This window comes from Zootoca vivipara, chromosome 7 (assembly GCF_963506605.1).
Source record: "Zootoca vivipara chromosome 7, rZooViv1.1, whole genome shotgun sequence".
NCBI classification, from domain to species: Eukaryota; Metazoa; Chordata; class Lepidosauria; order Squamata; family Lacertidae; genus Zootoca; species Zootoca vivipara.
In genome coordinates, this window is record NC_083282.1 from 20,001 (window position 1) to 80,230 (window position 60,230).

Sequence of the window (60,230 nt, forward strand, 5' to 3'; positions counted from 1 at the left end):
AGTTCAGTCCATACAGAAAGATTAAGCTATCATAAAGAGGATTAGGGATTTTATTTAAATAGTAATTTGGCATTATAAAACTGTTATATCATTCATATCAATTGTTGTTCATTCCTGTTTATTATGAGAAGTTTTAATCTTTTTTACAGATTAGTATTGAATTCTAGAGTTAATGAATTAATATAAGTATTATTTGTTGAGTCCATATTTGAAATATTTTATATATAATATGTTTTAAAAGAATTGGTTTGTTATGCCTAATAAAGGTTATTAAATTTGAATTTGAAATAGTTCATTTATTATTGGAGGCACTTTATCTACAAAACATCAGCTACGTATTGAATAAGTGTCTACCAGTAGGATGTGTTGCCAGTTTTTTAAATAACCCATGGTTGGAAGCAGGAATGCTTCTGAATATCAGTTGCTGATTTCCCCCACTTCTATAAGCCTGAGAGGCAAATAAGGGGCAAAATCTGATAGAGACTCTGTTGCTGTTGGTGCTAGGGGAACTGGTTTCAATAGCTTTTTACGTAAGAGCCTGGCTCCTGGATCAGACCAAGGGCCCATCGAGTCCAATATCCTTTTCTCACAGTGGCCAACCAGATGCCTATGGGACCTGAGCACAGCAGCTCTCTTACTCCATTTTCCAGTTGATGGAGGTAGAATAGAAGAAGGAGAAGAATTTATTATTGGCCAAGTACATTTTCCAACATACTTGGAATTTGTTTCAGCTACATTGCAATGTAAACATACACACACTGTTCCACACACAATGCAAATAAGCAAAGAAACCCACCCATAATTGACCTCCCCTTCAGCTACACATCTACAAATTTAACAATTTAATGGCACAAGGGGGAAAACTGTTCCTGTGCATGGCCGATTTTGTATATGAAGACCTGTAGCGACGTCCAGATGGGAGTAAATCTAGCAGATGATGACCGGGATGTAAAGGATCTGCTGCAATACTCTCTGCTCTCTTCTTAACTCTGGTAGCATAGATTGTCTCTATTGTAGGCAAGCTAGCACCAGTTACCCTTTCTGCAATTCTTACAGCTCGTTGGAGCCTTTTCTTGTCTGTCTTGGAGGCTGTACCATACCAAGCAGTAATAGAATTACACAGAACAGTTTCAATGATGCTTCTGTAAAATTGGATCAACACTTCCTGGGGCAATTTAAATTTCCTTAGTTGACGCAGGAAATACAACCTCTGGTGGATCTTTTAAATAATACTATTGATATTGCTTGACCAATTTAACTTTTGAGAAATTATAGAGCCCAGGAACTTAAAGGACTCTGCAACCATGTTACCAAGGATGGAAATTGGTGGCAGGACAGAAGAGTGCCTTCTGAAATCAATTACCATTTCAACTGTCTTTTGGGCATTTAGTACCAAATTATTTCTGGTGCACCACGAAACAAGATGGTCTACTTCCCACCTATACATAGATTTATCCTCCTCCTGGATAAGCCCAATAACTGTTGTGTCATCAGCAAATTTCAAGATCTTAACTGATGGATCAGTTGAGGTACAGTCATTTGTGTATAGAGAAAAAAGCAGTGCGGAAATTACACACCCCTGGGGAGCACCTGTATTGATGGTATTGTTGCTCTGTATAATTTCCCCCAACCTCACCTGCTGCCTCCTGTCCGTTAAAAAGCTGTATATCCATTTTTTCTTATAAGTTGGAATGATAAAAACCATACTGTGAGAGGTCTACAAGTAAAACAAAGCAACACCAATACACCAACACCAAAATGTATAACTTGTATAAGTGAAAAGGCAGTTAAACCTTCTTAGAGAAGAGGAGCACAAAAGTTCTTGAAACTGTTTGTACAGATTTGTGTGGACCGATGAATGTACCATCTTTAGGAAATAATAAGTACATTCTGATATTTTTAGATGATTTCTCAAGATACTGTGTTGCATACTTTCTCAAAGAAAAGAGTGAGACAGTGGAATTGTCAAAATGGCGGCTCGCTGGTTCCTGCTTCCTCCCAGGACCCGACTTCAGTTTCCAGGGGGATTTTCCCCAATCCAAATTTTAAAAAAATTTGCAGGGATTTTAATAAATTTAATCCTTCTCCCCTTTCCCCCGCCTCTGGGGGAAGGTGTTGAGTCCAGTCCTCAATAATTAATAGGTTCCTTTCACTTTTCCGGCTATAGGCAAATTAACTGCATTATGGTCCTCTCAATGGGGGAGATCGACTTGCTGTTTAAATCTCCTCCCATGGCCAATTCATTCCAAATAATCAAAATAATTCTTAAATTTCTCCTTTTACTCACGGTGTCCAATATCTTCAGATTTTTTCAATTTTGAAGAAGAACCGATCGCTGTTGCCTGGCAGGATCACAGCTTCGTTCCTCTGAGATAGCTATGCTCCATTGCGCCACGTTAGCTCAAGACCCCCTGCTCTCTCGCTGCCCAGAAATAGGCTAACCGAGGGAGGGGGAAGCTCGCTTCTGGCATCTGCCGGATCCACGTCCCCGAAACGCTCGATAGTTCACTGACAGGTGAATAATAACCCACAATAATACAACCACCGGACTTAACATGGACACTGGTACCAGAGCCTGCAATAAACCCAGATGCCAACTTTGCTGCCACATACACCTGGACAACATCATTACTGGCCCCAACAACATCCAACATACCATCTCAGGACTATTTAATTGCTCATCTTCTAACATTGTGTATGCCATCAAATGCCAACGGTGCCCTTCAGCTCTCTATATTGGACAAACAGGCCAAACCCTACGCCAAAGGATAAATGGACATAAATCTGACATCAGGAACCATAAGACTGAAAAACCAGTAGGAGAACACTTCAATCTCCCAGGACATTCTATACAAGATCTCAAAGCAGCTGTTTTATTACAGAGAAATTTCAGGAACAGACTGGAAAGAGAAGTTGCTGAATTGGAAATCATTACCAAGCTTAAAACCATGGAAGCACCTGGGATGAATAGAGACATCGGATTCTTATCTCATTATGCATGATCAAGCTCTCTTTAGCACCTCAGCCCAGGACTAATTGCAGCCATCAGCAGCCATTAACAGCCATCTCCAGGTTTACCACTCCCATCAGCCCACCACCCATTCCCACCCACCCCCACCACCCTCTGTATATATATAGGGTCTGACACTTCTGTTTCTAGTGTATCTGAAGAAGTGTGCATGCACACGAAAGCTCATACCAAAATATAAACTTAGTTGGTCTTTAAGGTGCTACTGAAGGAATTTTTTTATTTAGGTTCTTTAATGTATGTTTTGTTTAGTGTTACACATTTTCTGGAAAATTCTCAATAAAATTAAAAAAACAAAAACAGAAAACAACATTGTGTTTTATCACAGGCAACAGTCCTGAACTTTTGTTCACAACAGTTCAGAATGTGCAACTTACATTTGAGAATGTTTTGCCCAATACATTTCTTGAAGTTATTCTAATGCCGGGTGCTAGTCCAGGCTTTTTGCATGCTTTATTTCTATGGAGCATGGCTTCATTGAAGCTGGCATAAATTTAATATAAAGTATACCCCTTATGAGCTATCTATGACCCTGATGCAAGCTCCTATCTAAGACATGACCTGGGAGGAATAATTAGCATCCTGATAGTTGCAGAAAAGATCAGCATGCTAATCTGTGTGTTTCCCAGCAAAATTTAATTATCACTCTCCAATAAGCAGGAACCAGACTTGGCACGGATAATGAACTTCCTTTAAAGGTACATTTATTTTCCTGGGCGAGAAATATGTAAAATAACAAAGCAAGTACAAATCACCCCAGAACTGGCCCTACTAAACATCTTCCAAGACAATAATGGCCACTCACACCACAAAGAACTCATAACCCACCTACTCTCAGCAACCAGAAACATGATATCCAGACACTGGAGAGAGACCTGTCAGGAGTAAGCATGGACCAATGGTACCAAATAATATGGGAAACAGCCTTACTAGAAAAATTAACCAATAAACTAAAACTGACACGGGGACAAATAGAAGAAGACGCCTTCACCCCGCTATGGCTCCCCTTCACAGCCCAACAAGACAATGACAAAAATCCACCAACAGCATACAAATCAATAAGGCTGACCCAAAACACTCACCCACCCCACTCACACATGAAAACAAAGATCACCACAAAGATCACCAATCACAAACAAACAACCACACCCTAGGCCAACCCCAACCTCTCTCACCACCAAAGGAACACAAGTGAATAGCAAAGAACCAGTACAAGCAACGCTGACACAAAACCCTACATATATTACGGTAAGTAAAATAGAAACAAATGGGCAGCATCGAAATCAGATTGATTATATTCTCTGCAGCCAAAGATGGAGAAGCTCTATACAGTCAGCAAAAACAAGACCTGGAGCTGACTGTAACTCAGATCATCAGCTTCTTATAGCAAAATTCCAGCTTAAACTGAAGAAAGTAGGAAAAACCACTGGGCCAGTAAGATACAATCTAAATCAAATCCCTTATGAATACACAGTGGAAGTGAGAAACAGGTTTAAGGATTTAGATTTGGTGGACAGAATGCCTGAAGAACTATGGATGGAGGCTCGTAACATTATACAGGAGGCAGCAACGAAAACCATCCCAAGGAAAAGGAAATGCAAGAAAGCAAAATGGCTGTCCAATGAGGCCTTACAAATAGCGGAGGAGAGGAGGCAAGCAAAATGCAAGGGAGATAGGGAAAGATACAGGAAACTGAATGCAGATTTCCAAAAAACAGCAAGGAGAGACAAGAGGGTCTTCTTAAATGAGCAATGCAAAGAAATAGAGGAAAACAATAGAATGGGGAAAACCAGAGATCTGTTCAAGAAAATTGGAGATATGAAAGGAACATTTCGTACAAAGATTACCATAATCAAGGACAAAAGTGGTAAGGACCTAACAGAAGCAGAAGACATCAAGAAGAGGTGGCAAGAATACACAGAGGAATTATACCAGAAAAATATGGAGGTCTCGTACACCTCAGGTAGTGTGGTTGCTGACCTTGAGCCAGACATCTTGGAGAGTGAAGTCAAATGGGCCTTAGAAAGCATTGCTAATAACAAGGCCAGTGGAAGTGATGATATTCCAGCTGAACTATTTAAAATTTTAAAAGATGATGCTGTTAAGGTGCTACACCCAATATGCCAGCAAGTTTGGAAAACTCAGCAATGGCCAGAGGGTTGGAGAAGATCAGTCTACATCCCAATTCCAAAGAAGGGCAGTGCCAAAGAATGCTCCAACTACCACACAATTGCGCTCATTTCACACGCTAGCAAGGTTATGCTTAAAATTCTACAAGGCAGGCTTAGGCAGTATGTGGACCGAGAACTCCCAGAAGTGCAAGCTGGATTTCGAAGGGGCAGAGGAACCAGAGACCAAATAGCAAACATGCGCTGGATTATGGAGAAAGCTAGAGAGTTCCAGAAAAACGTTTACTTCTGCTTCATTGACTATGTAAAAGCCTTTGACTGTGTCGACCACAGCAAACTATGGCAAGTTCTTAAAGAAATGGGAGTGCCTGATCACCTCATCTGTCTCCTGAGAAATCTCTATGTGGGACAAGAAGCTACAGTTAGAACTGGATATGGAACAACTGATTGGTTCAAAATTGGGAAAGGAGTACGACAAGGTTGTATATTGTCTCCCTGCTTATTTAACTTATATGCAGAATTCATCATGCGAAAGGCTGGACTAGATGAATCCCAAACTGGAATTAAGATTGCCGGAAGAAATATCAACAACCTCAGATATGCAGATGACACAACCTTGATGGCAGAAAGTGAGGAGGAATTAAAGAACCTTTTAATGAGGGTGAAAGAGGAGAGCGCAAAATATGGTCTGAAGCTCTACATCAAAAAAACCAAGATCATGGCCACTGGTCCCATCACCTCCTGGCAAATAGAAGGGGAAGAAATGGAGGCAGTGAGAGATTTTACTTTCTTGGGCTCCTTGATCACTGCAGATGGTGACAGCAGTCACGAAATTAAAAGACGCCTGCTTCTTGGGAGAAAAGCAATGACAAACCTAGACAGCTTCTTAAAAAGCAGAGACATCACCTTGCCTACAAAGGTCCGTATAGTTAAAGCTATGGTTTTCCCAGTAGTGATGTATGGAAGTGAGAGCTGGACCATAAAGAAGGCTGATCGCCGAAGAATTGATGCTTTTGAATTATGGTGCTGGAGGAGACTCTTGAGAGTCCCATGGACTGCAAGAAGATCAAACCTATCCATTCTGAAGGAAATCAGCCCTGAGTGCTCACTGGAAGGACAGATCCTGAAGCTGAGGCTCCAATACTTTGGCCACCTCATGAGAAGAGAAGAATCCTTGGAAAAGACATTGATGTTGGGAAAGATGGAGGGCACAAGGAGAAGGGGACGGCAGAGGACGAGATTGTTGGACAGTGTTCTCGAAGCTACGAACATGAGTTTGACCAAACTGCGGGAGGCAGTGCAAGACAGGAGTGCCTGGCGTGCTATGGTCCATGGGGTCACGAAGAGTCGGACACGACTAAACGACTAAACAACAACAACAACAAAAATAGAAACATCGCCACCTGACCCCACCCCCTCACCTCTTCCCCCCTCCACCTCTTTCCCCCTTTTCTTCCTAATGACTCAACAAACAAAACTGATCTGTAAAAAACGTTACTTGAAAAAGAAGCAAGCAGAATGCCAAGTCAGGGATCAGAGATCTATGCCAAGCTCTACCCTTCGGAATCCTTTGTCAAAAACTCACCTGGGCTCCTGTCAGGGCCAGCCCTGATCCAAGTGGAGAGTCGGAGCACTTTCAGAGAAGTAAGCACTTCTGATGCTTTTAGGATGGAGGGTGAGAGCAACTACGTTGGAAAGCAGAATGCTATGAAATTATGAATTGATGTGGCTAGGGGTGTACAATTTAGAACTCAGGGTCAGCCAGTGAAAATAACAAGCAGTAGGGCAGATGAAAGGGAGTTAGAAAATTGTATTGAGGATGGGTCTATGTATCAACAGTGTGACCAACAATAACAAAATTGACGATCCATAGTCCAAAATAGGTAATATGAATGCCAGTTGCTTGATGCAGTTGCTTGATGCAAGAGGAAGCCTGTGGGCTCCTAGAAGAATTTGACTAGCCTTTGTGTCAGGATCCCATCCAACCTGAACCCTGGAGGAAGATGCTTGGACTGTCGGGGAGAACTGTGCTCCAGGTGAAGGCCTTAAGGAACCCACAGTGGTCCAAAGGGAACCTGAAGAGCCCCATCTCAGTGATGGCTCTCCTGGGTCCCCAAGAATCTCCCCCAATCCCATTCTGAGCCCTTGCCTTCTGCTCCAGTGCAGATTAAAGCATGATGTGCCGTGCATTCGTATGTACTTTAACCCATCTTGCATGTTTTTTGAGGTTTGCACTGCAATGCTACACTCGTCGACTTAGAAGCAAGTTGCATTGAGATGAATGGAGCTTAAAGGTAAAGGTAAAGGTAAAGGGACCCCTGACCATTAGGTCCAGTTGTGAACGACTCTGGGGTTGCAGAGGGAGCCGGCGTACAGCTTCCAGGTCATGTGGCCAGCATGACAAAGCCACTTCTGGCGAATCAGAGCAGCACACAGAAACGCTGTTTTCCTTCCCGCTGTAGCGGTACCTATTTATCTACTTGACCTTTGACGTGCTTTCGAACTGCTAGGTTGGCAGGAACAGGGACCGAGCAACGGGAGCTCACCCTGTAGCGGGGATTCGAACCGCCAACCTTCTGATCAGCAAGCCCTAGGCTCAGTGGTTTAACCCACAGCGCCACCTGCGTCCCTGGAGCTTACACCCCAGCAAATGGGTACAGGATTAATACTGCAATCAGTTAAGCATATCTCATTTTCTTTTTCATTAGCTTTCAGACAATCTGGGGCTTATGTATATTAATTTTAGAAAATATGTGTGTGTGTATAGTAAAAAATGGGAAGATGCTGCAACATGCCAATTTGGGCAGACGTGAAGGGGAATCTTCTAAAAATAATTCACAACATGGTCCCTAAAGGCTCAAGCACCATCTGGAGACATTTGGAAAAGAAGCAGCTTGGTACTGCAGGAGGTATCCAATTCAGAATCAACATCAAAGAAAATTACATTTCTAATACTGCAGGGATGAAATTTGAAAGAGCCTCATATAGATTTTGAGCTCTTTTTAAAAAAGTAATTAACCCAAGTGGCCTAATTGCATTGCTGAGGTACAGACAAAGATTTTGAGTTGAGAGTGAATGGGCATTATCTGGCCAAGTGAAGTGCTCTTAATCCCACAGATTTATTCAGGAGAGTTGAGCACATACTTAATCCTGAGCCCACTAATAAGAAAGTACCATGGAATTTGATGGAACTTACTTCTGTGGCTGCCTGAGAAAACATGACTAAGATTCAAATAAGATGAGATTGGGCCCTAACTCATTGGTCAGGCATCTGCTTTGCATGCAGAAGGTCCCCAATTCAATCCCCGGGGGAGGCTGCTGCCTGAAACCCTGCAGAGCTACTGCCAGTTCTGAGCCAGATGAACCAATGGTCTGCACACCTCTTCATCTCAAAGTCTCTGGGGCTAAACCCCAATGAGCCATATATATATATATATATATATATATATATATATATATATATATATATATATATACACACACACACACACACACACACACACACACACACACACACACACACACAGAAGCAGATTTCTGGATATGTAGCTCTAGCTGGGTGACAAACTGTGTGCAGTCGATGGGTGTTGTGCATGTGGTTCTTCTCTTCAAGTCGAGCTGCCAGGGTTTTGTGTGGAGCAGACTGCCCCCGGCACCACTATTCCGTTAGGGTGCCATAACGGCAGCCCCCCCCCGACCCATGCCACACACTCTCCCCCCATGCGCCAGGCACCATGCCACCACAGGCGGCGCATCACATCCCAGAACGTGCACCGCACCCCTGCAGATGGCGTGCCATGCCCCAGGATGCGTGCCACCCCCCTGGGGCGTGTATCACGCCTCCGGGGGCGCCAGCCACACCCCCGCCTGCTCTCCGCCCTCAGTAGCAGAGCATGCAGCTTCACCACTGTGCCTTTTGCAAAAAGCATTTACCATTCCCAGTTCAGATGGGTTATCATGGCCCCATTGTGTCCATCAGGATCTTGCATGGTTTGGCTGCCCCAGATAAAGGAGAAGTGTATTTGTGTATTTTGCATTAGGAAAAATCAGTCAATCAGTAAATTAAAAAAGAAAAGAAGTCAGAGTTTCCTGCTTAAAGTTTAACATGGTATTTTCTATACCACGCTGGACGCTGACTCACTGTGCATCCTTGAACAAGCTGTTTAGACCTCCAGCCTCAATTCCTCCCCTGCAAAATGGAAACAATAGAGGTATTTTGGGACTACAAAAGAAAGAGCAATTATCCACTGTAAAAATAGTGAATCACTTGGCCCCGACTCTGATATCTTTCCCCGCCAAAGACTTTTTTTTTCATTTCCAAGGGCATATACGTTTTTATTTTCTTGTAGTTGATCTGTTTTATTTGGATGCTGGATTTATAGAGTTGCTGTTCTCAGCTCAAAACCCGGGTGGCGCTGTGGGTTAAACCACAGAATCTAGGGCTTGCTGATCAGAAGGTCGGCGGTTCGAATCCCTGCAATGGGGTGAGCTCCCGTTGCCCGGTCCCAGCTCCTGCCCACCTAGCAGTTCGAAAGCACATAAAGTGCAAGTAGATAAATAGGGACCACTCCGGCGGGAAGGTAAACAGTGTTTCTGTGCGCTGCTCTGGTTCACCAGAAGAAGCTTTGTCATGCTGGCCACATGACCCGGAAGCTGTCTGCGGACAAACGCTGGCTCCCTCGGCCTATAGAGCGAGATGAGCGCCGCAACCCCAGAGTCGGACACGACTAGACCTGATGGTCAGGGGCCCCTTTACCTTTACCTTGTTCTCAGCTCATTTAAATAAATCTTCGTTAGGCCAGTGGTTCTGGATGATGGGAGTTGCAATCCAACCACATCTGATGGGTCCTCCATTGGCGACCCCAGAACTAAAAGGTTTCCTGCATTGAAATAAGTGAAAAAGCACAGTAAACAAGCACAGGAACGTGCCATAAAGTTTGCAATAAAGTTTGCATAAATTTTGTAAATATTCCTTTGAATCTCAAATTTGGCATCAGAATTCGGAGGCAGTCTCCACACAGATGGGCAGGTTCAGAAAATTGTTATCTGACAACCCCCCCTCCCCCGTACATATTTATTTCCTGGGCCCGGGTCTGAGTTAAGGAAAACCAAACCGGATAATTTCTGTCTGCTTCAGCCTAAGAAAAAGGCAGAGAGGATTTTCCTTTTGGTCTCTCTTCCCAGGTGCAAGCGTGAGAAGGGATGGTGGCAGCTTCTACTGAAGTTTGTTTTGTCTAAGTACCGTATCATAGATACGTGACTGGGTGTTGCTATTCCCACCCATCTGTCCAAAGTCAAGAGAGAGGGTCGGGAGGAGCGAAAGGTGCCACAAACCATTACAGTCTGGCTGTCCTGGTCAAGAGACAACTGTAGCAGTCTTTCTTACCAGCTGAAGCTGGTTAAAGGGATTTATTGTTGCAGCTGGAAGGTTAGGGAATAGCACCCTTGATCCTCACAGCTATCTTGGACCACAGCACCCCCTTTTTGCAAAACAATGTGCAGTGTCTAAAAAGCCAACCCCCCACCTGCCTATTAACAATGCCAATCTGCCTCTGCTCCTATATTTAACATGGTTTGCTTTAGTAAGTTGCATTTCATGCTAATGAGATGGAGCTAAATCCAGCTTTTAAGAGCATAAAATACACAAAAGCAGATAAGCTGTGTGATTGTGGGGCCTTCTGATTCACACAGTTCGGTTTCTCCATGCAAATGAGCTAGTGGGGAAAATAGCAGAAATGAGCGGAAAAACCCAAAGGAGGAAGAGACGAGGAAGACAAAACAAAGCAGGCCTGGAAGAAGTCAGCTGAGAAGTCGCATACAACTTTTGATATACAGCTTGGATCTGGTGGCAGCTGCAAAGTGCTGAACTGAGTGACAAGGCAGCAGTTGTTCTTCAGGGGCAGGTTGGGGGAGGCTTGTCTGCTACAGCCAGAGCAGAGGATTTTGATAAAGCCTGGACAATGGGCCCTCCCACACGATGGCCCTCTAGAATTGTCACTCTTGCATAAGGGGCAGAGTTTGGGACTGGGACCTGGAAGTCAATGGGGTGGGGGTGGGGACAGCTCAAAATCCCGTCACTTGGCTGTTTGACAAAGAAACGAGAGATGAGTAGCAGAGTTCCACACACACCGCAAACACGCACACTTTCTCCTGGGCACAGTGGGTTTGTGCAACTTCAGTCATTGTGAAAGGGCTCCATCGATTCAGATCTGCAACAGATAATTGTGATGGAACTAGGAGATTTAGGGCAAGGGATGCAAAAGGGCATTCCTTCCACCCCGAAAACAACCATGCACATGTAATCAAATTCAATGTTTCATTTCACAATGCTGTAATGGTGTGTCAAGGGTATCAAAATTTCATAGAAAATAGATGAGCAACAGCAACAAAATAAAATAGGAACTTTTTTCTCATGACTCATGAGTCAGTGTGGTCTTCTTTCTTCTTCCTCTTTGGCGATCCCTCGTAGCCGAGTAAGATTCCATAGACACGGTTTTAACAATGAGTCCGTGACTGTGGAGGCCAATTCTGGATCCACACGTCCTTCCACAGTGGGGACATTGGTTTCGGGTGGCAGTTGATCATGGTGAGGGTTTGCCAACCGTGCCTTCCTCTTAGCACGTTTCTCCCTTGCGTCCTGAGATCGAGTGTCTTCAAAACCCAAGACACCTTTGGTAAAGGCTGTTCTCCAACTGGAGCGCTCGCAGGCCAGTGTTTCCCAGTTGTCAGTCTTTATACTACATTTTAAAGATTTGCCTTGAGAGAGTATTTGAACCTCTTTTGTTTACCACCAACATTATGCTTTCCATTTCAAAGTTCAGAATAGAATAGTTGCTTTGGAAGACGATGTTTGGGCCTTGTGTGAGCTAAATAAATTATGAAGCTCTGCTGCTGCTGTCTTTACCATAGAGCTTGACTGCCTTTTTGGGTTGTTGAGCAAAGTGTTGCCTGAAGAATACAGCTCCCTCCAAGTATGGAGGTGTTGGCCATTCCAGAAAGGAACATTTAAAAGATCCAAGCAAAGTTAGAGCTTCAGCCAAGGGGTGGAAGGGGAAGCGTAACTTTGGAAGCAAAATCCACACACCACAGTTCTGAGTAAATTAAATTGTTTTCATTTGCTGGCTGGCAAGCCTCCCAGGGTAAAATATTCTGTAACTGCAGTACCATTGCAAATAATTACAAATATTATTCCACAGGTCTTCTGCAGAGAAGAAGGACTTAAATATGGGCCATATTCAAAACATCCGCCCCCACCACTTAATGGATCCAAATGGTTTCCAGAGGGGATGCTTTATCCCATGTTGATGGTCTTTCAGCTGATTCCCTGGTGACCTATTGGAATATGGAGTTAACCAGGGCTATTGACTGTCTGGCTCCGAAACGCCCTCTCCGATTACATGGAGCCCGGACAGCCCCGTGGTTTCCCCCAGAGCTGAGGGTGATGAAATAATCGCTGAGATGGCTAGAGCGCCGGTGGAGGAAAACTCATTCTGAATCAGACTGGACACGGGAGTGCCTTATCTGAGTGGATGGAGCAGCCGAGTAATTTCGTTGTTCCTGCAGGGGGGCAATGAGAAAATAGATTATCTTATCTTATTATCTTATCTTATCTTGAGCTCAACTTCGAGCCTACCAAGTGGCGATGGCGACGGTGAAGAAGACCTTCTTCACCGCCTCTAGTGCATCTGCAGAAAACAGCAGCAGGAGACTCTTCCAGGTGGTTCACAATCTAACGGAACCACCTTTACCATCGGGGCCTTGTAAAGACCCCAAGATCTCCTGAAACAATTTTGTAAAGTTTTTTTTTTTTTTGCAGATAAAGTTGCTCAGATTCGGAAGAAGGTAGACACCACCGTGGGAGCAGGGCCGAGGTGGGAGAGTGCTAGAGCTCTCTCTGGTCGAGTTGCATGGAGTCAATTTCAGTCCGTTTCCTCCGAGGATGTGGACAGGCTGCTTGGACTAGTGAAACCAACCACCTGTCTCCTTGATCCTTGCCCGTCCTGGCTAATAAAAGCGAGCCAGGAAGGGCTGGGGGGTGGGTTCTGCAGGGTGGTGAATACTTCCCTGTGTGAGGGAGCCTTCCCAGACCCGCTGAAAGAGGTGGTCATTAAACCGCTTCTTAAAAAAACATATTTAGACCCGGCCAAAATGGCCATCTATTGCCCAGTCTCAAATTTACCATTCTTGGGCAAGGTGATTGAGCAGGCAGTTGCTGAACAACTCCAAGCACGCCTGGAGGATACGCACCATTTGGATCCCTTCCAATCGGGATTCAGGCCTCACCTGAAAGACATCTGAAGGCAGCTCTGTTTAGGGAAGTTTTTAATATTTAATGCTGTATTGTTTTAATAATCGATTGGGAACCCGCCCAGAGTGGCTGGGGAGACTCAGCCAGAGGGGCGGGGTACAAATTATAAATTATTATTATTACTATTATTAATTACAGCCTTGAGTTCCTCTCAGGGACACAGAGTATGGTATTTATATAAAAGATCTTTGAAATATATCTATAACAATACTGCACTCCACAAAAACCTCTTTCGGAGGGCAACCCCAGATCCTGTAAATGGCCTCTGCATAGCCTCAGGCTACCCTCTCACTCCTCACCAAAGCCCATTTTGCCTTAAGCAGGCCTTTTTTCGTCTCGGAAAGAGTAGCTATGACAACAGAGAAGTCCAAAGGAAAAGAGCATTTTTCTAAAATGTCTGAGTTCCTCATAAAGCTTGGTTTCAAGACCTTTGATCAGCTTGATCAAATGTTTAACAAACTTTTAGATTAGATCAGGGGTAGGCAATCTAAGGCCCAGGGGCTGGATCTACCCCAATTGCCTTCTAAATCTGGCCCATGGACGGTCCGGGAATTAGTGTGTTTTTACATGAGTAGAATGAGTAGTCCTTTTATATAAAATGCATCTCTGGGCTATTTGTGGGGCATAGGAATTAGTTCTCTCCCCCCCCTCCAAAATATAGGCGGCCCACCACATGGTCCCGGGGGGGGGGGTGATTAGGCCCACATCTGAAAAAGGTTGCCGACCCCTGGATTAGATTTAACATTTAAGCATAAAAATGTTATCTAAAGGATCACTGGGCTGTTTGTAAATATTTTAAAAAGAAGCCTTAGCATAGCATACAGTACATGCAACCCTAGACATGTGTCCTTGACTTTGTGCAGTTTCCGGGGAGTGATCTCCATTGGAGTCAGTGGGGCTTTCTTCTGGAGAGACACGTACAGGCAAGGGCTGTCTTACTGGACAATTGGAAAGAATCTTGTCTTCCATCTACAGTACTGTTCAAATTTTCTCACGTAAACAGACTAGAGATTTACTTTTTCATTGTTTTTAACAAAAACTGAAATTTTGAGGGGAAAGGTCCTGATTAGGCCTCTGCTTCAGAAGTGCCTCCCACCTATAGCTGAGAGCTGGTCTATACCTTATGCAGAAGGCTGCACACCGCCCCCCATGGCAGGCGACAAGGGGATATTTCTGAACACTTTCACAAATCAACAAAACTTCCTGGACTGGTGTAGAAAGGAGAGGAGAGCTATGTTAAATCTTTGTCTCTAATGTGCTAGTGTGCTATATATAGGAAGTGTTTTTTTGCTGTGGGGGAGCATTCAGAAATATAAGCCCCTCCACCTGCAGTCCGAAGTAGTATAGTCCACAATCCTATGAGGATAGTATAGTGTTCCTGGAGTGTACCACTCCAGACCACAGATGGGGAAATCACAGTGTGAATACAGAAATACCTCCCTGCTAGAAGAAAACTAGAAGTCAGGGCTCAGGATTCTAACCTTGGCCTTCTCAATGTGCAGATATTCATCCCCCCAACACCTTTGGGAAAGTGTTCTAAGTCTCCCATGGCAGTCTGAAGCGGCACATAGCTGTAACACTCCCTTTTACCATATGATCTGCTGCTTTAAAATACTTAATTTTGCACTATAATATATGTTTGGCATGCAAAAGGCTCAATCTGTAGCTCACTTTTTCTGACTAGGCTGCTGTGCTCTTGGGACAGAGTCTACACCACTTGCGCTGTAAAATGCCATGTTCAACTGCAGCACTAGGTAGAAATAATAAATGGGACGACTGTCGCCCAAAGCTAAGCTATACACAGACCCTTCATTGTCAGCCTGGCCTGCGTGAGATGCATACAAGACTGGATAGGCCTGGGGAAAGCGGGAATAGCTGCAGCCAGGAGGAATATACCCTAATGTGCAGGAGACAAATGTGTTCAGAGGCGTTAGTGGTGTCCCATCTCAGCATGAGAAGAGAGGGAATTAGAAGCTGCTGAAAACCTGCCTCCTGTCTCGGAATATGACTATTTAATGTAAGTTGAAATAATCCCCCTGAAAGAGCAATAAACCTATGGAATAATTTGGCAAGTGAAAAGCCATTGAAGCGAGTAGCGTAAGTGACAGAATTTAAAAGACAGCTAGGCATTTTTTTAAACTAGAGAGGCAAAGTGAACTAAATTGACAAAACAAGGAGATGGGTTAGACATAAAGGGCTTCTTCTTCTTCTTCTTCTTCTTCTTCTTCTTCTTCTTCTTCTTCTTCTTCTTCTTCTTCTTCTTCTTCTTCTTCTTCTATCACTCGTAGTCGAGTAAGATTGTCTTCCATAAACACAGTTTTAACAATGGGACTGTAAGTGACTGTGGAGGCCAATTCTGGATCCACACGTCCTTCCACAGTGGGGACATTGGTTTCTGGGCTGGAGTTGATCACGGTGAGGTTTGCCAAGTGTGCCTTCCTCTTAGCACGTTTCTCCCTTGTGTCCTGAGATCGAGTATCTTCAAAGCCCATGACACCTTTGGTAAAGGCTGTTCTCCAACTGGAGCAATCGCAGGCCAGTGTTTTCCCGTTGTCAGTCTTTATACTACTTTTTTTTATTATTTGCCTTGAGACAGTCTTTAAACAGAGACAGAGCTGTTTCCCAGTCCTGCTGGATCTCTCAGCGGCTTTTGACACCACCGACCGTAATATCCTTCTGGACCGTCTAGAGGGGTTGGGAGCTGGGGGGACTGTCATACAGTGGTTCCGCTCCTTCCTCCTGGGCCGTGTTCAAAAAGTGGCAGTGGGGGATGAGTGTTCGGACCCCTGGGCTCTCACTTGTGGGGTGCCTCAGGGCTCTGTCCTCTCCCCCATGCTTTTTAACATCTACATGCAGCTGCTGGGAGAGATCATCAGGGGGTTTGGGCTGGGTGTTCATCAGTATGCGGATGATACCCAGCTCTACCTCTCTTTTAAATCAGAACCAGTGAAGGCGGTGAAGGTCCTGTGTGAGTGCCTGGAGGTGGTTGGAGGATGGATGGCGGCTAACAGATTGAGGTTGAATCCTGACAAGAAAGAAGTACTGTTTGTGGGGGACAGGAGGCGGGCAGGTGTGGAGGACTCCCTGGTCCTGAATGGGGTAACTGTGCCCCTGAAGGACCAGGTGCACAGCCTGGGAGTCATTTTGGACTCACAGCTGTCCATAGAGGCGCAGGTCAATTCTGTGTCCAGGGCAGCTGTCTATCAGCTCCATCTGGTACGCAGGCTGAGACGCTACCTGCCTGCAGACTGTCTCGCCAGAGTGGTGCATGCTCTGGTTATCTCCCGCTTGGACTACTGCAATGCGCTCTACGTGGGGCTACCTTTGAAGGTGACCCGGAAACTACAACTAATCCAGAATGCGGCAGCTAGACTGGTGACTGGGAGCGGCCGCCGAGACCACATAACACCGGTCCAGAGATCTACATTGGCTCCCAGTACGTTTCCGAGCACAGTGCAAAGTGTTGGTGCTGACCTTTAAAGCCCTAAATGGCCTTGGACCAGTATAACTGAACGAGCGTCTCCACCCCATCGTTCTGCCCGGATACTGAGGTCCAGTACCGAGGGCCTTCTGGCAGTTCCCTTGTTGCGAGAAGCCAAGCTGCAGGGAACCAGGCAGAGGGCCTTCTCGGTAGTGGCACCCGCCCTGTGGAACTCCCTCCCATCAGATGTCAAAGAGAAAAACAGCTACCAGATTTTTAGAAGAAATCTGAAGGAAGGCAGCCCTGTTTAGGGAGGCTTTTATTGTTTAATAGATTATTTTATTTCATTTTTCTGTTTAATAGATTATTTTATTTCATTTTTCTTTTGGAAGCCGCCCAGAGTGGCTGGGGAAACCCAGCCAGATGGGCGGGTCTAAATAATATATTATTATTATTATTATTATTATTATTATTATTATTAATATTATTTAAAACCTCTTTTGTTGGCCACCAGCATAAAGGGCAGGTTGACCCTTTCCCTTAAAGATGCCCTCTTTCTTAGGTCCTTGTTTCAGCTTTATTATGTAGATGTTTTCCAGTTGTGTGTGTGTGTGTGTGTGTGTGTGTGTGTTTGTCTGGTATCTAAACTGAGAATCAAGATATTGGACCCTAATGTTGCATTTGAACAAGGTTCAAACTAAGGCACACACTGCATGCTATGGGAAGAATTGTGGTCTCCACCAACCTGTGTCTTGCACTGCATCTCTTTGGTAACATGTACCCTGTTTCTCCAAAAATAAGACGTAGCCATAAAATAAGCCATAGCAGGATTTTTAAGCATTCAAGGAATATAAGCCATACCCCGAAAATAAGCCATGGTGATAGGCAGTTTAACCTTGTAAGTTAAACCAAACCATACTTAATAAAAAAATAAGACAACCCCTGAAAATAAGCCATAGTGTGTGTTTTTGGAGGAAAAATAAATATAAGCCGGTGTCTTATTTTCGGAGAAACACGGTAGTTGAAGTGAAGCTTGACATCATGTTATTTCCCTGCTCTTCTGCTCCAGTTTAGTGGCTGCCACTTGAGATGGGTAGGGAACTGCTAATATTTTGACACTGCATCGTATGCATTTTCCAAGTACATTTTACCTGGAGATCCAGGTTAGCATGTCCTTACGTCTCATGATGCAGGATGAGAGACACATTTGATTTGGTTTGCATTTTAAGGCAAACCTCTCTACTGTCTAAAACAATACATGAACTGAAACACAGACATCCTTTGAAATGTGCACTTCTTTGAATTTTGCAGTGCATGTGAAGGGGTTTGAGCTGGTTGCTCCAGCTCAACTGCATGGCTCTCACCAGCCACTCTTGAGTTCCTATACCAATAATCTAGGAACTTTTAAACTAAGCTAAAGTTACTGTGTGTTCAACTTTTTTGAAACACATGACTCTGACCTTTGGAGAGTTTGTAGGTAACCCATTTTTAACTTACCCAAAATGTTGTCTTTTTCTATGCGGGGGAAAGTGGGAAACTTTGGGACCCGCTTCAAAGGGCATATTTGGAAGGTCCAACAGCCTATATTTCCACACTTTGCTTTAGAGTACTTTGTGACTTTAAATCTCTGTTGGGGGTTCACTCACCAGAGTACTTACCCCAAACTTGGATCTTAGCATCAAGGAATTCTCCTTTCTTCTTTTCTTTTCTTGCACCAAAACTGTGCATAAAAATACATATTTTTTTTGATAACATAACAAAAATGCTTTATATTACAGGGAATTGATTTGCATACACACACACACACACACACACACACACACACACACACAACTGTATATATTGGGATGAACTCGGTCTAAAATTCAGGATTCTGTTAAAAAAAAAACCTGATGTGGAAATGTGGAGAACCAGACTTAGATTTGGAAAAATTAGAACCCAAAAGAAACTGAAATTTGACAGAAATTTAACTCTTATGTGCCTGGAGCGGCAGAGCGCAAGAAAGTAATGTAATTCACCCCACTCTCCTTACAGTGTGAACCCCATACCTCCTGCACAGTGCTGGCTGGGGAGCTGAGAGACCTCCAACTGTCAGGCTTGAGGAATCCTCTCCCTCAATTGGCAGACAGAGGTAGGGAGGAAAGAAGAAAGTTCTTACGTACTTTCTATTTATTCAGTCACCTTGGTAGCAGACAAAGAATTCCAGTCATTCCTCTTAATTCCGCATGCACTGAGCTCCTCCCCCTTCTCCCTCTGGCAACAGCATTTACCTCTACGGCCTGTCAGTGGACAATTGATGTTGAGCCCTTTGTTCTTGGACTCCATGTTTTCGGAGAAGGGGGGGGTCAGTGACTCTGTCCAGAGGATGTATCAGCTGCCTGCCGTCTCTCCCCTCCCCCTTCTCCTAACTGCATAACTCTGCTGTTTGTTTGCATCTGAGCTGTAATCCTCCTCCCAGCCCTGCTGTAACTCAATACTGCCTTCTTCCTCTCTGGCAGGGACAGGAGAGGGGGGGTGCTCTTCCCCATTCCCCCTTCTCCTTCACTTTAGACCAGGCCCTGACACCAACTGTCTTGCCTCCAGCAGCCATGTCCTACACATTGTCATAGAACTTCAATATGCTGATGACAACGTAGTGTGTGCACACTCGGAGGATGGTCTCCAAACCATCCTAAATATATTCACAGAAGCTTATGAAAAGCTTGGCCTATCGCTCAACATTCAAAAAACCAAAGTGCTGCACCAACAAACACAAAACAACCCCTCCGCAGCACCACACATCCAACTTAATAGTGCAACATTAGAAAATGCCTCTGACCCTTTCGGATCCTGGGCTACCAGGGCTGGAAGTTGAACCCAAAGAGCAGCCTGTGTCTGAGCTTGGCTGAAGTCTAGCCTTACCATGTGACTTGGTCTCTCCATCCCCTGCTTTTTTAAAAAATAGAACAGACGTGTGAATACAGCATGTGTCTGCTGCTGTCACTTCTGGTTTGATTTTTAGACACACTCTGCCTTCACTCTGGCTTTTCCTGATTGACCCCTCTTTATTTCCCTTCCTAGTTAGGTAGGTAAAGGGTAAAGGGACCCCTGACCATTAGGTCCAGTCATGACCAACTCTGGAGTTGCAGGGCTCATCTCGCTTTATTGGCCGAGGGAGCCAGCGTACAGCTTCCAGGTCATGTGGCCAGCATGACAAAGCCCCTTCTGGCGAACCAGAGCAGCACACGGAAACGCCGTTTGCCTTCTCACTGTAGCGGTACCTATTTATCTACTTGCACTTTGCCATGCTTTCGAACTGCTAGGTTGCCAGGAGCTGGGACTGAGCAACGGGAGCTCACCCCGTTGCGGGGATTCGAACCGCCGACCTTCTGATCGGCAAGCCCTGGGCTCTGTGGTTTAACCCACAGCGCCACCCGCATCCCTAGTTATGACCTACTTAATTGGATTATAAGCCTCTGGATGGGACCCATTATATTTTTCAAATCATTGTTTGGTGCCAAGGGTTTTAGCACTTCATAAACAAAAAGGAATAATTGTAACATGATTATTCCCCTGGTGCACCTGTGTTTCTGGACAACTAGAAGGCTCAACACTGACTATTAACTTCAAATTATCATCATCATCATTATCATTAATATTAGTATTTAGACCCTGCCTTTTTCCCTGGTAGGATGTAAGATGGCTTACAGATAAAAACAAAAATTGCTCAACACATTTACAAGGGCCTACGGTATATACTATATATGCATGTCAAGGGCACAAATCCATTTGCTTTAGAGAAATGAATATTTCAATGATATTATCATAATTAGCAGGAGCTATAAAGAAAGAAAACAGTTGCAGTTAATATTCTGAAAATGTGATGCTTTTCTGCAATTTAACCTTGAATGTGCCCAAGAATAGGACTTTGGACCATGCCGAATCTTGCCCTCCCACACATGCCCTGTAAGTGCTTTGCCCCTCTCTCACACCTCCTGATATCTAAAATGGTGTTCCATGGTTTGCCCTCCCTGCAGCTCATTGCCTGGTATTGTTCTTCACTTGATGCTTTCCCCCCTTCTATAATCCTGTATTTACAATTAGCTATTCTGCTCACTTTTTTGGTAATCCTTGACAGTGTATGAATTACATATACGGTTCAATTCTTTCCCTTCTGCCTATCAAATTCTGTTCATTTCCAAGGATTAAATCCTATAATTATTTGGGCAAACTGTATAAGAAAATCAGACGGGCGTCATATCCCCAGGCACTCTCTTGTTTGGATTTTCCATTACTGATGTTTCCTTCATTTGCTGTGATCCTGATTTCCCTGAATATCAGTATCACACCCTTTTGCATTAATTTACCCACTCACTGAAGAAGCCGTCTCAGATGCTGCTTTCATCTATCTCACTCATTCTCTTTGTTTGGATCCAATTTTCACTTTGGAGTAGAATATTTGAAATGGTTCTCCTTTCCTACTCACCAGTTCTCTTGTACATGCATTACAAAAGGAAAATTCACAATATAATATTCTAGTCCTTATTGAATCTCTCTCTCTCTCTTGCACAGTGATCAGTTCAGAAATGTGGTGTAATCTCTGGCTTTGATTCAACCCCTGTTCTTTATCTAAGAAAAACATTTCTAGATGTGTGTGTCTGTGTTTGGTGGCCATGTCTTCTGGGTAACGTGTGTGTGTGTGTGTGTGTGTCTGTGTCTGTGTGTCTGTGTGTGTAAATATAATGAATTACCGGTATTATCTGAATGTCCATATGATAATCAGTGGGCCCATTATTCCAGAATGGTGCTCTTTCTTCAGGTGATAACTAAAGTCCAAGGAAGTAAGGCTGCATGAGGTGCATGGAAGCCAATGCTTCTTGGCAAAAGGTTCATCAAGAGTTTATGCCACTGATAAGCCTACTGGGAAGTTTGCTGTCATTTCTGTTTTGAAGAATTTCCCAAGGCAAAAAACCCGATTGACTTGCCTTTGTTATGTAACCATTGCAAAAAGATACTGAAGAGGATAAAACATATTTTGAGTTTGGATGGTTAGTCATCTTTCAAAAATATGTTGCTTCAATCAAAACGTCAGGAGTCAAATGTACTCTGAGAATACTCACTGCCTTCCCACCCACTGAGCAAAGATGGGGAGCTCATGTGCCTCTTCCCTTTCCTTTTCTGTCTTAGCTGTGACCCACATGGCAAGTCACACCTCTTATGGGTTGGATAAAGCTGGGTAGAAATTAAATGGAGGCAGAAGGCATAGGTGACAGGAAGCTAAAGATATTGGCTAGGAATTGATGGAGATGCAACAGTGAAGGTAAGGGACTGCAATGATGCTAAACATGCAGTTGTCACTGAATAATGACTGCTCTGTTTCTATCTCCACAAAGCCTCTTCATACTCTAGTAAAAATTACCTGTTTCCTGAAACTTTAGTTTTGTGTATTTTCCTGCTCCACACCACAATGATAAGAATCAGGGGTACAGGAATGCAGAACACTATGGCTTCAGGACACAGGTATGTTCAACTAAACAGGGGAAGAGGGAGGACCTAGAGGTCAAATTGGTAGTGGCCACACCTTTAGTACTTTTGGTGTAGACGTGATGAAAGTTTCCTCCTAAACCACTGGGATAAGACAGATTCAGCTTGGAAATTTATGTTAGTAAATGATGCTTATAACCTTTTAATGTCTCATTAGAGGCCATATATTCCAGCTCTTCAATTTCAGTTTTCAAAGTAAATATGACAAGTAAAACACTATGCATTATATCTCTATAAGGGGCATAAGCCGTTTGAGGGGGCATATTTGGTCCATGTAAATAAATAAATAATCAAATCACATTTTTAATTGTTCAGATTGTCCTGACGCATACAAGATCTGTTCCTAAGATATTTTTTTAATTACGATGGACAGCTCTCTAGATCAGAATAATTCATAAACATTCTGAATGATCATAAATCATGGATCCATATGAATGTTTATTTGTATTTAAATAAGAAGTTGTACCATGAGTGATCTTTGATTCCCACTCCCATCGCCAACTGGTAGGCTCACAGGGGCTGCAGACACAACAAACATTTGGATCTCTGCTTCCAGCTTTCTAGCTTTGTATAGGATGTTTATGAATGTTATAAATCTGGCTGCATATAAGACCAGAAACATCCACACGACCAGTTCTAAACACATCATGGATGGATTTCAATCAAGGGGAAAATTACAGGCTTGTGCAATATATTTAAAAATTCATTATGTATAGCCTGGATGGTTTATATTCTGCTCCTTTTGCTTACTGTCATAGCTAGGGGAGCAATGAGGTTAGAGGGGTAGTAACTTCAGCTAGCATTTAATTTTTGATGGCAGTTCTGTCCAGAAAGATTACTATTGATTGCCAGCACTAGGAAAGAGCCAATTGTTCAAGCAGGGAGAAATAGATCTCCTTGCATGCTATTTATTTCAAGTTAGAGGAAATAAAGAGTTGCCCAAGGAATGGCAGCAGCAGAGAATAACTTGTGTTTAAGCCTAACAGTTCATCTTTAAAGAAGGCAGTCAATAAAAGTAAGACTTGATGTGGAGGCTTCAAAAAGTTATTTGCCCACATAATGATAATCACTGGGAGGGATTATTTATTTCTGCTTGAGAGTTGCTCCCCTCACCTATCCAGCCAAGGATTAAAACACTGTTCTTTTAAAACAGTATATTAGATTGTGAGCTAGTGGCTAGTGTAATAATTCTTAGGTGCCTTAAGAAGGAAAATATATACAAATGAAATCATATTTATAGGCCATTGTGTCAGATAGCCTGGATTAAATTTAACCACAGCTCTGGGCAACATAAATAAATAGAGTGAGGAAATTAGGTATGATGTCCTTAAATGCTATCAAACATTTCTAGGAAAGAAAGATGGTTTACACAGATGTGAATAAAGGTGGAGGTTGTAATCCTAAATATATTTACCAGGAAGTTTTCTGTTGTGGCTCGGCTGCAAGGGTCTGACAACTCCCCACGCATGGCTTTAAAACATCCAGATATCAGGATGAAAGTCCGTCACTCTCCTGAACCTTGGACTATGGAGATGTCAGTTCTGCCACTGAACTCTGACCGAAGGAGAGGACAAAAGAAGAGCCTGTGGGATCAGGCCAGTGGCTCATCTAGTCCAGCTTCCTGTTCTCCCAGTGGCCAGCCAGATGCCCATGCAAAGCCCCAAGGCAGGACCCAAGCACGACAGCACTCTCCCCACCTCTGATTCAGAGATATTCTGCTACTGGAGGTAGAACCACTGACACCACGATCCCAGTGGGGTGCCATCGTGGCTGCCCCCCTGTGCTGGGCGCCATGCCCCCCCCAGGAAACGCACCACGCCCCCAGGACACGTGCCACGACCCTGCAGGTAGCGCTCCACAGCCCTGGGACGCGAACCAGCTACGCCCCCGCCTGCTCTTTGCCCCCGGTGCCAGAGCATGAAGCTCCGCCACTGGGTAGAACATAGTCACCATGACTTGTTGTTTAGTCGTTTAGTCGTGTCCGACTCTTCGTGACCCCATGGACCATAGCACGCCAGGCACTCCTGTCTTGCACTGCCTCCCGCAGTTTGGTCAAACTCATGTTCGTAGCTTCGAGAACACTGTCCAACCATCTCATCCTCTGTCGTCCCCTTCTCCTAGTGCCCTCCATCTTTCCCAACATCAAGGTCTTTTCCAAAGATTCTTCTCTTCTCATGAGGTGGCCAAAGTATTGGAGCCTCAGCTTCACGATCTGTCCTTCCAGGGAGCACTCAGGGCTGATTTCCTTAAGAATGGATAGGTTTGATCTTCTAGCAGTCCATGGGACTCTCAAGAGTCTCCTCCAGCACCATAATTCAAAAGCATCAATTCTTCGGCGATCAGCCTTCTTTATGGTCCAGCTCTCACTTCCATACATCACTACTGGGAAAACCATAGCTTTAACTATACGGACCTTTGTAGGCAAGGTGATGTCTCTGCTTTTTAAGATGCTGTCCAAGTTTGTCATTGCTTTTCTCCCAAGAAGCAGGCGTCTTTTAATTTCGTGACTGCTGTCACCATCTGCAGTGATTAAGGAGCCCAAGAAAGTAAAATCTCTCACTGCCTCCATTTCTTCCCCTTCCATTTGCCAGGAGGTGATGGGACCCTGTGGCCATGATCTTGGTTTTTTTGATGTAGAGCTTCAGACCATATTTTGCGCTCTCCTCTTTCACCCTCATTAAAAGGTTCTTTAATTCCTCCTCACTTTCTGCCATCAAGGTTGTGTCATCTGCATATCTGAGGTTGTTGATATTTCTTCCGGCAATCTTAATTCCTGCTTGGGATTCATCTAGTCCAGCCTTTCACATGATGAATTCTGCATATAAGTTAAATAAGCAGGGAGACAATATACAACCTTGTCGTACTCCTTTCCCAATTTTGAACCAATCAGTTGTTCCATATCCAGTTCTAACTGTAGCTTCTTGTCCCACATAGAGATTTCTCAGGAGACAGATGAGGTGATCAGGCACTCCCATTTCTTTAAGAACTTGCCATAGTTTGCTGTGGTCGACACAGTCAAAGGCTTTTGCATAGTCAATGAAGCAGAAGTAGACGTTTTTCTGAAACTCTCTAGCTTTCTCCATAATCCAGCGCATGTTTGCTATTTGGTCTCTGGTTCCTCTGCCCCTTCGAAATCCAGCTTGCACTTCTGGGAGTTCTCGGTCCACATACTGCCTAAGCCTGCCTTGTAGAATTTTAAGCATAACCTTGCTAGCGTGTGAAATGAGCGCAATTGTGTGGTAGTTGGAGCATTCTTTGGCACTGCCCTTCTTTGGAATTGGGATGTAGACTGATCTTCTCCAACCCTCTGGCCATTGCTGAGTTTTCCAAACTTGCTGGCATATTGGGTGTAGCACCTTAACAGCATCATCTTTTAAAATTTTAAATAGTTCAGCTGGAATATCATCACTTCCACTGGCCTTGTTATTAGCAATGCTTTCTAAGGCCCATTTGACTTCACTCTCCAAGATGTCTGGCTCAAGGTCAGCAACCACACTACCTGAGGTGTACAAGACCTCCATATTTTTCTGGTATAATTCCTCTGTGTATTCTTGCCACCTCTTCTTGATGTCTTCTGCTTCTGTTAGGTCCTTACCACTTTTGTCCTTGATTATGGTAATCTTTGTACGAAATGTTCCTTTCATATCTCCAATTTTCTTGAACAGATCTCTGGTTTTCCCCATTCTATTGTTTTCCTCTATTTCTTTGCATTGCTCATTTAAGAAGACCCTCTTGTCTCTCCTTGCTGTTTTTTGGAAATCTGCATTCAGTTTCCTGTATCTTTCCCTATCTCCCTTGCATTTTGCTTGCCTCCTCTCCTCCGCTATTTGTAAGGCCTCGTTGGACAGCCATTTTGCTTTCTTGCATTTCCTTTTCCTTGGGATGGTTTTCGTTGCTGCCTCCTGTATAATGTTACGAGCCTCCACCCATAGTTCTTCAGGCATTCTGTCCACCAAATCTAAATCCTTAAACCTGTTCCTCACTTCCACTGTGTATTCATAAGGGATTTGATTTAGATTGTATCTTACTGGCCCAGTGGTTTTTCCTACTTTCTTCAGTTTAAGCTGGAATTTTGCTATAAGAAGCTGATGATCTGAGTTACAGTCAGCTCCAGGTCTTGTTTTTGCTGACTGTATAGAGCGTCTCCATCTTTGGCTGCAGAGAATATAATCAATCTGATTTCGATGCTGCCCATTTGCTGATATCCATGTGTAGAGTCGTCTCTTGTGTTGTTGGAAAAGAGTGTTTGTGATGACCAGCTTGTTCTCTTGACAGAACTCTATTAGCCTTTGCCCTGCTTCATTTTGAACTCCAAGGCCAAACTTTCCAGTTGTTTCTTTTATCTCTTGATTCCCTTCTTTAGCATTCCAATCCCCTGTAATGAGAAGAACATCCTTCTTTGGTGTCATTTCTAGAAGGTGTTGTAAGTCTTCATAGAACTGGTCAATTTCACTTTCTTCAGCACCGGTAGTTGGTGCATAAACTTGGATTACTGTGATGTTAAAAGGTCTGCCTTGGATTCGTATCGAGATCATTCTGTCATTTTTGAGATTGCATCCCATTACAGCTTTTGCCACTCTTTTGTTGACTATGAGGGCCACTCCATTTCTTCTACGGGATTCTTGCCCACAGTAGTAGATATGATAGTCACCCGAACTGAATTCACCCATTCCCTTCCATTTTAGTTCACTGATGCCCAGGATGTCAATATTTATTCTTGCCATCTCATTTTTCACCACATCCAGCTTACCATTATCCATGGTTCTTACATTCCAGGTTCCTATGCAATATTTTTCTTTACAGCATCGGACTTTCCTTTCGCTTCCAGGCATATCCGCAACTGAGCGTCCTTTCGGCTTTGGCCCAGCCGCTTCATCAGCTCTGAATCTACTTGTACTTGTCCTCCGCTCTTCCTCAGTAGCATGTTGGACGCCTTCCGACCTGAGGGGCTCATCTTCCAGCGTCATAACTTTTATATGCCTGTTGTCTTTGTCCATAGAGTTTTCTTGGCATGGATACTGGAGTGGCTTGCCAATTCCTTCTCCAGGTGGATCACGTTTGGTCAAAACATAACTTCTCTAAGTTATTTAAGCCCCTTCGCCACGACAAGGCAGTGATCCATGAAGGGGAGTCACCATGACTAGTTAGCTATTTTTAGCCTTATCCTCCATGAGTTTGTGGGATCCTCTTTTAAAAGCCACCCTGGCTGGTGGCTATCTCTACATCTTATGAGTGATGCACTGTGTGAAATGGACTTTGTTTTTCCTCAAATCAACAGGAAGCTTCTCCACAGCAATACAAAATAAGAGGCGAGTTGTGTGGCACAGCATGACCCTTATTAAAACTTCCAGGTCAGGCTTGCTCACATGACAGGTTGCTTACTTACAATTTCTGTCTCCACTCCCATCAGACAGGAACTGGTTCCGACACCAAGATAATATCCCTTTTTTATATGCATCCTTTTCTTATTTCTTTGAACGATAGGCATAGATGAGATTCAGAAGACATGAAGCATACATAATTCAAAAGTAATTGGTATGGAAAGACCTCCAAAAGGTTTTCTTGTTTTCTTCTTTTTTTTCTCTTCAAAAGAAACAAGCAGATACTGAGCGTTTGGGTCCATCATCTTTTTTAGCAGGCTAATCTTTTTTGGTGAGACCCAAGACAGCCAAGTGATACAGCCTATCAGTAAAACTGCCATAAAGCAGACTGGCACGTCCACCAGTGTCAAGGAGTTGACTTTTTGTCCTTAAGTTACTCTCATCCTTAAATTGTTGCACATCATTAGAAGCCTGTGCAAATTTGCATTCTGCAAACCTCAGCTAAAGTCTGATCCATGGAGTTCAGTGCTTGCAGGAAGACTGAGACTACGTGAGAATGGAAGCAGAGTGTGCCAGATCAGACCAAAATTGCATCTAGTCCAGGATCCTGTTCTCACAGTAGCCAACCAGATGCCCACGCAAAGCCTGGAAGCAGGTAACACTCTCCCTACTTGAGCTCTTTAGCAACTGGCATTCAGGGCCATACCTAAGTCATCATGGCTAGTAGCCATGGATACTCGACAAATGTGTTTAATTCTCTTAGAAAACCATCCAAGTTTGTAGCTGTCTCTAAGATGTTATGGTAGCAAATTTCCTTGTTTATCTTCTGACCTTCCAACACACATGTCCACAAGACCAGGACTGCAGCCCATACAGATCCATATAGGAATGGATATTCGTGGAAGGAAAAGTGAAAGAAGTAGAATGTAGAAAGAATTAGAAATCCTATTTACACTTGAGATGAAGAGAGTCTCTTCAATGCACTGGAAAACTTATTTGTTTTGTCACAAACTAACTCCTCTTGCCCGGACTAGCTATCCTCAAATGGTTGCTCTTCCCAAAGTTCTCAGCCAAGTCACTCAGCAGGGGGATGTGTCACAATGGAGGACATGACACCATTACTTCACCTACCTGGCTTAACAATGGGCATTGTTCCCCTTAATATTCACTTTTCAAATATTCACTTTTCTTCCCTTCTTCTTAAGCAGTTTTATTTGATTTATTTAGAAAAGTTCTAAATCCAGCACAGTGCATTTCTGGACAGGACAGGAAACACCATGCATACACACGCCCTTTTCAACATGGCGGGGTCACCAAGGGAAAACACTTCTGGCCTAGACTATGCCTGCTGTTTCTCACTTAATACCAAAATTAACCTCTCTCAAAACCCTGTATTGATCTGTCCAGTATTATGATGGACATCACCATTAGACCTTAGATGAGCCATTAGGAAAGCCAAAAAGAGGGAGCTCCATGCTCCTCCCTCAACTCACTTAGAAGACAAAGGCAGAATTTGAAGGAGAGTTTTAGGGTTGGTCATTGTGTGAACTAGAGGGGGGGAAACAGGGGTGCAGGCTGTTAAAGGCAAGAAAACTGGGGAGAGGGTCAGAACACGATACTGTCTGAATCCATGGCTCTGCGAAGCAAGACCCTCTCAGAAATTTAATGCTGTGAACCCCTCCATCTCAGCTGTGAGTCTTGTGGGACATGCTCCTGGCGTGGCAGGCAGGCCTCTTCCACCTGACCTGTCCCAGTTCTGTTATCATCGCCCCAACTGTTTAAACTGCTTTAATTATTTTCAATTGTTTAAAACTATTGTAACTGGTTTGTGTTTAAATTCAAGATTCTTTGTGGGATGTGCCTGGGAAGAGAAGAGTGGGAGAGAGCAGTGGGTGCCCAGTGGAGGAGGAAGCCTCTCTGACACCCGTGGCGGTGCAACCCGTATGGACTGTGCACGGTCTGCATCCCACACGTGCACAGTCCGTATGGAATGCCACACATGTGCACTCCTGACAGGCTGCTGCTCACACGCCGTACATTTGGCGACTGCTGGCATTTACACCCCAGATGAATGTTGCAAATGACTGAAATCTCGATATATGCACCATTGAACATTAGTGGTCACGACCTCAGTGCATTTGCCAACTAAGCCTTTGAGTGAAAGGGAAGAGAAAAATATATTTGTAGACATTCACGAAATTGTTTGGGTATTGTCAGCATTCGCATATTGACATTGACAGCTAGCAGCATTCGGATATCTGTTGTCGCAAACCAGCCTGCTAAATCTGCCTTTTGAGAACACATTGAAACAGAGCTGCCATAGCCAGTCCTTGCCAGGAGATGTTGCTATGCTTACAGCTAAATGCCTCAGGGAAGAAAAGAGAGCCAGAGAATTAAAGAGCCAACAGTCTCAAATCCAATTTATTCTCCAGTGAGAAATGGGTTGCTACAAAATTGTATCGGCCTTAGTACAGTGGTTGCTTATTAGACAGGTCTCTCTTGGTAGCTTCAGTTGCACCACAGAGAAATAAAATCCAGTCCATTTTAAAGTGCTTCTGTGCAAAACAGTTATATGGTTCTATGATTCTATAAGCATTATGCCTCCTCTGTTACACCATCAAACTGACTATAGTTCTATCCCTGAATTTTCAGCTTCCATTAAAAATAGTGAAGTTGGTAATAGGACATCTGGATGCATCCTGGACAAGGAACAGAATAGGCATCAAAGACTGTGCAAGATATTTAGAATTATTAAGATATCATTAAATGTGTAAAGTTTTGATTTTGGGAATAGGAAGGCCTGCCTTTGAAGCAGTAGAGACTTAGTGTAAACATTAAAAAGAAATAAGAAATGAATAAGAAAAGCATGTAGAGACTTAGTGAGGGTATCAGATGGAGCAACTTAGTTGGCCATTGCCTTGTTGCCAAGGGCAAACAGACAATCACAGAAAATATAACCAAACACGAAACAAAAAACAGAAAGCCGTGACAATCGACAGTGAAAAATATTAAATATATTATAGCAACAGTGTAAATAATAACAACAAAATATCTATGCAAATGCAATGGCCTGACGCATATATTCAATGGTGTACAAACATTACTAATCTCTGTCAGTCTGAAGTGCAATAGTTCACTTGGGAATTATAAATGTTCCAGATAAGTATAAAGTTTATATTCATTGGTGTTCTTATTCCAGCAAAATTTCTCGACTATCCTCCTCTATCCTGATGGGTTGCTAGCTGAAAATCCTCCCGTTTCTGTTTTTTGTTTCGTGTTTTGTTGCCAAGGGCAGCCCAGAAAAGCAAAGCCAACCATGCAATACGGAGGAGGAGGAGGAGGAGGAACCTGAAGATGAGGTGGTGCTCAACTGCTCCTGATTGAACAGTGTCATGGACTGGCTGGGTGCACCAGCTGGGGAACCCCCAAGTGAAGAAGGCTCAGAGCCCAAGAATTGGTGGTGGGATCACGATGAGTGGTCAGAGGAAGAAGAGAGTGAAGAATGGGAAGGGGAGGTATTGGAAGCTGTGGAGGCAACAGGGTTCAGTGAGCAGGAAGAGACTGTGGCAGAGAGAAGTCCAGAATCAGAGGCTGAAGCTGAAGCTGGAGCAGGTTAGGGGGGGGGGGGACAAGAGGCAGAGATGAACCTGACTAGTGAAGCGTCTCAGGTGTTTCCCCCTCCTGCTACAACCAGCCCCCACCCAATCTCCTAGAACCAGAGGAGGTATGAAGAGAGTGGAGCAAAGATAGACACAGTGATGGAGTCTCAGATTGCTTGGGAAGGTCCCAAGGGAGGAGATGACTTAGGGAACTGTGGGAAGGCACAGACCCTCAGTCCCCACAACTGCCTTATAGGGGCAAGATCTACCAGGACGAGTTGCAACTCATTCTGCAACTCACTAGGCCTGGCCTGAGTCAACATTGTTTCCATGAATTAAGAGTTAACTTTACTGACACCATATGATTTATTGCTTACCTGCTGCTGACTGGACGGCAGCATTTCAGCTAGTGAGCTGATTCATGCTGGGAGAACAGAAATAGTCTACAGGAGACTGAAATTCAGGAGCCATGTGTTTGAATGTCCACAACCATTTTTTCTTATTCTTAAATGAATTTATTTGATCTGTCACTCTCCAAAGGAATCAGTTTTGGGATATTTTCTCTTTTTTGACTCTTACGCCCTAATATAGCTGCCCTTTCAAAAGGTCTTTTACATGTGATGAGTTGCATCAGAATAAGCTTCCCAGTGCACCATAATCTATTATAACACACACACACACACAACACACACACACACACACACACACACACACACACACACTTGAAAACAATGCAATGAGGACTAAAAACATCTTTACTGGTTATCTGCACTAACCTCCTAGGCTGGCTTGGAGTGCAAACTTCTCTGCCTACTACATATAGTGTCCTGGATACATGTGTGAGTGTGTTTTAACTTGTGTGGTGCTGTGTCCTGCAGGCATATAGTACTGGATGTTTGCTCTTGGTACAGAAGTGACTATATCACAATGCGAGCCATTGGCTGTTTTCATTACAGAGATACAAAGAAGTGCTGCAGGCAGCATTCTGCCCAACTGCTCAGGAGGACGTCAGCTTGCTTCCAGGGTTCTAGCTAGTGATTGTCAAAAGTATTTGGGCACTTTTTAAAATTGCATTAAACCTCTCATTCTTTATTAGCTACTCATATTTAGTGCTTTCTTGTTTGGCAAATGAAGATGGTGGGTTCTCCTTCATTGGAAGTTTCCAAACAGAGGTTGGATGGCCATCTGTTAGGGATCCTTTAGCTGTGATTCCTGCATTGAAGGGGGTTGGACTTGGTGACCCTTTGGGTCCCTTCCAACTCCATATTATGCTATTATTGTCTTCTTATTTATTCTTCTTCTGTGATTTATCATCAGTTAAACCACACTTACTTTTGCAAGCTCAGAGTGCTTTATATGGTGCTTCCATGGAATTCTCTCTGACCTAAATGCTAATCAAGTCCACAAATTCAGCAACAGTACAGCACTAGGAATTTCCAGACCATACTGGCAACCAGTGTCTCCCCAATACACTCTTAAGCCCCATCAGCAGTTTCCTGAATATGGTATTGGTCCTTGATTGGGAGGTGAGCTGTTGGCTGGTACTTTAACTGACCATGGAAATGTTCAACCTGCTCTGGGGTTGAAGTCCTCCTGAAGGATCAGGGTGGTCTTATCTATATATATAAAATTATGTACCTCCCATTCATATAAAATATCAAGGTAATGTACAACAGTATAGTCAAATACAATAAAACCTAAAATAGAATAAAGCAATATAAAGCAATATAAGATGATAATTAAAATGATTAGCTCATATTGGGAGCAGTGGTTAAGCAACTGGAAGTACATGCTGGCATAAATCATTATTCAAGAGACATCTGAAAGTTGGTGGCAAGGTATTCCATGTTAGTGTCTGGAGTATGGGCAGGAGTCAGGCTCTGGGGTCTGTAGTGCTCTGCAGGACTGGGGCCTGCCTCAGCTTATGTTGGAGAAGCTAGGAGTGGCCACTCAGGTGAGGCCACTTGATAACTCACTGCACCTGGTGGCAAGAGCTGGGAGGGATAAAAGCTCAGCAGTTCCCTTCAGCTCTTTGCCACAGCAACGTGATCCCTGCCTTGTTGCATCTGGCCTCCTGTTCCTTGATCCTTCGCCTTGCTCCTCAACCCTTGGACCTTCGCCTTGCCGACGCCTTGCTCCTTGACTCCCAGACCTTCACCTCCGCCTTGCTCCTTGACCCTGCAACTGCCTGCTGCTGGACCCTCAGCCCTGCACCTGTTCCTGCTTCTACACCACCATCTTGCCTCTGGTCCTGACGTCCTGCCGACCGGACCGTGACAGTATCTCTTACTTGCGAGTAGGACCCTGGCAGACACACACGCCTGACTGGCATGTTCTCTCCCTCCTGGTTTGGGAGCTTCAAAAGCATTCTTCTGCCCGAACATCACAGTGACTGATGCCAACTGACATCAGAACACTTACGGATCCGCAGAGTTTGCGCAATTGCGTAACAGACCTCAGCAGCACAGCATTGGGCTAATCTATTTTATTTACATATAAGCACTGCACAGCTACATGGCTCCCGCTCTCTCTAACATCAGAGAGCAAATAGAATGAACAAAGGACAACAGTCCCACTTCAAGAAACACAGTAACACAGTAATCCTGTCTTCGTCATTTCCCACTGTGGAGTCAAAACATACACAGTCATGTGATGAATAACAATCCCATTAATGCAAACACGGGGAATGAATCTCCAACATTCCACAGCATGGGGCTGGCAAAACTAAAGAAGCTTAAACTTTGCCTGGTGGCATGTGGGCAGCCAGTGCAGATGTTTCAGTAGAGGTTTAACCCCACTCATGTACCACCATGGCGGAACACCTTTTGACCCTTTAGGTTCTTATGTCAACTGCAGACACCTGCTGGATAGAGACTGATCTTCTAGGAGACATCCATGCTCTGATAACATCCAGGCTGGATTACTAAAATCTTCAGCACAATTGGGATTCCCTTTGCAGCTTCTCCCAGCTTCTCCCAGATATGGGAGTCAGGTTGCTAAGTGGTGTGTGTTGAACAGAACATATCTTGCTCATGTTAAAAATATATCCATTGGCTTCCAGTTTGTTTCCAGGTTCTGTTCCAAGCCCTGATTATGACCTATATCATTTTAAATGGTTTGGGATCAAGGTTGTGTAAATCTTCCATCATTGGATAGTTTAGGTTCCCGAAGTGTAGTTATACTAAAGCTGCTCAGCATCTATCTATCCAAAGAATGCATCCCCTTCTGTGCCTTTAACAACAGCTTGATCTGCATTTAGTCGTACCTTGGTTCTCGAACAGAATGCGTTCCGGGAGTCCCTTCTGACTTCTGGAACTGATCGAAAACCAAGACGCGGCTTCTGATTGGCTGCAGGAGCATCCTGTGGAAGCCACGCTGGATGTCTGGCTTTCAAAATCATTCAAAAACCAGAATGCTCACTTCTAGTTTTTGATAGTTCGGGAGCCGAAACGTACGAGCTCCAAGGCATTTGGCAACCAAGGTATGACTGTACATCATTAGGATATGAAGTCTCCCAAGGCATGGGAGAGAATTCTTACCACCTACTAGCAGCTGCAGATCTAACTGATGCCCAGGACAGAGAAACAACTACTTTCTCACTACCCAAAAATGGTCTGTTTTGTGCATTGCTGTTGACTAACAAGGCCGTTGGCCAAGCAATTGTCTAATTGCTCCAATATGCATAGAATAATAGAATCATAGAGTTGGAAGAGACCACAAGGGCCATCCAGTCCAACCCCCTGCCAAGCAGGAAACACCATCAAAGCATTCTTGACATATGCCTGTCAAGCCTTTGCTTAAAGACCTCCAAAGAAGGAGACTCCACCACACTCCTTGGTAGCAAATTCCACTGCCGAACAGCTTTTACTGTCAGGAAGTTCTTCCTAATGTTCAGGTGGAATCTTCTTTCTTGTAGCTTGAATCCATTGCTCCGTGTCCGCTTCTCTGGAGCAGCAGAAAACAACCTTTCTCCCTCCTCTATATGACATCCTTTTATATATTTGAACATGGCTATCATATCACCCCTTAACCTTCTCTTCTCCAGGCTAAACATACCCAGCTCCCTAAGCCGTTCCTCATAAGGCATTGTTTCCAGGCCTTTGACCATTTTGGTTGCCCTCTTCTGGACACGTTCAAGCTTCTCAGAAGGATTACTTTTGCAGAAGGATTACTTTTGGGTCTGCAACGAGGTAGCTGTGATGAGGCTAAAAAGAAATCTGGCTGCACAGTGGCAAGCATGACTCCTTCATACTTTCTATTTGAAGACTTTTGTGTTTGCTTGATTTGAAGAAAAGAAATGGCCCCCCCTCCAGATCAGTAGTGTAGTATACTGACCACCCCACAAAACTATCACAAAGAGTACTGGAGCAGAGGAGGGAGGGAGAGAGGAGGTTCTCCTGGGAGAGCAAGCAGAATATGCCAGTGTGATCATCCCTCCTGGGTGAGCTAATTGCTTCCGTAAAGGAAACAGTGATGGAATTTGCAACAGCTGGTAAATGTGCAGGTGCTAAAAGCAAGCTACATAGAAAAGCAATCTGTATAACAGTCTTAATTTAGCAAAGCTGTAACACATAACTAAATCAGCAGTCATGAATCCAGCTCTCCCCACCCCCATAATGTCTAGCAAAACTGCCATGTCCTGATGTCACAGTGATCCAGATTTCTTCAGCCCTCCTGGTGGAATGACACAATGCCATTGTGACACAGGCAAGTTCTAATAGGTGTCACCAGAGGCGCAGTTGCTGTCCTTGGTGACCTCGTGCATTTGGTACAATGGTTAGCTTGGGCCCTTACTGCTGATGATACTGAAGCATTTGCTGTAGAAAAATAGTCATTCTTCTTTGAAAGCTTATTTTATTTAAGCCTCCTTTCTGGACCATCTTCACGAAAGGTGACAAACAGAAATCAAGCAATGCAGTAGTAAAATGCATCAGCGAAAGGCTGCCAGCAGCCAGTCTGGAGATTGTGCTTGTTTCTAGCACTGAAGCCCTTGGGGTACGGAGGGGCCACCCACTGGCTCCCCAGTCCTCTCTTCTCCCAGACTACTCAACCTCCTCTTCAACCTGCTGTAGCAAGTATCACTTTAAAGCAGCAGCTGTCACCTTACAGGAAGAAAATTTGGCACATGCTATTCCTATACAGTAATTAAGATTCAGAAGTTACGATCAAAGTTCTATCTATCATCTATCTACAGGTATCTATCTATCAATCATCTATCTATCTATCTATCCCAGAATATATATATATATATATATATATATATATATATATATATATATAATATATATCCCAGAATATATATATATATATATATATATATATATATATATATATATATATATATATATATATTCCATCTGACTGGGTTGCCCCAGCCACTCTGAGCAGCTTCCAGCAAATTATAAAACCAAAGTAAAACATCACACTTTAAAAACTTCCCTATGCAGAGCATGTACCATTCTGGCTAGACCGTGCACAGGCAAGTAGGGTCTCAGCCTGTGACCCCATCAAACTAACAGCATCTTCATCTGAACCCCAAACTCAGCCCTCTTTGAGACTGACTCTTGGGGGCCCATGATATGCTTCCACAGACAACAAATATACCCCATGGAACTAAGTTGAGGTAACCAAGGTGGTTCCCTACAGATGCTGCTGGGCGGAAACTTCCATTATCCCAGACCATTGGCCTTGCTGGCTAGGGTTCTTGGGAGTTGAAGTTCCACAACATCTGTGGAGGACACAATATTGGGTACCCCTGGACTCAGGGAAAGGTCCCAGAGTTACACTGGTGGCCATGCATTATGCAGAATCCTCACAGCTACTTCTAGCAAATCACGTCTCTCTTTGTGATAAACTTCAAATATGTTGATTTAGTAGAGTGTCAGGCTTTTCTAATAATGGTAGCCAATGCTACTTACAGTCAAGGGTATGAAAAGAGAATCAATGAAACCCAACATAAGGGTAAAAAAATATGAACATGTTTTAAAGGTAAAGGACCCCTGACAGTTAAGTCCAATCTCGGACAACTCTGGGGTTGTGGCACTCATCTCGCTTTACTGGCCGAGGGAGCCGACGTTTGTCCACAGACAGTTTTTCCTGGTCACGTGGCCAGCATGACTAAGCCACTTCTGGTGAACCAGAGCAGTGCACGGAAACGCCGTTTACCTTCCCGCCGGAGTGATACCTATTCATCTACTTGCACTTTGACGTGCTTTCGAACTGTTAGGTTGGCAAGAGCTGGGACTGAGCAATGGGAGCTCACCCTGTCGCGGGAATTCGAACCGCCGACCTTCCGATCAGCAAGCCCAAGAGGCTCAGTGGTTTAGACCACAGCGCCACCCGCATCCAGAAGCTAAAACTGAACTGAACCAATAGCAGAGAAACCAAGAGCCAAATAAACCCAGCATATGCAAGAAGCTTCATAATATAATTTTAAATCTGGTAAGGAGAAGCCACCTCTGTCTTTAATATCTGTTAATAATTTATATTTTGATGCTTTTGAATTATGGTGCTGGAGGAGACTCTTGAGAGTCCCATGGACTGCTAGAAGATCAAACCTATCAATTCTTAAGGAAATCAGCCCTGAGTGCTCCCTGGAAGGACAGATCGTGAAGCTGAGGCTCCAATACCTTGGCCACCTCATGAGAAGAGAAGAATCCTTGGAAAAGACCCTGATGTTGGGAAAGATTGAGGGCACTAGGAGAAGGGGACGACAGAGGACAAGATGGTTGGACAGTGTTCTCGAAGCTACGAACATGAGTTTGACCAAACTACGGGAGGCAGTGCAAGACAGGAGTGCCTGGCATGCTATGGTCCATGGGGTCACGAAGAGTCGGACACGACTAAACGACTAAACAACAACAACAACAACAATTTATATTTTATTCTTGGCTTCTTTCCTTGCCAGATAAATCGCAAAATACCTTTCTGCCACTCTTTGAAGCAACTCGCATTGCTTACCACTGGGATTGTTTGAAATAAAAACATTTTTTGGCAATACGTTCATCTTAATTACCGATATTCTTCCTAATACAGTGGCACCTCTGGTTGTGGACTGGATCTGTTCTGGAGCTCTGGTCGGATCCTGAGGTTTTTGCAACCGGAAGTGCTTGTTCTGCGCATGCGTGCGGCGCAGTAGAGCGCTTCTGTGCATGCGCGCGGGGCAAAACCCAGGGAAATACTTCTGGGTTTGCCACGTGCGTATCCCAAAGCATACATAACCAGAGGTGCACATAAGTAGAGGTATCACTGTAGTGACAAATTCATTATTGCCCATATCTCTAAATTCCTTCTTATTTCTTTCCATATTTGTTCATAATTATCTTTAAATATATTAATGTTCTTTAATATCCCCAGGTATTTCACTTTTGCATGTATAAGTATTTTGATCCTCTGTTGTGTCTCTTTTTTATCTTGTTCTGAGATTTATTTTTACTAAGAGTTTAGTTTTATTTTTATTCAATTTGAAACCTGATACTTGTCCAAATTCCTGTATTTTTTCTAATACTTTCAATAATGAATTTATAGGATCTTCCACTGTAATCACTAGATCATCTGCAAATGCTTTCAACTTATATGCCTTATTTCCTACTGTTATTCCTCTAACAGTTTCATCTGCCCTTATATTCCTCACCAGGACTTGTAATACTAAAATAAACAGTAACAGTGACAGGGGACACCCTTGTCTTGTCCCTTTCATTATTCTGCATTATTCTGTAATAATATTATTAATTATTAACCTTGCTTGTTGCTCTAAATAAATGGCTTCTATTCCTCTTTTAAACAGCTCTCCCAAATTCATCTTGTCCAGGACATTCAACATAAAAACCCATGAAACCCATGAATTGATGCTTTCTCGGCATCAATAAGCATCATAGCTGCCTGTTTTTCAGTCATTACCTCCAAATACTCAATAATGTCTATTACATTCCTTATATTATCCTTCATCTGTCTCCCTGGGAGAAATCCTGTTTGATCTTGATGAGTTGTTTCTAACAATATGCCCTTAATTCTATTAGCTAATATATTTGCAAACAATTTATAATCACTATTTAATAATGGCATTGTTCTGTAAATTTAACTTCCAACGTATCTGTCTCTTGCTTTGGAATCAAAGTAATAAAAGCCTCTTTCCAGGTCTTTGGTATTTTCCCCACGTTTAATATTTTATTCATTACTTTTTGTAACAATTGAACTAAATAACTTTGTATTTTTTTTATAATATTTTGCTGTTAATCCATCTGGGCCTGGTGATTTACCTATTTTTGCTTGTTTGATGGCATCTGAAACTTCTGAGATGTTAACTGGTGCATTTAATATAATATTTTTTTTTCCTTTTGGAATTTTGGCAATTTATTTAGTTGGTTGTCTAAAACCACCCAGGAATTTAATGACTGACTTAATTTTTGAGCTGAGGACTTCTGATTAGAATTAGGCTTGCCACCTATTCTCCAAAGATAGGCTCTACACTAGAAATCCAACAGGGGCAGTTCCTCCCTTCCTGCAAGAAAGTTATTACCCCTGTTGAATTTCTGCTTGAAATCTGTCAATTTTGGTTTCTCTCTGTTTCTCATTTTCTCCTCTCTGCATTTCCGCCCCAGTCTGCAATCTTTCTTTGTGATGGACAGCTGAGCTAGACCAGTCTGGTGGTGCAGTGCCACAGAATTCCACCAGGGGGCTGGAACCTCTCTCTGATTGGCTACCAGGACAGGCAGCCAGAGGAGGGTGGAGCCAGCACTTTGGGAGGGAAAAGTGAGGGAGATTTAGAGAGAGAAAGAAGGAGGTTGTTCTGAGGGGGAGATGGAGGGCTGGTTCTGACGTTCCTCTGGAGAGGAGCACAGCTCCTGAGCTGGGGGTGCAACATCCACTCTGAGTAAAATATCCACAGCTAGAGAAAGAGGAGTCTCTGAGCTTGGGTTGAAATAGAGTGTTTAGTGTCTTGGGAGACTATTCAGACAAGAAACCACTGGGAGGCTGAGTTGTGAGGAAACACTCCTCTTGGGCCTCATTCCAGTCTGGAGGGGAGAAATCTTCACGAAAGACAAAAATCCCAAACCAGTTAGGAGGGGTGTGGGTCTGTTATACTATTAGAAATACCTCAGGACTTAAAGAAGGTTGGGAAACTGGCAGAAAGTGCCACCTTGTTTAAGAACCAAAATATTAAGCTGCAGCACCTAGGCTACACCTGAGTTAAGGAACTGAAGTGAAATAACTCAACTGTTTCTGAAAGAGTTTTTATCTCCGGACACATCTTTTGTTTCACCAGTTTTGTTCTGTAAAATAAGTCCTTATTTATCCAACTTTGCCTTATTGTCCAAGTATCAAAGTTTTTCCTCACACAAAAAAAATAGGATAACCCTTGGTAGTTATAAAAGAGAGGGGGGTTTTGCCACAGTCCCCATCAAAATTCCTCAGAATTTAGTGTATAAGTTTTTGCTTAATATGGAGGCGGTGATGGTTTGGATGTGGGCAGATAAACTGAAGCTGAATCCTGAAAAGACAAAGTTCTTCTGTGCCCCACATTCTTATGTGTAAGAAGTGGGGAGACGGTCTAAGAGCCGCCCTCCTTCCTTCAGCCCTGTCAGTGGAGGCTTAGGGTGCCTCACTGGCAGGAGTGATTCACTAGCTCCAGGCCCTTTTGGACAGAAATGACTTGGCCATTTTATTTCATGCTCTGGTAGCTTCCAGATTGGATTGTTGCAATGTGTACTATATGGGGCTGCCCTTGAAGACAACTCAGAAACTTCAATAGGTCCAGAATGCAACTGCCAGATTATTGGCTGGGGTTCCTTTTAGATTTCACATAACCCCTGTTTTAAAACAGCTGCACTGGTTACCAGTTCATTTCTGGGCCCAATTCAAGTGTTAACGTTAGTGGTTAAATACCTAAATGGCTCAGGCCTTAAATACCCGAAAGACTCTCCTTCCCTACAGCCCTGCTTGGGTGCTAAGATCGGCAGAAGGGCCCACGTGGCTATTTCACTGCCCTCCCAGAAGGGTGGCAGTCTGGGAGAGGGCATTCTCTGCGACAGCCCCCAAGTTCTAGAATTTCCTCCTCACAGAGCTCTGTGTCTGGCACTTTCGTTATGCATCTTTCCGTGAACACTGAAGATGCACCTCTTTACCCCGGTTTTTGATAGTTCAGATTGTTAGGACCTGCCCTGGGATCTTGGGATGAAGACCAGGCAATAAATTGCAATAGTAAAAACAATAATATACACATTTTTACAGAGAAATTTCCTTTGATATAATGCATATCTGCATTATAAAAATGCACTAAAATTAGCATTTTTGTACAATTACTTGCTGCATTGCAGATTTCAATGTTTCGTTCCACACATTTCCCCAAAAAGTACAAGTTTGTTACGTTCGCCTTTAAATGTGAACTGAATCACATTTATCCGCTTATCACCGTTAAATGCACAAAACACCTGTCAGAAAAAAAGATCTAAAATAATATGTTATTGGGAAACAAATAAAAATGCATTCTTTCACTGTCATGCTTCTAACTTGTTATGAATTGCACACAGACCATGAGGCGTTTTGTCAACCTGCTGCTGAAAAGCCTAAATTCTTCTGTTGTTTCCTAATTATGCTGTTTGCCGAGTATGTGGCATAAGAATGAATTGTTATTGCATGAGCTGTTCATGGAGCAAGACAGGATGACATCTATATAATTATTTTCTTGACCCTGGAAAGATTCCACTGTCAAGATAGAGTAGTCAATATTCAACAGGCACACAATGGCACTAGTGGCCAAGTCTAGGCAGCCTGCTAATAATACAAAGATGGTGTGTCATTTCACACAACCTCACAGTCTTGCTGTTAAAGTTTGCAGGAGCATTGGATAAGGTGAAATGTGACCTGAAGTTAGGAGTAAAGATTATGAACTGACTGGAAACTTTTATTAGCATTTTCTTTGCAGATGAATGCACAGGGCATCTCACTTTACAACCACAATTTATAAACCCCTTTCCACTCTGACAGCTTGGCTTTTGAAAGGATAGATTGTTTACCAAGCAAGCCATGCCGGGATTAGTGGCATAGTGCTAAATACAATGGCAATGTTTACTGACCAAGGTACTAGCATTGTTGCACTCATAAAAGAAGAATGACAAGTTGCATCCAGCCAGTTTAGAGCTATGATTGTTGGATTTAGATGGCTGTCAAAGACTCCTGACATTCTCTGAGTCCTGCATGCAAACACCAAATGCAAGAATCATAGAATCATAGAGTCATAGAGTTGGAAGAGACCACAAGGGCCATCCAGTCCAATCCCCTGCCAAGCAGGAAACACCATCAAAGCCATGAATACATCTGGCTCCTGTGCTGGGGAACTGACCTCCACCTCAGGGATGTCCCCTGTCTCCTCTTTGGTGCAGAAAGTGTGCTCTGCTGCATCCAAGAACAGCTCCCGCTCATTAATTCTCTAGAGCGTAGATACACGGGCCTGAAGTTGCTGGACCTTGTCTTCTACCGGTAGTAGGGCAACCTACTTGCACTTGCCGCAGGTGTAGCTGCCTACATCCTTTGGCAAGAATACAAACATTGCGCAGGAATTGCAGGTGACTGCAGTTGTTCCCTCACCCTCCATCTTGAAAAGCTTGAGGTCAGGACAAAAAAAGCAGCCTAGGGCTCCCCCAGTAAATGTTTGAGACTAACTCCCCTAAATCTAAAAGATGGGTCTAACTGCGGCGCGCGGCACTGAACTCCAGGCACTGACTAGCTCCGCTCACAGCTAGTCACCTGACTCACCTGACTCCACAGAAGGCCCGCCCCCTCAGACCATGTGCTCAGGGAGAGCACACTTCCAAGGTCACCTGCAAGGTCACCGGCCAGAAACACACACACACACAAGCCCGGACAGTCACACAAATTCAAGAAGCAGAAGCCCCCTTGTAGACCAGGGGATGGATTTTGAGGGTGCGACAACAGGAGGCCAGAAGCCTGTGCAGCCTCTGAAACCTAAGGAAGAACAGGGAGGTGGTTGCGACGAAAATGTCCTCCCTCTCTATTACTAAAAATGCGACACAGGAATCCAGGGGTGAAACCACCCTCCCTCTTCTCCTGCCGCCTTAAAATAAACCCCTTTTACTTGTGGGTTTCTTAGTAAAGAGAGTCTTCCAGCTTACGTGGCCTGGTATCTTGAGAAACTCTAGGCTGTTTGACGGAATAACCTCCTGCCTACAGTAAAGGGTCTCACTCAGTTTGATTCCCCACTGCAAAAGTTTGCCCTTTCCACTCTGGCAACTTTGTGGCACCCCAGGTTATCCTCCTAAGCCTCCTCAGTGTAACTCTAAGACACAAACTGTCACCTCTATTCCCGAGGTAATTTCTGTCCTCTATTGAGCCACCACTTCTGTGAGTTTTGATACCCAGCTGGAATGACTAGGCACATTCACTTTTAATATAACATTTAAGAAAGCTTTATTTAAACTAGATGACTTTTAAATGTGTAATGGTTTCATGTGTACAGGCTCTGAGATCATATTCTTAGTTTCATTTAACAATGGCTAGATAATATAATTCAATTAAACTCCTCAGAACACTTTAAGATCTCCTACTCCTACACACTCACACGCTCCCTCTTCACTCCCACAACCCTCTCACACCAATTAACTGCCTCCCATCCCTTTTTAAACTCCTGGCAGTCCCGCCCCTCAGGAATGGAATGCGTCATTTATCTAGGAGGTTGGGGTTTAACTCTTTACACCCTGGGGTTCTATTGCCAACCAGACCAATCCGTCACAGTGGTCATAAAATGGATTCTAGTTACATCCTTCATACTCTCTATCTCTGCACTGAATTTGGGGCACCAGGCAACTGAATTTGCTGTCAGAACTCTAATGGAGAGTGCAGCAAGCAGTTGAAGCCACTGAGGAGGGCATCTTGTCAAAAGAGCCTCCAATACTGGGAGATGTTCCTCTTGTGATGATGCCCACATGGGAGATGCAAACCATTTCCCTCGAAGCATCCTTGGTGGTCCTGAGGACAATCTTTAAAAATTAATCTATCCATGACATAGTTCCCTATGTTTCTAAATCTTAAGGGATTGTGAAAGAAGCAGAATGCAGAAAGAATGAGAAATCCTACTTACACTTGAGACGAAGAGAGTCTCTTCATTCCCTCACAGAACATCTTGAGTTTGTCACTTGTTATCCTCACTTGCTATCCTCTCCCTCACTTGCTATCCTCAAATGGTTGCTCTTCCAAAAGTTCTCAGCCAAGTCACTCAGCAAGGGAACGTGTCACAATGAAGGACATGACACCATTACTTTACCTACCTGGCTTAACAATGGGCATTGTTCCCCTTAATATTCATTTTTCAAGGACAATCGTGACTTTAAAGAAGAATGGGAACTTTTTACAATCTATTTAAAAAGACAACAAAAGAACTTGGACTCATTGGCAGGTTTTGAATAAACATTCACAATTTATTAGGAGAACATAGGATAGATAAGGTAGAGATATGTACAATTTTATAACATGCAGAGAATAACGTGGGCAAATAAACGGGGGGGGGGCTGAGGGAAGTCTCAGGAGGGGAGAAAGGGGAAAAATGCAATTGGCTATACTGATTGATAATTTGTTCTGTTAAATTTGTGTGTGTGTGTGTGTGTGTGTGTGTGTGTGTGTGTGTGTGTGTGTGTGTGTATATATATATATATATATATATATATATATATATATATATATATATAATCTGTCAGTGGGTTAAGTGGTTTTATTCCATTTATTTAGAAAATATCTAGACAACAGCTTTCTTTAGGCTGCAATAAAGTGAAATATGAGGTTGTGGGTGCCAGACTCCCCTGTCTCATGAATTTCTGGGTGCCAGGCACTGAACCCTGGATTCAGCAAATGTTAAAATATATGCCAGGTCAGTTTTGTGATGAGGAAATTACCTGGAGTGATAGAAGAACAAAAGCCATTAAAAAGGTAAAGGACCCCTGACAGTAAAATCCAGTCGTGTCCGACTCTGGGGTTGTCCGACTCTGGGCACTCATCCCGCTTTACTGGCTGAAGGAGCCGGCGTTTGTCCACAGACAGTTTTTCCGGGTCATGTGGCCAGCAAGACTAAGCTGCTTCTGGTGAACCAGAGCAGCGCACAGAAACGCCGTTTACCTTCCCACCGGAGCCGTACCTATTTATCTACTTGCACTTTGACATGCTTTCGAACTGCTAGGTTGGCAGGAGCTGGGACCGAACAACGGGAGTTCACCCCATCACGGGGATTCGAAACGCCGGCCTTCTCATCAGCAAGCCCTAGGCTCAGTGGTTTAGACCACAGCGCCACCCACGTCCCATTAGGAAAGCCAAAAAGAGGGGGATCCGTGTTCCTCCCTCAACTTACTTAGAAGACCCAGGTACAATTTGAAGGAGAGTTTTTGGGTTGGCCATGATGTGACCTAGAGGGGGAAAAACGGTTGCAGGCTGCTAAAGACAAGAAAGCTGGGGAAGGGGCCAGAACACGATAGTAGATTTTTGTCTGAATCCATGGCTTTAGCTATGGGCGAAGAAATACTCTTGGAGTATAATGCTTCGAACCCTTCCATCACATGCTCAGGTTTATATGTGTTAATAAACCATATTTCAAAGACACCACAGTCTCAGCTGTGCCTCATTTCCAAAAGGAACACATACCCTGGGTAAGAAACTGGAACCCCCGGAATCTTGCAGCACTCAGAAATTGGGCTGGTGTGCAACAGTACATTCGTTTTATTTATGCTTAAGTTTTCCTACAAAGTACATAAAAATCTGAATGTTACATCTGACAATGTTCTACTAACAGTTAAAATCGTTAAAATCGAAGGATCTAAGAAACTCATGCCCATTAATGTCAATAGGATTACCCTGATTATTTTAAAATACAGGTAACTTGCATTGTGCACTTATTTTAGATTCTAGATGATCACAGCTTTGCGTGGGTTGGTGGAGAATAAATAAATGGAGAGCAGAGGAAACCCACTCTCCATTTATTTAATCCCCAAAATTGTGATCGCCCCCCAAAATGCCTGCAGTTGTGACTGCCCCAAAATGTTTGCAGGTGCAAACAGGATTTGTGACCTAGCTGTAGTGATCAAGGCAAGTGCAGCAGATATAATGTCCAAATGGATCTCCATTCTGCATAAATGCCCTTAGACTAGGCATTCAAAGTAGAGAACATGCAGACTACTATCCACTCTGTGATTTCAACTCCAACGCCCAGCCCACTTTGTTTAAACAACTAGGAATTACAGTGGTACCTTCTGGTTACAAATGCTTCAGTTTACGAACGCTTCAGCTTACGAGCTCCGCTAACCCAGAAGTAGCTGCTCCTGGTTGCAAATTTTGCCCCAGGATGTGAACGGAAATCGCGCGCCACACTGCAGGAGCCCCCATTAGCAAAAGTGCACCTCAGGAAAAGAATGGTTTCAGAGAGCCAGTGTGGTGTAGTGGTTAAGAGCGGTAGACTCGTAATCTGGGGAACTGGGTTCGCGTCTCCACTCCTCCACATGCAGCTGCTGGGTGACCTTGGGCTAGTCACACTTCTCTGAAGTCTCTCAGCCCCACTCACCTCACAGAGTGTTTGTTGTGGGAGAGGAAGGGAAATGTTAGCCGCTTTGAGACTCCTTCGGGTAGTGATAAAGCGGGATATCAAATCCAAACTCTTCTTTTTCTTCTTCTTCTTGAGAATGGACCTCCGGAACGAATTAAGTTCATAACCAGAGGTACCACTGTAGAAATAAACACCCTATGACCCACTTGGCAAGAAACATGGGTTTGCTAGGAGTCGTAATGTATGTTTACAAGTTACTCAGTGATCCATACTATGCTGATTTTCTCCACAGCCACACTTTACCAAATTGTTCACAAGTGGCCAAACACAGTAATTGAATTATGGAGGTCATCTCAAAAGGTCACAGCTTAAAAGCTTTATTCCTACTTAGGCTGTAGTAAACTAAGAGCTATGCCAAGCTGTTGTGTCTATCAACATCCTTGCTAAAAGACTTGTTGAAGGCTAAAACAAATTGTCTACGTACATAATTGCCACCTTGCCAACAAGTGTGGAGTTCTTGTACTGTATTTCCCACTGCAGGGAGAAATAGTTGCAATTCTGAACTCACTGAGTTTCACCTCTGAGCAAAATATGATCAAAATGGACTTTGGGCACTGTGACACATCACTCCAACACTGGAGTCAGAAAGAAAAAAAATCAGCCTGCTTGATTTCTACCAGAAAGCAAGCTCTTTAAAAACGCAGACGTTCTAGGCCAAATGGGAGGCTTCAATTAATGTAACATTTTATCTAGTGAAAGATTTATCTGTTAGGCAGCACTCAGTCCCCTTGAAAGATTCCAATTATTTGTAAAGGGTAGGCAAACAAAAGATAATATAAGGAATATAATCAATATTTTGGAGTATGTGGGAAGCGACAGAAATAAAGGAGCGGCAATAATGACAGTTGATGCTGAGAAAGCTTTCGATAACATCTCGTGGCGTTATCTTGGAAAAGTAGTAGAGGAATTGGAATTAGGGGAAAAATTAACAAAGGCAATTAGGGTAATATATAAAAATCAAAAGGCAAGGATAGTTATAAACGGGAATCTATCAGAAGAAATTAAAATCTCCAAAGGGACGAGGCAAGGCTGCCCATTGTCACCTATATTATTTATAATCGTTTTGGAAACATTAATGAAGGGTATTAGGGGAGACCAGGAAATCGAAGGAATCAAAATAGGAAGAAATAGGTATAAAGCACACGCATTCGCGGATGACGTGATCATTACAACTGAGAATCCATTAGAGTGTATGCCAAAAGCAATAAAAACAATAAAAAAGCAATAAAAAGAATAAATGAATTCGGAAAATTAGCGGGCTTTAAAATAAATTGCAAAAAAGTGGAATGTTAGTAAGAAATTTGGAAAAAGAGGAAAAAATTAAATTACAGGAATTAACGGGGATAGAAATAAAGAAAAAAATAAAATATTTGGGGATATATATGACGAATAAAAGCATTGACCTATACCAAGAAAATTATGAAAGGATCTGGAGAGAAATTAAAATAAAATTGGAAAGGTGGACCAAATTAAATTTATCAATTTTAGGAAGGATATCAGTGATTAAAATGAACATATTACCAAAATTAATGTATTTATTCCAAAACTTACCAATTCTGGGGGGAGGGAAATGCTTTAATGATTGGCAGAAGGAAATTACAAAATTTATTTGGAATGGAAAAAAACCTAGAATAAAATATAAAACAATGACGGATTCAAAGGAAAGAGGGGGATTCGGCCTACCAAATTTGGAGATATATCATGATGCAGCAGGATTGGTATGGATAAAAGATTGGATCGAACTTAAAAATAATTTTTTATTAGATTTGGAGGGAGCAGGATTAGGCTTCGGATGGCATCTATATATGATGAAGGAGAAAATGGGAATCCACAATTGCTTTTTGAATAACATAATAAGAAAGTCCTTGTACAAAATCTGGAAAAAACATCAAAAAATATTGGAACCTAAGACGACATGGTGGGTGTCACCTTTTGAAATAATATCAGTTAAAAAAATAAATATGGGAACAATATGGCCAACATATAGAGAAATAATAGAAGAGTCAGAGGGTAATTTGAAATTAAAGGAATATGAAAAAATTAAAAATTTATGCAATGTGTGGCTACAATATTTTCAAATCAAACAAAGGTTTCAATTGGATATCAAAATAGGCTTTGAGAAAGAATTGTCTAAATTTGGGGAAATTATATTAGAGGGGAAGGGAAAATATATCAAAAATCTATACGAATTGATATTGCAATGGGATACAAAAGACGAATTAACAAAAGAAACAATGATCAAATGGGCCAAAGAATTAGGAAAAACAATTACAGTCGAGAAATGGGAAAATTTATGGAAGCGGGATCTAAAATGTGTATCAAATTATGATTTGAGAGAGAAAAAATTAAGATGCAATACAGGTGGTATCTGACGCCCACCAAATTGGCAAGAATGTACAAAGGAGTGAATAACATGTGTTGGAGGTGCCAGGAAGAGCCAGGAACCTACCTGCATATCTGGTGGCGATGCACAAAAATTAAAAAGTTTTGGGACGAGGTATATAATGAATTGAAAAAAATCTTAAAATACTCTTTTAGAAAAGAACCAGAAATGTTTCTATTAGGACTTTTAAGTGATGAAATAAAGGCTAAAGACAGGACAATAATTATGCATGCGACAGTGGCCGGCAGAACACTCATTGCAAGGAATTGGAGAAGTGAAAAGATACCAAAAATAGAGGATTGGGTGGAGAAGATGATAACATATCAAAATCTAACAATTAGAGCAGGTAAGGCAAAAGGAATAAAGGAAGAGAATCTAGAAAAGGACTGGAGTATGTTCAAACAGTATCAAAAGAAACAGATAGAAAAGACCAATCTCTTAGCAGATATATAAAAGGCACAAAGGGGGGGAAAGGGAGGATAGTATACATTAAAAAATAGAAATACCAACAGACCAAAGTAAAGGGATGACTGGAAGTTTATATCCTATTTTAGGGGGGTGGGAGGGAAAAACAGCGGGTTAATTTTGTAAAAGAATAATATTATGTCTTTAAGACTGACTTGCGTTAAGATATGAATCTCATACGATTCAATTATTTTATTTGGGGGTGATGTTTCACTTTATGTTTATATTCATAGGTTTAGCGATTCTTTTTTTCTTTTCTGTGTTTTTTTGTATGGGTGTTAATTTTGTTACATAATTGACCTAAGTTGATTTAAGTTGAATTAAATTTTGATTAAATTTAAGTTGATTTAAGTTGATTTAAGCTGAATTTAACTTTGATTTAACTTGTACAGTATATGATTTATTTGATTTATTATTTATTATATGTTGTTAGTATTGTTCTGTTTTGTTTGTTTATAATTATGTATGTTTTTAAAGAATGAAATAAAGTTTATTTTAATTTAAAAAAGAAAGAAAGATTCCAATTATTTATTTAAAGCCACCACCAAAATCCTTTTGCAGCCACAACCTCACAATGCAATTATCTATCACAGAATTCTGAGGCTAGAAAACCAACATGGCTCATTCAATGGCCAGCAATCTTAGCACAATTGAAACAAAACATCCCAAGGAATAAGAAATACTAAAGAAAAAAGCTATGATGCCTCATCACTTCATTGGTTCATTCAGTCATTCATTCATTTATGAATGACTCACTATCCAAAGGGTTTCAAAGCAGTTTATGCTCATCTGTATCCACAGAAGATGGTATCTCTTCCCTCATATTGGTCAGATATATATCACTACACCCTCTGGAAAACATAGAACAGTAGAATCTTTATTAGGCAGTTTCCATCTATGTCTAGGTAAAAAAAGGTAAAAGGACCCCTGGATGGTTAAGTCCAGTCAAAAGTGACTATGGGGTGCAGCACTCATCTCACTTTCAGACCAAGGAAGCCGGTGTTTGTCCACAGACAGCTTTTCAGGTCATGTGGCCAGCATGACCAAACTACTTCTGGTACAACGGGACACCGTGATGGAAACCAGAGCACACAGAAATGCCGTTTACTTTCCCACTGCAGTGGTACCTATTTATCTACTTGCACAGGTATGCTTTTGAACTGCTAGGCTGGGCCCTGTATACCATACCTTCCAACATGTCAAGGTGAAAAACTGGAACACATGTCCAGTGCCGGGGCAATTCCCAGAAAGATGCGCCTTTTCAGGGTCATGTTGGCACCAAAAAAATGGGGGGGGATCACAGACTCCCCAAACCCCATTTTATGGGGCAAGTTAACGATGCCCAAAATGAGTGCTGTGCTCTCACATTAAAAAAACAGGATGCCCTGATGTAATTGGGACAATTGAGGGTTTGGTATAGTGACACCCTGGGTTCCATTTCTTGGGCATGCTGACGAGTGAGGAAGAGATTGGCTATGCTTGTGGAGAGTTGCTTTCTGTCTCATAAAGGCTAGCTAGAACCTAGTAATTCCCCATGAACAGCTGCAAAACTTGCTCAGATCCCCATTGTCAAACTAAAGAGGATGTCCATTGCATGGAAGCAATCAACATGCACAAAATGTAAGCAGTTGCTATGGGGGTGTGTGGGTGTGGGACCCACAGAGCAAGCCAGTGACTTCGCTCACCCACAAGCTGCAATTAGCCATGGGAGGAAAGCCTTTATTAGTGACAATGGACAGATTTAGTCCTTGTGTTCAGGGTGCCAATGTGAATAAAATATTTGGGGGGGCAGGGTAAGCCCCACCCTGCATAATCAATCAAATGACATAGCACATGCACACCATTTTAATGGCAATGCCCATCACCTGAGGGGCGGCTCCCTCAAAATGTTGAGGAGAGGAGGTTTCCAGAGACAGCGCTGCAGAGGGCGGATCAAAGCACTCAAGAGGGGGAGGATCCACAAGTAACAGTGCCGGTCCCTCAACTGAGCAGCTCTAGCGGAGAGGGCACTCCACCAGCACCCTCACCCAGGCGCGTAGCAAGGGAGGGGCGGGGGCGGGGCGCCCTTGGCTCCAGTCTGGTGGGGGCAGCACGCAGGGCACCACCGCTGGCCCCTGGCCTGCCCCTCGCCTCCTCCGGCCAAGTGCGCTGCTGCCCTTGCTGCCCTTGCAGAGCGCACCGGCTGCCGCCACCCATCGCCACCCTCACGCGCCACCGCGGACAGACTGCACATGTGTGGACATGCACAGTCTGCCCTGGCGTTCACCACTGCCCTCACCCCAACAGAGAAGGGACCAATGGAGGAGATTCCGGGTGCCCAGGCGGTTATGCTGGAGGAGGTCACAAAGGGAGGTGCTTCCGGATTCTGGATCGGATTAGAACGGTCATGCTTTTTGACATTCTGTCTTGTACATATGTATACTGTATAATAAAACCCTGTAAAAACCAAGCACGGGGTTTGGAGCTGCTTACTCGTGAGGAAGCTACCAACACAATTATAGCCCCCTCCATTTTTTAATGCACAGCAGTTTTTTACACCATCATGTATGAGCATTATACAAATTATTTTGTCAAGTGTTTGTTCATTGGAAAACAGAGCCAAGAGAGATTTCCAAATGAGTGTTTGGCACACACACATGCACACACATGAGGCTCATCCACACTTCCATTTTCCCTTGGGGAAACCAGTGGTTTAGCACTGAAGTGGAACATAAATAAATAAAAAATTATTATTATTAGTATTATTATTATTATTATTAAATGGCAACTGGGTTTTCTGCAGATTACCACTTGTTCTGAAACCAAAGAGTGGGTTTTCCAGGGGAAAGTGCCTAGAAAGTGTGGGACAAGTGGGAAACTGCTCAGACCTTTGCTTTCTAGGCACAGGGCAAGAAAGCTGGTACTTCAAGCTGGTACTTCAAGCCTATGAACAAGCTTCCCCCCCTCATACACACACTATGCACTGTGTTAAAAGAATACAAGAAGGGGCTTGTGGGTTGTGGGTTCGTCTCACTTTCCACCATCCACACATTCAGAGCATATCAGAACAGGCTCTATGTGTATAACAATATGTGTGCATCAAATTCCTCCACGTGAGAAACTGAGCCATGGCTCCACATTTGAAGCAGCTCTAAGGGCATCCATGGATAGCACCTTGAAGAAAGTTGGGGAAAAATTGGTAAGTAAATGCATGCAGAGCAGCATAGTAAACAGTTTTCAATTAGAAATATGTATTGAACCCTGCTCAATTATTTAATATACTCAGTAAGTCTACAATTGATCTAACAACTAATTTTACAGCAGTACAAATTCAGGAAAAGAAATTTTTCCATCACAAAAAGGGAACTTTGGCCCTTGTCAAAAGACTGTCCATGATCCAACCTGGCTTCCACCTTCCCCATCTCTCTGTTTTAGAAAGCAGGCAGCTCAGGCACACATCCTGTTATGTTACATCATCTGCCGTTTCTAGATCTGATCTGGCATTTGGCAGCCATCTCGAAATAACTACCTGGTCAGCCAGTCCAGGGTTCTGTGGCTATTTATATGCTCTGACAATTCAAATAACCATGTTTATTCTATCAGTGTACAAAAAGTTATGGAAACAGCTTGCAGTAATGAAGTACCAGCTTCCTTTATTTGTACATTCAATGTGCCACTTCTAAGGACCAGTTCACACATTAATTTCTGATCAGGATTGGGAAAGTCATGAAAAATGCAATGGAGAGAAGAGTTGCATGTTGAATACCTTTCAATACATACGCATAATTGTTGTGGGAGTTGTTTTATTTTGAATCAGCAAATAAAATAGGAAAATTGTTAGCTTGGCAATTGCGGAAACGTCAAAATCAAAATACAATTAATAAAATTAGAACAGAAGATGGATTGACGGAAGATCCAAAGGAGATAAGGAAAGCTTTTCAAAAAATTTATAGAAATTTATACAGCAAAGGAAAGGAAGAAGGTGGGAAAATCAAGGATTATCTGGAAAAATATAAATTGAAACAAATTCCAGAAAAAGAAAGGAAAAAATTAAATGCTTCAATAAAAATACAAGAAATACAGAATGCAATAAAGAGAATGAAACAAGGTAAAGCCCCAGGACCAGATGGGCTTTCAGCAAAATATTATAAAGTATTAAATGGACAATTGACACCAGTTTTAGCAGAAGTGATGAATAATATACTTGCAGGAGGGAGGATCCCAAATACGCGGAAAGAAGCATATATAACATTGATTCTGAAACCAGGTTCACTTGGATTAGAAGTGAAAAATTATAGACCAATATCATTATTGAATAATGATTATAAGCTTTTTGCAGACATAATGGCAAGGAGATTGAAAGAGATTTTAAATGAGATAATACATAAAGACCAAGCAGGATTCCTTCCTGGTCGACAGTTAAAAGACAATGTTAGACATATCATAGATGTAATAGAATATCTGGAGACCAGGATTGATAAACCTGCAGTATTAATGTTTATAGATGGAGAAAAAGCTTTTGATAATATTTCTTGGCAGTTTATGAAGAAGAACCTGGAATCGATGGGAGTAGGAGGATCCTTCCGGAATGGAATTGAAGCGATATATTCTGAGCAAAAAGCGAAACTGATAATAAATAATGTACTAACAGAATATTTTGAAATCACAAAAGGTACTAGACAAGGATGTCCATTATCACCATTATTGTTCATCACGGTCCTGGAGGTATTATTGAATAGATTAAGAGAAGTTTCAGCGATTAAAGGAGTTAAAGTGGGTGCAAAAGAGTTTAAATTGAAGGCCTTTGCGGACGATTTAGTTTTAACGTTGGAAAACCCCAGTGAAAGTGTTGCAGAAGTTATAGAGAAAATTGAGAGATTTGGACAGTTGGCGGGATTTAAGTTAGATAGACAGAAAACAAAAATGGTGGTTAAGAATATGAAAATTGAGGAGAAGGAGGAATTAGAGCCAGTGTGGTGTAGTGGTTAAGAGCGGTAGTGTCACAGTGGCCGGAGTGGACTACTTCAGAGTAACGACGCTACGCAGCTCTGCATTTTATTCTTTTATTGGTGCTGCGTATTTACAGTGCTCAAGTCATTGCTATTTACACGGAGCGATGTTGTCAGTCGGTTTCAGAACCTCCTAATGGCTTTTGGCGCGTCTTTCTCCAACACAAAAGCTTTGGCAGACCCATCCTCTTGCCCCTCCTCTTCCTGCGTAATTCTGGAGTTGGAGGGATGGGTCTTCCCCCCTTGCTTGCCCCTTCCTGTCCCACCTGGGACCCTGGCTCCTCTACCTTGCCTGAGCCTCGGACACGACTTCCTGCTTCCCCACTGGAATCGGAACTCTCCCTGCTTTCCCCTTTGCTCGGGGACGGGCTTGAACTCAGGAGGGGAGGGACTTCGCGATATCCCCTGTCCCTCACATCCACCCCCCTCCCAAGCTCTCCTTCACCCCTCCCCAGGCCCCCCCCATGTGTCGGTGACGACTGGAAGCCTAAGAACTCAGTGCTCTCCGAGCCCGTTGGTGTGAATACCTCCCCCCAGTCCTGCGAGCCCCCCCCTTCCGCCTGGGCGGACGGGAATCCCAAAAAGTCCGTGGCGTCAGAGCTGGTGGGGGTAAAAACGTTCTGCCAATCTGCTCCTTCCTCTGACTGGGTGGATCTCGGTGACACCCATACCTCATCCTCTGGTTCCTCAAACTCCGCTTCCCAGCGCCATGGTGAGCTGCTCTCCCGTGCCTCCTCCTCCTCCCCCTCCCTTTCCATGTGCCAGGGCTTGGGTCTGTGGGGAAAGAGGGCGTGAAATTCTTCCACCAAGAATTCCTCCTGTATCTGAGTGGCTGGGACCCATTCATTCTGGGACGGTGGAGCATCCTCCCATGCCATGAGGTACTCCAGTCCCCCCACCCCCCACCTTGAATCCAGGATGGCCGTGGCCTCATTGAGTTGCTCCCTGCCTTCCCTCTCCCCCCCTCCCTCGGGGGTTTGTTCGCTGTCTCGGAGCCTGCTGCTTTCCCTGTACGGCGACAGCAGCGATCTATGAAACACTGGATGCACCCTCATGTCCTCTGGCAGTGCCAGCCTGTATGCCACCGGGTTTACCTGTTGCGTGACCGTGAAGGGGCCCAGCCTTTTGGGTGCCAGCTTTTTGCACCTCCCTCTGGTGGGAAGGCCCTCCGAGGACAACCACACCTTGTCCCCCACCCTGATGACCTCCCCTTGTCGCCTGTGGCGATCTGCCCCCTTTTTGTACGCTTCCTTGGCCCTCTCCAAGTGTTCTCTGAGCTGCTGGTGCACCGTCTCCAGTTCCTCTGCCCAATCCTCAGCCTGTGGGCCCTCCTCCTCCTCCTCCTCCCTCTCCCTCTCTGGGAAAGATCTGAGGTCGCGCCCGTAATTGGCCTTAAAGGGCGACACCCCTGTGGAGACGTGCACTGCATTGTTGTAGGCAAATTCTGCTAGTGGCAAGCGATCCACCCAGTCCGTTTGCCGCTGGCTGACGTAGCATCTCAGGTACTGCTGCAGAATGGCGTTGACCCTCTCCGCTTGTCCGTTGGTCTGCGGGTGTCTAGCCGTCGACAAGCTGACCTCCACCTGCAGGAGGTTCATGAGCCGCCGCCAGAACCTGGAAACAAATTGGCGGCCACGATCCGAAATAACCCTTAAAGGTAATCCATGCAGTCTGAAAATGTGATCAACAAACAGTTTGGCTGTCTCTTCTGCCGAGACTGCCCTGGCACACGGTATAAAGTGACACATTTTGGACATAAGGTCCACCACCACCAACACTGCAGTCTTACCCCTGGACGAAGGCAGATCTGTGATGAAGTCCATGGACACCACTTCCCACGGCCTGTGTGGTGTGGCTAAGGGCTCCAGCAACCCTGGTGGCGCTGCTCTGACCACCTTCGCCCGCTGGCAGGTGGTACAGCCCCTTACATAGTCTCGAACATCTTCCCGCACCCCTGGCCACCAGAAGTGTCTCATGACTAGGTGAGCGGTTTTGTCCCTTCCAAAATGCCCCGCTGTAGGGTTGTCGTGCATCTGCTTGAGGACCGTACGTCGAAGCTGGGTGGTGGGTAGGTACAGCGCACCCTTGTAGAAAAGCAGCCCTCTGCGTTCTGCAAAGTCTTTTGCCTGCTCCCTCCCCCCTCTCAGTTCTCTGAAGATGCGGTTGGCAAATTCATCCGCTGCCGTCAGTGCTGTGAGTTCTGCCTCGCTCACCACAGCTGCTCCGCAGGACCATGCCGACGGGGGGAAAATGTGCCTTGGGGCTGGTGGCGCCTCCTCCTCCATGTACTCTGGCTTGCGGGAGAGGGCATCCGCCCTGACATTCTGCTCCCCCGGGATGTAGTGGATGGAGAAGTTGAAGTTCGAGAAGAACTCTGCCCACCGTATCTGCCGCTGGTTGAGCACCCTGGCAGTTCTCCAGAACTCCAGGTTCTTGTGGTCTGTGCACACCTGGATGGGGTGCTTCGCGCCCACCAGGAAGTGTCGCCAGTGCTGGAACGCAGCGTAGATCGCAAGAAGTTCCCTATCAAACACTGTGTAGTTGCGTTCAGGCTGTGTCAGCTTCCTGGAGAAGAAGGCACAGGGTCTCCACTCCCTGTTGGCGTCCAGTTGCAACAAAATTGCGCCCACCGCTTTTTCAGAAGCATCTGTCTCAATGCGTAGGGGCGCGTCCTGCACCACATGGAACAGGTTTTGGTCTGAGGCGAACACTCTCTTGAGGCTTTCGAACGCTGCTTGCGCCTCTGGTGTCCACTTGAACTTCTGCTTGCCTCTCAGGCAGTCCGTGATGGGAGCCGTAACGCGAGAGAAGTTCTTGATGAACTTCCTGTAGAAGTTAGCGAAGCCTAGTAGGCGTTGGGCATCTTTGCGCGTCCTGGGGCTGTGCCAGTCCAGGATGGCCTGCACCTTGTCCTTGTCCATCGCCAGCCCCTTGTCTGACAGCTTGTAGCCCAGGAAGTCCACCTCTTTGGTGTGAAACTTGCACTTCTCCAGCTTCACATACAGGTGGTTCTCCTTCAGGCGTTGCAACACCTCTCTGACATCTTTCACATGCTGCACTGGGTCATTCGAGTAGATAAGGATGTCATCTAGGAAGACCAAGCATTTCCTGAAGAGGAGGGACCCCAGGACGTGGTGCATGAAGGCCTGGAAGCATGCTGAGCCCCCTTGCAAACCGAAGGGCATCACCAGATATTCAAAAGAGCCCAGAGGCGTGAACATCGTGGTTTTCCATTCATCTCCTTCCCGGATCCTGATCAAGTTGTACGCCCCCCTTAGGTCCAGCTTGGTGAAAATCTTGCCCCTGCGTGCCGCTGTCAGGAGATCATCCACTCTGGGCATGGGGAAAGCCACGGGCTCTGTCACCGAATTCAGCCGTCTAAAGTCCACCACAAGACGGCGCTGTTGCGTGTCTTTCTTGTCCACCCAGAAGACCGGGCTGCCCCCTGCTGCCTTGCTTTCCCTTATGAACCCCCGCTTGAGGTTCTTGTCGATGAAAGCGCGCAGATCCTCCAGCTCCTGGTCTGACATGGCGTACAGCTTGGCTGGGGGTATCGTCGCCCCTGGCACCAGGTTGATCTGGCAGTCAAAAGGCCTGTGCGGGGGTAGGTGGTCGGACTCCGCTTCGCTGAAGACCTCCTGCAGGTCCCAGTACTGCTTGGGTATTGCCTCACCCCCTTTGATATGCATGGTGGCCACCGTGGCTATCGGAGGCCCCTCCCCTGGTTGGTGCTGCATGCAATGTTCCAGACAAAAGTCTGACCCAAACGTGATGCACCTCTGGTGCCAACTGATGGAGGGGTCGTGGCGCGCCAGCCAGCTCATGCCCAAGACGATGGGGGGGTCTGAGATGGTGGTGACGTTGAACGCCAGTGTCTCTGAGTGCCTTCCCACCGTCATTCTCATGGGGGGGGTTTGATGTGTGATGGCCCCTCCCAGCAGCTCCCTGCCGTCAATGGTTGCTACGTGCAGAGGAAAATCCAACTGCAAAAGCTGGATTTGGTGCTTTTCTGCAAAGCTTCTCGAGAAGAAGTTGGCGGACGCCCCACTGTCAATTAAGGCGAGGACCGTCAGGGGATAGCCATTTGGGAGCGCTAGCGTCACTTCTAGAACCACTCCTGCTCTGGGAGGGGTGGGCTGGCTCTGCACCTCTCTGTGCGGGTGGGCGGGCTGGGGCTGTTGTCTGCTGACTGTGCCTGGCTGCTGCCCCTTGTCTCCTGCAGCCAGGCTTTCCCGTTTCCCTGCTGTGGTGCTGCGTCAGTGGGGGAGGGCACCACCGTTCCCGCCTTTCCTTGCCACTCCCTGCGATGTGGGCAGCCTCTGACGAGATGCTGGGGTGAGTTGCAGAGAAAGCAATTCCCGCCCCTTCCCTCCTTGCGTCTTGGCGCCGCTGGGGTTTGAAAAGCCCGCGCGCGCGCGCTATCAATCTGCATGGGTTCCTGGCCCTGGCTGGCTCCAGGCGTGGCCTGAAAGGGTTGTTGAGGGAGTGGCTTCTCCTGCGACCGTGGGAACCAAGCCCGCTTTGCGCGCGTCGCTTGCTTGTCGTTCCACCGGGATTCCTGCCTCACCCCCACCGCCAGAGCTGCTTTGCTCAGCTGATCCATAGTACTGGGCTTTGGACCTCTCGAGAGTTCATCCTTCACCTCCTCGCTCAAACCCAAGTAAAACGCAGCTTGCATGGGAGGCGAATCCAAAACCCACCCCAGTCTGTGCACCAGCATGGTGAATTTCGCCCAATATGCGCGAACTGTCATATTTCCTTGGCGTAAATTATGCAGTTCCTCCTTAGTCTGGTCCAAATGACTATCGGACGAATACATCGTCCTCAAACCTTCTAGAAATTGTTGGACATTTTTCATGCAAGGATTCTTGGTTGCGATTAATGGTCTTAGCCACTCCCTGGCTGCTCCGGTGAGATGTTCCACAATAAACGCTACTCTGTGCTCATCATCGGGGAACTCATTCTGGTGCAGCTCAAGAGCATACACGATCTCAGTCTCAAAGCCCTGAAACTCCTTCGGGTCTCCATTGAACTTGCTTACAAGGGTCCCTGCTCTCCTTCCTGGCAGCACTTGGACTTGGGGAGCCCCTCCCGCCTTGTTTTTCTCTGCATCCAGCTTGTTTTGGAGGTCTACCGCCACCGCCCTTAAATGCTGCTCTTTTTCCTGGAGCTCTCTCACCTGTTCCGCAAGTTGTAGCCGGTCGTCCTGGACCTTCTTAGTCTCCTCTTTAGCTGCCTTCAATTCTCCCTGCGCCTGCAGCGACAGCTGTTGCAGTTCTAGCTGGGCTTGCTCAGCGATCTGCCGCCACTTCTCCGCCTCGGACACGCTCATCCCGGCAACTCCGAAGTAGCCCAAAAATGATTAGGAGGTTGCTGTCACAGTGGCCGGAGTGGACTACTTCAGAGTAACGACGCTACGCAGCTCTGCATTTTATTCTTTTATTGGTGCTGCGTATTTACAGTGCTC

General features: G+C 44.3%; 1 long non-coding RNA gene across 1 annotated transcript; it reads right to left on the reverse strand.

The window, feature by feature from the left end:
- Window positions 1-12,701: 12,701 nt before the first annotated feature.
- On the reverse strand, window positions 12,702-44,486 carry LOC132592497 (uncharacterized). Its single transcript, XR_009557968.1, has 3 exons — window positions 44,426-44,486; window positions 18,545-18,606; window positions 12,702-12,714 (listed from the first exon to the last, which is right to left on the reverse strand). It is a non-coding gene; the product is annotated as an uncharacterized LOC132592497 (long non-coding RNA).
- Between the last annotated feature and the right edge of the window lie 15,744 nt (window positions 44,487-60,230).